The sequence below is a fragment of the Pempheris klunzingeri genome, chromosome 1, assembly GCF_042242105.1.
Source record: "Pempheris klunzingeri isolate RE-2024b chromosome 1, fPemKlu1.hap1, whole genome shotgun sequence".
Classification (NCBI taxonomy): domain Eukaryota; kingdom Metazoa; phylum Chordata; class Actinopteri; order Acropomatiformes; family Pempheridae; genus Pempheris; species Pempheris klunzingeri.
In genome coordinates, this window is record NC_092012.1 from 32,018,974 (window position 1) to 32,090,545 (window position 71,572).

The 71,572-nt window shown below is 41.8% G+C and overlaps 4 protein-coding genes across 4 annotated transcripts; 2 read left to right on the top strand and 2 right to left on the bottom strand.

Annotated features, from left to right (window-relative positions):
- Nucleotides 1–1,156: 1,156 nt before the first annotated feature.
- Nucleotides 1,157–16,653, bottom strand: adgrg1 (adhesion G protein-coupled receptor G1). The gene is made up of 15 exons (XM_070835152.1): nt 16,596–16,653; nt 9,637–9,709; nt 8,684–8,946; nt 8,301–8,487; nt 7,989–8,034; nt 7,572–7,686; nt 6,278–6,400; nt 6,039–6,155; nt 5,268–5,310; nt 5,052–5,158; nt 4,700–4,815; nt 4,346–4,608; nt 4,152–4,251; nt 3,765–4,039; nt 1,157–2,560 (listed from the first exon to the last, which is right to left on the bottom strand). Exons 2-15 carry the CDS (start codon nt 9,698–9,700, stop codon nt 2,433–2,435), a joined length of 1,947 nt encoding a protein of 648 aa, XP_070691253.1. The 5' UTR covers nt 9,701–9,709; nt 16,596–16,653; the 3' UTR covers nt 1,157–2,432.
- Nucleotides 16,654–24,789: 8,136 nt separating this feature from the next.
- LOC139198972 (synapse-associated protein 1-like) lies at nt 24,790–29,160 on the bottom strand. Its single transcript, XM_070827972.1, has 9 exons — nt 28,864–29,160; nt 28,349–28,467; nt 28,077–28,143; nt 27,141–27,214; nt 26,871–27,010; nt 26,591–26,748; nt 25,758–25,807; nt 25,493–25,649; nt 24,790–25,407 (listed from the first exon to the last, which is right to left on the bottom strand). Exons 1-9 carry the CDS (start codon nt 29,066–29,068, stop codon nt 25,277–25,279), a joined length of 1,101 nt encoding a protein of 366 aa, XP_070684073.1. The 5' UTR covers nt 29,069–29,160; the 3' UTR covers nt 24,790–25,276.
- Nucleotides 29,161–29,486: 326 nt separating this feature from the next.
- phospho2 (phosphatase, orphan 2) lies at nt 29,487–33,203 on the top strand. Its single transcript, XM_070829985.1, has 4 exons — nt 29,487–29,535; nt 30,143–30,220; nt 30,478–30,572; nt 30,671–33,203. The coding sequence occupies exons 2-4, from the start codon at nt 30,150–30,152 to the stop codon at nt 31,231–31,233; spliced, it is 729 nt and encodes a 242-aa protein (XP_070686086.1). The 5' UTR covers nt 29,487–29,535; nt 30,143–30,149; the 3' UTR covers nt 31,234–33,203.
- Nucleotides 33,204–35,941: 2,738 nt separating this feature from the next.
- Nucleotides 35,942–42,943, top strand: LOC139201845 (kelch-like protein 23). The gene is made up of 7 exons (XM_070831312.1): nt 35,942–35,952; nt 37,553–37,804; nt 39,246–39,503; nt 39,806–40,375; nt 41,538–41,674; nt 42,298–42,450; nt 42,630–42,943. The coding sequence occupies exons 1-7, from the start codon at nt 35,942–35,944 to the stop codon at nt 42,941–42,943; spliced, it is 1,695 nt and encodes a 564-aa protein (XP_070687413.1).
- The last annotated feature ends 28,629 nt before the right edge of the window (nt 42,944–71,572 follow it).

The window sequence follows — 71,572 nt, forward strand, 5'->3', positions numbered from 1 at the left end:
CCTTTTGTCCCGCCGCTCTGTCTAAAAATCAGGTAACGCCGCATAAATGTTTAGCGAACACACACACATCCAGCGGCTTCGAGCAGAAACCCTCCCTGGAGGGGCTTCCCGGTCCTACCTGCGCTGCTTTCCCTCCCTCCGGCGGTGCTGACAGGCGGCCAACACGGTGTGAGTTAACAGGAGCATCAGCAGCAGCAGCAGCCGTAAACAACTGGCTCACAGGAGACGTCATGTGACGCCGCTCCAGGCTGGACATGTGTGTCAGGACCGTTTTTAACACCGCACCTATCTCTCTCTCTTTTTTTTTTTTTTTTTACTGATGCTGTACCTAAAGCAGTACAAGAGTTCATAAAGAAATGTGGAAAATGGGCCAACAGTTGTCACAATAAAACTCTTATTTTGGCCTAGTTTGAAAAAAAAAAAAAAAAAAAAAAAAGGTTTAATATAAGCTACAGTGAAAGAAAACACTGTGTTGTGTTATTGGCTGATTTTCCTCATCAGTTTCTCTCTGTTCCACAGTATTAACCTAAAGCGTCCCATGAGCTTTGCCATTGTGTGTGAAGAACAGACGTGTAATTAGAGCTGTCCTGCGAGGAGCGCCTCACCACAGAGGCTGGGCCCTTGAACAGTGCGTGCCATTATCATGTTAGTGAGGTGTCAGGGATGGTGAGACAGATTTACTCACGCACACACACACACACACACACACAAGTGACAACACGAACACAGTGTGCTGAGCCCGGCGTGGGTTCATGAAGTACAGGATCCAAAGTCATTCATTTATAACAAGGAGCAGATGTGTGCTGGAGAGTTTCCCACCTTAGGCCCCTGTGTACCTCGGCATGAAATGTATATTGTTGTGTTGCACCTTTTATTTTCTGGTCACATTAGTGGAAGAGACGTCTGGTCTTAGCTGACCAAGCTTGTGGTGCCTACTAAGTCAGCGTCTTCCAAGACAGCAGTAATTTACCAAGCGTTGGCAAACAAGCAGCAGTGTTTGTGAAGCGAACAACGAATTTGAAACCTCCAGGGAGGAAACACACGGGCGGAGATAAGAACGAGGGAGGACTGAGCAGGAAGACGGCAAGCCTCCACTGTGCTTACTCTGCACTGCTGCACACACACACACACACACACACACACACACAGCCATTAGTTGCTTTCTACTAAACCATTTTTATTGATACTCTACAAACATCCACAAAAACTCAAATATACATAATAATGTGAATGACATGATAAAGTGCAAATGTCACAGTATCCTAAAAGATTAAAGAAATGTCAAAATTATCTGGAATTTGAAACTTCTATTTTACATGGGTTCAAACAAACTTCATTTCAATACAGTTTGAAAATGACAACCTGACAAATGTTATATTTTACATGGGTCTGTGCTCCCGTTGGCCACCCCCCATCAAAAACCAGCTACTGTACATACTGTGGATGAAATGAAACGTTATAACAATGCAAAAGACAGCTGAGGATCTACAAGTACATTTACAAAAAGAAAACCTAAAGTGCTACTTTAAAAACTGAAATGAGCTATAAAACAAAGTACAAAATTAAAAACAAAAAGCTTATCTAAGGTTCAAGGAGAGCTTCATAATAATAATAATAATAATATATAGTTTTTCTGTACAGACAATATGGAAGTAATAGCACATCATATAACTTTCCTATGTTTCCCTCTCTGGAAAATAAAACTTAACTTTATCCCCAGATCTCAAATAATTTCTTTCCCTTTTAGAACTAGACCCAGTCTAGGTATTTTACAAATATAAGCTCCAGGCCTGTATAATGAGTCCCTGAGTGATTGTGTCATTTCTTATCCACTGTCCCAGAGAAGAGGAATCAAGTAATCAAGTCTCCTTTTTTTGATAGGATCGATTAAAATACTTACAGCAAGGTGTTACTTATATTTAGTTAACCTCCAGCTATATGCTTTATACAAATTCAAACAACAAATATCACAGAATGCAACTCTTCGCCTCATGAGATGACGACTGAACAGTTTTTTTCATCTCACTTGATAAGCTGTGCTACGATTTCATCATCATCTCGACGGTAATGCTGAATTACCACCACTTGAAGCTGCACAGCAGGAAGCGGGTCCAAACAGCACCAAGAGATAAGTGATCGAAGGGCAGTTGAATGTTTAATATTTAAGGATACCAGAAGAAGAAGGATGGATGGAGAGCTCCTCGCTGCTCTTTGGAGTCGCTTTGTGTCCACTCTTGTGTCGTGGATCGTCTCTCAGCAGTGTCCACACCTGACGACAGCTGAACAAACTGACACTACGGTGACAGCGGTGGAACGTTCTTCTCCACTTTCTCATGACTCTGGTAACAAGACTTGGTTTCCATAAAAAGCTTGACTGTATCTGTAAGTACTTTCCCACTGTATCACGTGCCACAGCTTCTGTTGAAGTCCACCTAACTCTTCTCATGGGCCTGTAGCATGTGTTGTCTGGTGGATCCGGTGCTGGTGCTGCCTAGAGCAGAGCCACCGGCCTGTTTCCGCATCCAGTCCAGCATGTAGAACCGCAGCATCAGGAGGAAGCCTGGGGGAACAGACCAGAACCAAAGGTTCAAGCATTCACTTTTACATGATCACTGGACCAAATGTTGATGCATTAAGTGGAAGGCAGAGACACATTCAAGGTGGTTCAAGGCAGCTCTCACATACGTGCTTTGTTTCAGATTTAGTTTGAGATCAGCCTTTGTTTTAGAAGGCTTCTACAGATGTGTAATGAAGTTTTACCGGCATCTGTGATGATTTGCTTTAAATAAATAATTCAACATGTTGGAAATGTAGCTTGTAGTATAACCACTAGCTGGTCAATACCACTCTATGTATCCATACCTGTCTGTTACATATGCCAGCTAAAGCTACAGCCTGGCCAGCAAATAGTACGTGCACAGTTTGGCACATAACCTAAAATAAAACCATAACTTTGTATTTTTACACTTTGGTTTTGGAAAGGATCACACAAACAAAACGTAGTGTGTAAATTAGTGAGGTTTGAAAGTGCTGGCAAAGTGTTTCTATTTGTAGTTTCATATTTAGCGTGACAGTGATATGGACCCTCTCATCTATCATTAAGTTATCTCACAATATAAAATAAACTATGAATTGAACACCTGAGCATATAGGGCCATGCATGCAGTAGATAAAGGCCTGAACAGATGTCATTGTTGTTAAAATGTCATGTTAGCCAGTTACTGTGGGAGATGATCCTCCTCAACTACCAATGTGCAGCAAAAATAGGGTTAATAAGTTGAGTTTTTGGACCTGAATCAAGAGCGAGCGTACTGCATGTGAGAGGAAACAGTTTTTCTTCAGATAGGCACCAGTAACAGAAGGCCTTGATTAACCATGGCCATTGTCTCATTCCCACACTGATACAATAGACCGCTGGCTCCAAACACAGTCACAATCTCTGAATCTCTGACTAACTATATATAGTTAAACCCTCTGTGAAGGTGGCACTAATGCAGTAAAACCACGCAAACATGTTGCTTGTCGAGGTTCTTTTTTTCCTTTGGGACCTTTTCCATGCCTTATAAAGCCAGCTGACACCACATAATGCCTGAAAGCCCGAGCCTCTGTCCTGCTGTCACAGTTCTTGTTCTGAGACACAAAGTAGTCCACAAAAGCTGACTGAGGTCGATAGTATAACAACACAATACAAAAGCACTAAATGTAATCTGCAGCCCCTGAAGTCTGAATGATTTTATGTGACAATTTATACTGCAAGCACAGACCTTGAAAAGAGTTGAGGATGCAGGACAGGAAGAGAATAAAGTCAGAGAGGGGTCCAAAGTCCAGGAAAGTCAGACCCCAAGTTGTCCCAAAGAGGCAGCTGAGGCCCCAGATGCTGAGAAAAGCCACACGGTTCTGCCTCCACTCATCCCTGGCGCGGATATGCCTGTACACCAGGACGAGCATCACGACGCCTGAGGACACCAGGATGACCAGGACTGTCATGTTAGTGAAGTAGTGGGCCAGCAGCGCCTTGTGGTTGTCTTTCATCCAGCACCTGGAAAAACCAAATACACTCAGAGAAGGAAAAGCAAATAACACGCAAGAGGAAAACATGCAAAGTTTTGTGAAAGTGCATTATGCTTCTCCACAGTACATATGTCGCTTACATCAGAAAAGGATCGGACAAGTCGTGGCTTTGCTGCACCTCTCTCAGTCCATAAATGTCACCTACTGCTAACAGGATGATAACAGGAACAGCAGGGAGAACTGGAAAAAACAAAGATCATATATGAATATCATGGATCATGTTTTTGTTTGTGTGTGTTTTTTTTTTTTTGGAAATGTTATTTCACACGCTCACCGAAGCCAACCACAGTCCACACGTAAGGCTTTGGGGCGGGGCTGAAAACCATGTAGACCAACCAGAAGGTGTGAAAAACTTCAATGCCCATCCAGGTGAAGGAGTTGAGCAGGGTGTAGTGGAGTCCAGCCCCCACCCACCTGCACACACTCTCCCCTCCCAAGTTGGCCAGGACGCCAGTAAAGAAGAAGAGCAGGTTTAGGAAGGCCAGAGAGAAGGCTAAGCACAAATGGATCGGTATGGACTGCTCCTTACTGCGCCTGCTGGAGGGGAGAATGGAAATGAGTGAGTGACGTACTTGTTAAAAATAATTGATCTTTACACACAACATAAGCCCTCGAAAAGTATTATTACCTCTTCCTATAGAGATGAATGATGACAGCGACACAGCTGATCACAGACACGGCACAGCCAAGAGATGTAATGGTGGTCAGTGCCACAAGGTGGCGCACTGGGCGAGGCTCCACTTGCTGTCACAGGGCGCAGAACAGACACAACAGAGAAACAGAGCCTTCAGTCACATAATGAGTGGATGTGTATATATGTGTGATAATGTCTGTTTGTGTATAAAATCATGTTGATATTTGTTACTTATATACGCTGAGCACAAATGTTTTCCTACATTACATTACTTTCTCTCTGCCCTGTATGCCTTTTTTCTGTTAAAAAAGGAAAGCAATAGCAGTGTATCAGCCGCCTGTCTCACCACTAGTATAGTGAAGTACGTCAGATGGTTACAGAGGCACTCTGTGTGGTTTGCTTGTCGCTGTACTGTCTCACATCCATCCACCAACCAATTGACCTGCAACGGATCTGCACAACGAAAACACAGACAGATAATACAGTACAGATAATAAACAGGGAAAAACAGATATATGTCGAATGGACATTGTTTATGAGCTTGGTTCTAAAGGCCTCCAACCTTTCCTGGTGTCCCACGACACACACTTCCTCCAAAGCATTCGCTGAAATAAAAGGGAGAGACCAGATGTGAGCAGTAATCTTCACCATTTAGATGCTGCACTTTTTTACTCTTATTAACACAGTTTTAGGTACTTTGAAGTAACTGTAACTGGCATCATGTGCTTTGGTAGTGATTGAAAGAGCTGCCACTGTAAATACTGTAGGTGCATGCAAACTCTGCTGCTAGCCACCACATCGCCACAGACAGTTTCAGTGTAACAAGAAAAGAGATCACGTATGACACACAATGGTTTATGAGTGCGTGTGTGTGTGTGTTGCACAAAGGAAGCAACAGACTTATGCTAAGATTATAAAAGCACCATCTGTTTTCGCAAGATGTGAGGTAAGAAAGGCAACAAGTGGTTTCTGTGTGTTCTCTGTATTGATAAAGTAGGCCCCTTGAAGCAGACGTCAAAAGGAGCAAACCCACCTTTGAGAAGCTGCCGTGACCTGCACTGTGCACACATTACAGTGACAACATAGCATTTTGTGTTTCAGTTTTAGGGAAACAGTCTGGGCTGCAGCTCCAACTCTACTCTTCACAGTTTCCCTTAATTAGTTAAGCAAATAATTCAATTAACCTCCTGCAGCATCAAACACTCGCTGAGTCTTGGATGGGAGACTTTTCTCCCGTCTGTTTTTTCAATAAAAGATAAAAGTACCGACTAAGACAATGAAAAGTGGATCACACTGACACAGGCCAAAGGGAACAAAAAGCACATGAACTTACAGGTATGATGTCATGGTGAAAGACAATCCTAATTGGTTCAGGCAAATTAGTGATGACTTCGTTCTCCACAGTGATTCCCACCACATCATCAAGAACCCTGACTTTCTCAAGACCATCCTGGAACATAGACACACACACACACATCTTTACCTGCCCTCTCATATCATATACATAATTATACACAAAAGAACCAAGACAAATGGGGGTGGACAAAAGGGGGAGGGCAAACAGAGCCTCACCTGGAACAGGGAGTTGTTTTTGAAGAAAGTGCAGACTACTGTGCTGGTGTTTTTTGCAGCCTGTTTCAGAGCGGGGGGGATATGAACAGTGGTAGTGGACTCTGCAGAGACATCTTTAATGGCCTGGGAGACAGAATATATACAGAGCATAAGAGGGTTTGAGTCAATACTTGAAAAGTGAACAGGAAAACAACTGGCCATAAAACCGGCGAATCATATTAGTACTTATCCTTAATTATTAAATCAAATACAAGAGGCGAAATAAAATGTTTTCTCTTTTTAAAATTCTTACTTAAATAAATGACCCAACCTGTACCACCCTGCTCTGCTAGTGAGTGTGCATCACAAGCCCATGCTGTACACATTTGTAATTAGGAGATTGGATTGCTGGGTACTTACACAAATGGCCCTATTTTAAGACTGTTTGGAGGTAAAATGTCAGCTTTCAAAATACATCCTCTACTTGTCAGCAAAATGCTGCTATCACTCACTTTCATGTGGCTGACCACTCAACTCAAATCTCAACTAAATCACCACCACCCTCGACTTGAATGAACATGTGAACACAGTTAGTCATTCACTGGGTTAAAAACCCGTTATAGAGTCGGCCCCTGATTAAAAACGATGCACAGTCAGAGTGAGGTAGCCTACACAGCTGAGCTGTATTATACTGTATATTATACTGTATACCACTCATTCCAGTCCTTCCTGTCCATCTCAGCTGAATGACTTCCTACCTATCGCTGCCACTGGAGAAGAAATGTCGATCTCTTATTTGATCTGATAGCTATTGCAATCTCTGTTTTGCTATGATAAAACTGGTTATATGAATAGCATTAAGCTTCCACAAAAATAAGCACAAGAGTAAAAATAACTGACATGTATCAATTTCTGCTTGTGCTCAGTGTCAATTATGACTTTAAGGAGCTGCCCTTTTTCTATTCTATTCTATTCTATTCTATATGTGCTGATGTGGTGGTTGAAAGGTCCACAGCTACTAGATGGACCTTGTGGTGAAATTGTTTTCTCAGCTGCCGTTTCAAAAGTGAGGACAGAATTCAGAACAGTTAGGGACAGAAGGTCCTTAAAGTGCTTAGATAAAATGGAAATCTGAGCGTCTGTAATTCCATGACAACTGAGCAAACTCCATCTACTGAGGGAGATTATGTCAGCTTTTGCTAAATGGCTTTTGTGGTGGCATTTTCTCAAGGACGTTACAGTAAATATTGCTTTAAGTTCCCTCTGAATGTAACAATGAGTAAACCTTTTACTCTTTTTTTGGGTCTTTTCTTACAGGCGATGTGACGTTGTAACCTCTGAAATCGTCCCTCATCTCCACCTTGGAGCTGTGAGCACAGGGATCCACAACGTGGCCTGCAGCCTGGGACCTCGTCACCATGTCCTCAATCCTGGACACACACATTCACACACACACACACACACCATCATGATGATGTCGACTTAACCAACTGTGCTTTCAGATGGCATTTTAAAAGAAGCAAGCTTGTTTTTGTAAACCCTACCCTGACATAGTATAAAGCTTAGCTTCCTGTTTGTAGTCAAACTTCACGCACTTGATTACATAAAGCTTCAATTAAGCTGCAATTAAGACGTATGAGGGGGGATGTTGACAAAAACAACTCTGTCATGCTATTCCAACAGCAAATGCGATGTGATGGCATTTTTGAGAAAAAAAGAGAAAGGAAATTACACGTTGACTTGGGAGGATCCCCGGCTCACTTGATCACACAACGCTTCTGCGGAAAAACAAGAGCACAGTTTTTGAATTTGAGATGTTGAGCTCTAAACTGCGACTCTGATTCTACAGTCCATTTCTACTGTCTGGATTTTGGGCAGAAGTTTTGAAACGCTTTATCTAAAAGGTAAACAATCCATCCTTACATTATTTTTAACTAAGCAAAAGGAAATTTTAACAACCAACGTGGAATAACTGACTTAACAGATCAAAAAAATCTTCCATTCACATGCAATTCCATTTACAGATGGACTGAGGATAACCTACTGCAGTCGGTGGAATATCCACTGAACTTGTACGTTGTCATTACTGAGTTGCTGATGACATCATTTTTCACCGCCCCGTTCATGATGCCATGGGATGCTTTGGGTGTATTGGCACCATGAGACAGGTCAGTGCAGCAGGAGCCCTGCAGGCTGGCAGGCCTGCACAGAGGAAGGCTTATTCCTCTGACCTGTGCAGCAAAGGAAGAGGAGAAAGAAGACAAAAACAAGCAACCCTCAATAACCACTTCACTTTCAGAGCTGATGCTGCAGTTACCAAGAAAAATAAGGTAGTTGTGTTTTCACACTTTCTGCTTATTGCTTATAGACTGAATCATTTAGTCATCTCCAGTACTTTCATATCATTGAACCAGATTTCTAATTTACCTTCAGTTTCAACTGGTCCAACAATGGCTCCCAGTACAGACAGAAGTATGTGCGTTCCTCCTCCAAACCAAGTCCAAGCTTCTGGAGGGGAATCACTTCAGACCACTTGCACTGGGCCGTGATCTGCCCATCAATGGACAGAGTACTGCTATTGGCTGAGATAGAGATCCCTTTACAGCCCGTTGTGAGGTTGATGTTCAGGCTCAGGGAGCCTTTGCCATGAAGCCAGGTGCCACAAAATTCCAAGTCATTTTCACTTGAACCTGAAAGTATGATGATAAAAGATGGCTTAATGTTTGGATTTGTGTTATGAATGAATTATACAATACATTCAGTCTAAATATGAGTTGTGAATGAAACACTGAAACAAACACACAGACACACAGAAGAAATATTGGTAGAAGAGACGATTGGTGGGACGGTCCTGAGGGAGTTATTGGTGGAGAGAAGTTTTAAGTTACTGGGTGTTTGATGTGCAGACAATTCTGTCTCATGGGCATTAATGCCATGATCAGAATAAAACTAAATTATTCGTATTATTCATTATTATTATTAAATCATGTCTGAACATCATTAACGTCTAATTGATCCTTACTAGAGCCCATATATCCTGCCATGCTTCAAGGCAGTTCTGGTACAAGTGAAACTGCACGGGTGGAATTTGAAATATTTTCCTTGTGTTAATCATGGTGTATCAAAAATGAGGTAATTCATTGTACTTGTGTGTAGACTTTACAAATGAATTTATAGCAGTTCCAAAATCTGATCACATAATCTATCACACAGAGGAAATGCGGTGTATGTTTGAAGTCTCTACCATACGTTGTCTTTGAACGTCTCTTCTTGAAAAACCCCTAAAGTGTGTAGCAATGCAGTTGTGAGGAGGAATATGGGGCTAAAAGAGCAACTTGATTTAAAGATGTTTTCTTCCAGGGTGGTCATCTTGCTCTTACCTCTGGAGAAGAGGATGATCCCGATGAACACAACCCTCAGAATAACAGTCAGCTGGGGCTCCATTGGTAACACCTGTCAACGAAAGTGGGTGGCAGTTGAAAACTGGGAACAAATCTATAGTTTACTTCTCCATAGACAGAGAAAACAGTAAGTCAGCAAAAAAAAAAAAAAACACCAGCTGCTGATAATGTGGAGGATTAAATGAAAAAGCACTATGTGCATTTGCTGCCAATTTATGACTGCAAAAGTCTAATTTCAAGCATATCTTGTACATTCCTTTTTGTGCAAACACACATCCTATATAAAACAGAAATTCTTTATCTAGAGGTAGCACAGGAGTGACATAATACACTCTTTTAATGATACGATTCTTATCCAGGCGCCTGCTTTGTTATCTGTACTCTCCTATCAATGAATACAAATGAGTTCAGACTTAAAATACACACAGGGTCCTTTCTGTGCTGTTATCAATGGAAACAGTCTTCCTTTTAAACTGGCACACAAGCACACACACACACACACACACACACACACACACACACACACACCAACGACTCAGTCTTTCCATCACTCTATGGTTAGCTGATTTTTCTTGTTAGTTGATCGTCATCTTAGACTTAGTGAGAATCACATGAGTTTTACCAGACAGGCATGTGTCAATCAACCACACGCACGCAGTTCTGTCATTTTCATTTTCGACCAAAGATGCCAACACATCCCAGGCAGTTGTTGCCCACACAATAAACCACTTGCCAGCTTCGTCACACATTTCAATTTAAAATACAGCAACTAAACACTGCATCCATGACTGCGTGGGGTTACTGTACAGCATGTGTGAACAGAGAGGTAGACGCTGAGCTTGGAGGGGAAACAGAGCAGTCGTGGATCGCCGTTGTTCTCAACCTCACGAGCCAGACAGGAACCAGTTGTACCACAGGCAAAGCGGAAAGGCAGCAACAGAAAGAAAAAACGATAGACAGAAAGAAACAGAGAGAAACATGTCGAGCTGCATAGCCTCAGGGGTCTGCTGGCTATTAATAGCTAGAACGCTGAGTGGCACATCTGATACTTGAGAAAGACCTAAGCCTTGGACAACCGTACAGTGACGCACAGAGACAGACTGATCTGATAAACAAACACAAACAGAGGCACACACACATTGACCTTTTGATTGAAAAGGCTGTGCTTGGAAATCCTTATTGAATTTTGCTTGATAGCCAATGGGTGGACAGAGGTGAGGTCAGTGCTTTAGGCAGCAGGAAGTGCGTAGACGCTCAAAATGTATGGAACAGATCAAGACTTGGCAAACCGGGCATTACTAGTGTTGGCACTTACCACCCAGACGCACAATTTGACATTACTTAACCCTTTAACGCCAAATGTATCATATTTGATACATGAGTTTTTGAGACCTCTACATCATCAGTGTGATATTTTTTGGTTTTTTGTATCTTATCTGTGTTTTATATGTTTTTGTTTGTTTAAGATGACCAAACTGTGAGCAATACATTGCACAAAAATGCAGGTTGTAGCAAAAACAATACAAATTAAGACTTTTTAAACTTAATTTTTTTTTTTGTAATTTGTCAGAAGGTTCAATAAACACTCCAGTTTCAAAGAAATTTGAATTTTCCGGCAAGTTTTTCATGGTTCAGGCATTCAAACCTTTACTAAGCAAATATACGTTTGCACAAACATGGCCCTCTGGCTTTAGGTTACTAGAATCAGTTAAAATACCATGAAAAAGTTTGACCAATTGCGTAGCATGATAGTAAAAGTGGTATTTAAAACATGTGCTTAAGACAAAATATGGCACAGACACCAAAATATCTGAATTTGTGATTAATCTATTATTATCTATCTATCTAAAAAAAATGTGTGAAGCTGAATTATAGATAGAAAAACTGAGCAGATATATATTTATATATATTCTGGGGAAGGTGAGTCTTGACTGAGGAACTAAATTCACTTTATCTATCTGTTAATATATGATTACAAACTATAATATACTATTGGTTTAAAAATAACGCAACATTTATCTAATAAAAAGGCACCGTATGCTGTGATAAATATGACTACTATGACTACTTTCACAAGTGCAGGTATGCATGTGATCGTGTGGAACTGCGCTGTCTCCTCTGCATATTTGACACAGCATGACTCGGTTGCTTTGTGGTTTTGGCACTTCCCTTTTTTGACAATTCAAGAGCAACATTAAATTTTTTTGGGGATAAGGTGCTTCTGAGTGACTTCGCTGTGGTTTCATGATAAGGAACTAATATGTGTTGCACGCACACTCACGCACACACCTCTTGCAGAATAAGTCAGAGCAGTAAAATGGTTTAGCTACAGTGGATTTAACCTCACTTTTGAACTTGATACACCACCATCATAAATAAGGCTACACGGCGGTCCGAGTTCCTTTGTTTTTGAAAAGGTTTGGATGTACAGTTTTTCACATGTACGCAGTGAAATATTACGTATGTAAAGCTACAGTACAGCTGAATATCGTGCCTCAGCTGCTCAGAAACATCTGTATAAAATACAATGGTTTACATTTGGGGTTTATTTTATCACAACAGAAACTACAGCTCAGAGCAGGTCTCAACAACCGGGGCTGTACACAGTAAAGCAGCCCTATAGTGGTAACAGACACAGATGTGGTGGCGGGCTACTCTGCCACAGACGTGCCCAAACATGCTGTGATTGCACCATGACCCCGGTAGATGCAGGCAATGTGGATTTATTTTACAGTTACGCTACACATAGTTTGTTTAAATTCAGTTCGTAGACAATTAGATAGCAATGTCAATTTTTGGTGAATCCAGTTAAATAAATACCTGAAAAATCCAAGTATGTCTTGAAATTAAATGGTAAAAAGATAGTAACTGTCAAAATTTCTGACAACTGAAAAATGCATAGTGTCTAACATTTTATACATACATAAATGTGTAAAACTAATGAACACGTGAAAGCATAGAAATATAAAACGGGCAATAATTTGTCTCAATTTAAAATTGATACTTCATAAACAAAACAGGCCAAGCCCTGCAGTGCAACTGTCCATCTGACCCACAGCATACCCTGTAGTTCTCTCATTAAACTGGGCTCTTCACTAATGCTGCTGAACTGGCTGGGTTTGGTGATAGCACCACGCACTCAAAACAATGTTCAAATTGGTTAAATTCAGACCAGACTATCACAGTTTTTGGGGTGAAATGACGGCACACGGCTGAACAAGGCTCTACTACAGTCATTCAGCATCACACCGGTGGTGAATTCACACGCGGCATTAATGTGACTCACGTCAAGCCGCAAGCAGATCCCACTCATCGCTGCGAGAAAGACTTCTAGTTGTACTGAGGGAAACAGTAAAGCAGTGTCACCACACCCAGAGAAGGCTAGCTGCAAGAAGGCTCAGTTCTCTAGAAACGTTTGAGAGACGGCAAAATTGTCCACGACTGACGACACAAAACCTTTCTGTGTATGTGCATGATGTGCATTCGTGCCCTATACTCACTCTCAAAGAGCGACATGTTCTGCACAGGGTGAAGGGTGTGTATGTACAGAGCATTAAACATTAAAAGGTGACATTTATTTTGTTTGGGGATTAATAATACATAACTATTTACTCTTTTTCAGCTCAAACCACTCTATTCTCAGTCTCTTAATCAACATTTCAACAAGCTGAACTGGCACGACATGTAAACTAACTCTCTCTCTACCCCCACACCCTCTCTATTGTCCCCGCACGGCGCCCAGGCATCAATTCAGCAAAAGAATTTCCCCTGTTCTTTCACTTCCCAGCTCTTGTGTGTGCGTGTGTGCGTGTGCGTGTGTGTGTGTGTGTGTGTGTGAGAGAGAGAGAGACACAGAGAGAAAGTGAGACCAAAGACTGACATAAATGGATGTGTGTGTGTGTGTGTGTGTGTGCGTGAGTGTGTGAATGTACGAGACGCAGACTGGAACGCTGCTCACATACCGCAGCCTTGGTACTTTTCTTTATTGCAGTACCAAGTCCATACTCATCCCGAAACTTGTCACTTCACTGCACTTGTGCACTTGTACACACACGTAAGACGATATAGAGCCCTGATGTGTGTGAACGCATAGATATCATCGGGCTACCCACGCATGCCTTAATGAGAAAGCCCCCGTAACCCCCCGACCTGTCTGTGTGTCACTTCGTGTCTTCCTGTAAAATCTCCCATGTCTTCCCATCGCTGCATCATGCGGGCGTCTGACTCACACTGTCGCACTCAGATTAATCATCTTCACAGGCCTTGTTTTAAACTCACCCACAGTGGAATGGCAGCCAAAACAATGTGAGAAACAGACAGCAGAGGAGGGCGACAGACAGAGAGTAGGTAGGTAGGTATGTCACATACCTTCTAAGGCTGCAGTTGACAAGCCTGCCTGATATTTTACTACAAAGGATGAAGGTCGGATTTGACTATGAATTCTATGATAAGGCTACAGCTGCATCTTAGATCTTAATTTCAAATCCTGTGATGTACTCACAATATTTTAAAGCATCTGAATGTCTCATTTTCTGTGACCACTTTTCGTGTCTGCTGTACAACGGTGCTGAATGCTCACCTGAATTAGATTTTATTTCCTTGTCAGTATTATTAGAACTTTTTGTGTCCCTGTTCTCTACAGTTTACTGCATGATCTTGTGCCCACATTTACAGGAGACTGAACATTTGTTTTGGATTTTGTCCTGCAAGAGTTTCAGTCTGTATCTACCCCGCTGCTCTACCATCGGCAGAGTGAGGGAGCAAAGAATGTGAACGGAAGAGTAACTCGAGGAACAAAAGCTGCTCTTTGTTGTCAAGCCTTAGAGCTGAAGTGACAGCAAGCGTGAATAAGGGTCAGAGATCACTGGCTGGTTTGGAAGCTGTTTAAGCCTATGACAAACAGAGGTATACGCACACTCGGCCAAAATGGTAGGTAAGGGATGGAGATTAGAGACCACTGTGAAAAATACACATTATAGTTGTAAAAAAAAAAAAAAAAAAACATTTTGCTTGGTAGAAGGTGAACAATGTTTTCAATATCAATGTTTTTGATTAATTTGAGCTTTCATTTGAGGATAAGGATGGAATCAAATTCAAGGTGTGAGGTAGAGTAAAACACAGCACTTCACTTCACTGCTATTGATCACCCTGAGGGTGAGACACAGGAAGTCTTTCTTACCAGCTGCCATAAGGCTTTATAATGAAAAAAAATAACTCTGAACCTCTTTTTATTTATTTATTTATTGCATTTTAACTGTGTGGTTTTGTATTATCTGCTTGCACTGTTGATGTATGTCTGCTTGGAAAGCTGCCGTGCTATTGTAATTTCCTGTTAAGGATTATTAAAGCATCTATCTATCTTCACTTCTCAGTTTTTCTTCAACAGCAAAACACTGACCTCATTCGTCTTCTCCATTTACCTTTTTTGCTTTAGGTGCTGCTGCGAGAGGATTTTCACGGTGCTGCAACGTCGTGCGAAGCTGCCAACGCGACCACAAGATAAGATTTGGGTATGTTTTCCCTGAGTCCCGATGCGAGAAGCAACTGGCATGCTGTGGCTGCTGGTGGTGTGTTGACTTACATTATCTAGCCTTGCATTAGCAGTTCAGGACGTGTGTGAGGGAAAAGGAAAGCTTACAGTCATACTGAGCAGCTACTGAGGAAGCCTCTGAAAGTGACATTCATGACATAAAAGCACTCATAAGAACTTCTTGGGGCTTCTTATCTCACCATATGCAACAAACACTAAAATAAAGAGTAGTTTCATCTTAGGAATGAACATTAAAGTCTTCTGCACAGTGGAAGTGGAAGACTAGATGTAATATGGCTGATGTGGAATGTTCCCTAGGCTACATTTGTGTTTGGACCTTGCATTCTTTGTGATAGCGCCACAGTGGTGCTTGGTGCATGAGTGTGTATGTGTTCCTTTATCTGTATCTTGGTGTCCTCTGTGAGGAAATTAGAGGAGCAGGTGGAATGCTGCAGATATTTCCTCCGGGGCTGTGAATAAATCAATAAAACAACACACACACACACACACAGATGCATGTACAGACAAAAGCCAGCATATTATTAGGCCTAAATCACCCCCAGCGTGGACTTAGGTGCAGGTCACGAGGCTCAGTTTGCCATTAGGGGCTTTCTTTTCCTCATTATTAAAAATGAAGTCAGCACAAAAGAGAAGGCGTTTCTGCAATGAGTCACGCAGCCACTGCTACATTTGCATTTCAAGGTTAAAAAAAACCCTATTCATCTGTCGTAGCTCGCATGCGCTTTCATAAACTCTTATCTGATCTGCATGTACTGGATTACAAATGCTTTAACTGCAGCAATGCAAAGACTTTTTTTTTTGGCTGAGTGAAATCTTTTGATTGTGCATCTGGGCCCTGCGAGCAAACCGCAAACTACAGATGTGAGAAAAGCAAGGTAGAGCTCTGAAGTTCTTCCTCTTTGCCCTCGATGTCTGCTTTTCAACACCAATAGGAACCAACACTTCATGTTTTCATACAGGTAGGCTTGTGAGGCTACAATAGGGAATAATAAAGGAGGCTTTGCACAACCCTGTTACTGTAAACTATCACGAGGACATGGCACAAAAATAAGAATAAAAATCTTATTGCCAAAATAAATGTTAAATAAATGAATAGATGAGAAAAAAAAAGTGCATGCTAACTTAAATCATCCCCACAGACAGGTCATTCATTATCATGTTATTCTATAGGAGATTTAATAAATAGAATCTTTAGTAATACTTTTGAAAGAAACAATTGGAACAAATTTATAATTATAAAGCAATGATACCATAAGAAATGTAAAAATGTAAAAAGGCCATTAAAGGATATGCTAATTAATTACTTTTACACTTAGCATTGTGACGATATAGCCTAGCAATATATAGCAATAGCAACACAGCTGTAGTATTTTTTTTCTCGGCTTACCTGGAGTAGTTTTCCTGTCACTACTTCAGATGTCTGGTACAGACAGAGTACTACAGGGTACAGAGTACTACAGGACTCTAATGCTCACAGCCTCCAGTTAAAACTTTCCCCCGGAGCTCCGCACAAACTGGACCCAGTAAGAAAAGGAAAAGCAGCCGGGGATGGACGCTCAAAATCGGTCAATCACATGAACGGACTCAGGCTGACCGGAGGAAGAAAAAAAAAACTTAATTCGTGTTCACTTTCGGGTAATTGGTAAAGTTTTCAACGCACTTCCGACGGCTGAAGATGTATTAAAAACAGCAGGTCCGAAGAACCAGACGCCGGACTGAAGCGCTGACAGGAGCCGTCACACGGAGCCTCTGCTGGGGGACAGACTGTCAGAGCGAGCGGGGTGTGAGCCGGAGCCGCTGCCAAGGCAACCACAACGAAGGGAGCGCTGCTTCCGGTTACGTTTTTCATAATAAGAGCGTCATAAGAGCGAAAGAAGACCATGGCACCCTACTTTAAAATAAACTGTGTTTTTAATATATGTAGAAATCTGCTCACCTTGCTTAAAGAAACCTTTTTTTTAAAACTTTGTTTTCTTTTCTAATAAACAGACACGAAAGTCCGTCTCTCGCACAATATGGTCACTATACCTGAATGCCTGTAAGTTTTCATGTTGTTTCCAGTGACAAGATTCGTGCTTTTATTTTGAAGGAAAGATACATTTCCGGTTTTCCTCTACCATCGGTGTCTTTCATGACTGTTGAGGAGTAGCAAGGTGTGACTGTCTGGATCTGGGAGCACAGAGATTAGTGAGACTGCACGATAAGTGGGAGTGGGCTACAGTCAGCCAGATCCCTCTCCAGAGCCACTCTCAGTCCAAGAAGAAGAAGACAAAGCTCAGCATTACAAAGCCTTCACTGTTTGTTCAATGAACAAATAACCATTAAATATCATTCTTGTAGACCTGTAGCCCTTCGTTATAGCCATCCCCCTCAAATGTACCTTTGGGTTAATATTATTCATTGTGGTCACTTGTTCTGTTCAAGTTTTAGATTCTCAAATAAGTCCCTAAGTAGCCCACACTTTGGAGCTTTACTCTGTCTATCCACATGTTAATTTAAAATCACACTGATATATGTGCATGATGTATTTCATTTTCATTTTGTTTTTTCTGTGACAGTGATATCTGTGAGCAAGATGATGCAGAAGCACCACTAGTGTTATTGTAATACTTCAATGCTGCAGGCAGTTGGCATTCAGAAGGTTTCAGAGGTTACCACAGACCGCAGTTTCAGCAGGAGGAGGCTTTGAACCTTGACGAATAAAAAAAACAAAACAGTATTAATATCTGCTCCTCTGAAAAACAAGCATTGCTTGGCAAACATAAAGTCCCCTGGGTGAAGTATGAAATGTCCATAAAATGTCCATTTAACTTATTTTGACTGAACAACATGAGATTCATCAAAGATTATCTTTCCTTATCAAAACATGTCATCAGTGGGACCACTAAAATCCTGCATATAACGTGCAGAACACTTCCTGTTGCTATAGACACAGAGCTTGTGAGCTCCTTTACTACCAATAGAATGAGCCATTTTCCTGCTCCAGCTCCACTTCACCAGCTTTTTACTCGTCTCTAAGACTAGGAAAAGTGAGCTGAACTTGTTCTGGCTACAAAGTCTTCCAGTAAACGTTATAGTTGACTTTATGGCTCTGCTGTTTGTCCAAAAAGCCCCTCATGGCACCACAATAAATTTATGGCCGTGTCACAAGATATGAGGCAACAAGTTCTCTCAGGTCTTTTGCCATTGGCCTTTTGACGTGAACAAAGCTGAGGGAAAGTACCTTTGTGCATGTTGTTTATGTTGTGTGGCACCTTTTCTGGTTTGCGTGCATCGTGTGATGTTTCCTTGACAATGACATTTGTCCTACAAGTAAAGCTGGCATTAATTTGACTTTGGTTTGTATTTGTATTCGGCTTAGCATGTAAATATCCATGGCACACCTGCAGCTGCAGGTGTTAAAGCCAGTTAATATATAAACCCACGGCATTATCAGATGTCATTGTTTGTGCTCGCCCAACAATTTACAGCTACTCAAAACTCAACCATAAACTCTTTTATTTAAGGTTTTAATACTAAAGAGAGAAAAAAGAGGCCAGAGAAGGGGGTTGGGGGAGGGAGCAGGGAAAAAGAAGGAAATGGCTAGATTCAGCACCTGGCCCCTGTCTTCTGTTCAACCGTCTACATGAGTGGTTGTGTGTGGTTTTGTGTGTGTGTGTGTGTGTGTGTGAGTGCGCTTGTCTGGAGCAGGATTTGTCAGTTGGATTGCATGGGTAATAAAGGACCCACTGTCTCGCTGACGACAGGTGTGCCTGGACCAAAAAGATCTGCTGGGAGATTTGTGACGACAGAGAGTGAGAGTGGGAGGTAAAAGACAGGTTGGTGAAAAGGGTTGGAGTCCGTACAGAAAAAAGAAACTAACAAACTGAGCATGAAAAACGTGAGACACAGAGACTGGGAGCGAGCAGACAATCTCAAGCCTACACAAGTAGTAATCTTATCATCCATCTCCATGTAAAGACCACAGCAGACGTAGTAGGTAAATGATGCTCTTCCTTAATAGATGAACCATTAGGCCTGTCTTTAACAGGGTAAGGCGTGCCAGAGCAGAAAGTATTCATGCATGCTTCTCAGCAGCGAACAATGACCTACACTTACATATTTGTCCATCTCCTGTGAAAAGCTCCAAATATGGTCACAAGAATCTGACTGGACTGACAGACAAAAGCTTTCACAACCCATCATGTAACACGGAGACAGGAAATAAAACCCGGCACTCTGCGATTCACTCACTTACTAGTTTATCTAACATCCTGCGATTATGGTTTCCCATGGGCAACCACGTAAGGATAATATCGTAAGAGCAAATTTTCATAAATCCATCACGGGCTGTAAATGCAGGGTTCTGTCTGCGAATGTGTGTTTTCTGCGTAACTGTGTAAATAAACGCAGCTGTGAGGGGAAACACACACCTTCTCAGAGTGAGGTATTAACAATGATGCATTGTGGACGGAAAACAGCAAAGACACACGCAAACTAACAATCTAATCCTGTTCCCTAATCTCACTTTAAACTAAATGTGATGTATTCTCAAACTTAAACCCAAACTCAAAACCCTTTAAATATCTAAATTTCAGTCTCAGTGAGGCCGTTTTCAAACACACAGGCCTGTGTTTTCCCTATTGGAGGAGCCTTTTCTTGTTAAACTTGCCCTCAATAGTCTCAGAGTCTTTTGGGGTCTCAGGGCTACACCCTCTATGGTTTAAATGACTTTACAGAATGGTCATAAAGGAGAAACATTCCCTACGAAAACAAAAGCTTCACAGGGGGTTAAATCAGCTCTACCACAAGTTCAGCGGCGGAAGCCTACCATTAAAGCAGTTTAAGTCAGATTGTTTTTTTCGATCATTTATTTCTTTCCAGTGGGTCTTTAGGTCCTCTTTTTGGTCCTCGGTAAGTTTAGCCAAATAAGAGGTTAAAAGAGAGTGAGTATTGGGCTTCCTTCCATCAAGTGAACAAAAGCATGACTGAAAATGAATGCTAATAATAATAATAATGATGATGTCAGTGTTGTTTTAGTCGCTTCCTTCCGCCTCCCCGAAGTGGTCAAAAAAATCAGCTATCAGCTGAAAATTTAAGTCAAGTCAAAGAAATCACCAATACTGCAATTCAATGTGAAAAAAAAATCACAAAGGGAAGCAATCGAGCCCGAACCAAGATAACCTCTGTGTTAGGAGGTCAGTCACATGGTCCTAGAAAGAGGAATCATAAGAATCGCAAGTCCTGGACGCTTTAATTTTCGCTTTTGAAATGATGAAACCCTTGTGGCGAAATCAAAACTCTAAAGTAACATATTTCAATACTCTACACTTAAATGTGACCGTTAAGTATGCAGCAGTAGTTACAGTTCACATTTTCAGATGCATATAGAATTGTTATTTTGATGGCCTTTATTTTTTTTTCTGTAATTATCATGTTTGTTAAAGGTTCAGTTCAAATCTTTCTTTTCGCCCTTGAGCAGAAATGCAAATGTCACCATTATCAGTTATCTCATGGTTTACAGTATAATCTACTCCTGAGAGTAGCGCACCTCACGTGTTAATGTGTCTGACACCTGTTTATTTATACTGTATTCTATATTAATTCTCCACCTGGTTCTGTCAAATATATACCAAACCTCTCGACTCACTATTCAGGATAACTGGTAGCAATAGATTTGAAATGGCAGGTGGTTTGAGAAACCATGCAGCTCCTTCTCTGCCTCCTCAGCTCCTCCCCCATTCTCTCTTTTCACACCCTCTCTCTTTCCCATATTTTTGCCCTCACCCCCCAAACACCTTTTATCCTTTCCCTCTTTTTTCTGTTCTAGTTTGCCTCTCTTTAAACTTTAAATCTCCCGCATTTTAGAAAGATTCCTTCCCTTTTGTTATGCTGGCAGGTTAGAGATAGTGATGGTTATTCTGTTTTCTCTGTCTCTTTGTCTGGAACACAGAGAAGAAAATCTGCAGGCTATGTGGTCTAGACACACACACACACACACACACACACACACACACACACACAGGCCTGCCTTTATGCATTATTAAAAGATTGTTAAACCAGAATCACACATGAGCTATAAACCACACATGTGGTTCCTCATCTGCTGGGCTTTGTCACCATGGTGACAACTGTATGTCCTATTAGAGACCAGCTGGTGGACCCCGGCTGTGATGTTGTGATGGGAATGATGTGTGTGTGTGTGTGTGTGAAAGAGAGACAAAACAAAGAGGAAACACACCGTGCAGCATTGATATATAGCCCATTAGGCTGTCTGTTTTTCACAATACACGCTTGGACACACACATCAAACCCACGCAGAAGAAAGAAAGCACAGGACACATTTGCATATTGATCCTTCTATTGATTGCCAGTTGCAAATGAGTATTTATCCTCCAATTCATTTTGCTGTCTTCATTGTGGTGGGAGTAGTGTTGACACTCCAGACAGCGTGCCATCTGTTTCCACCACTCTTACGCAGAAACGTCAGGAGCATGCAGGGACAAGTTTGACTGTCTGGTTGGCACAAGTAGAACTATGTGTTTGTCTCATTTAACATGATTACAGACTTTCTACTACTCAAACATCCAGGCTTTCTTTTACATCATTCCACACTGACTTAGTCACTCTCTCCACTGACTTTCTTCTCACCCACCTCCGCACCATTGCCTCGGTTCCACCTCACAGTCAGTCAGAAGAGCATCGTTCGTGCGTGTAAACCATACATTAAATGTCAGCCTATGAGACCATTACAGACATTACCTTGAGAAACATCCTGAAACAATGCGATCTCCATGGCAGCCAAGGGATGAAGAAGGTTGATCAAGAAGGTTTCTATTAGTATCGAGACAAAATCATGTCTTGTTTTTCTTGTTTTTATTCTGGCATTCATTACGCGGTGCACAACAGAGAGGAGAAGAGGGGAGAGGGGGGAAGAACTGGGAGGATCAGACGTCATGAGAAGCTTTTCTTGACAACACGATAAACTGCGGTATAAACTACATACTACATGCCATACTGCTTTGTAAATTTGTCTTATCTGGTGTTTGTGGGTTACCATATGATAAGTACAATAAATACACCAAAGGAAACATCACATAACTAAAAGAGGAATCTCTTCTGTCATCAAATATTACTTGTCAGTGAGCCTAAGGTAAAAGTCTAATATTTAGCATTTTTAAAATGTGTTTCTTACTCTTGTACTACTTGCTTGTGCCTTGTTTTGCATCTTGTGTTTGTTTGATCCACTCCCACGGAGTATTGCATCATTCATTATCTTTCAGTTCCTCTATAGACTTACTGTGAGGCATCTCATTCTCACTCCCAGCGTGTCAAATACAGCAGCTTGGGCAGTGACCGTAAGTCACATCGACTGCTTTGGCCAGTTGCTGCAATGCGTCGACGTCAGAGTCATCTTGGATCGGACAAGACTGACATTTTTCTTTTCAAAATGTTTTTTTTTTTCTACTGCTTGAAGATCAAAATCTCTCAAATAGAAGTATGACTCACTCAAAATGCAAACATTCTTGTCATTTCCATCGAGAAAAACTGCAGCTCTACCTTTACTTATATGTGTTTATAGGCCAGTCCAGTATGGTGGCGACATTGACATAGAATCCACAGGTCAATGTGGCATCTAAGTTTACCTCAGAGTGGCAAGACCTCATGCGATGTAGACTCTCATCACCCTTGTCCCACATAGACGGCCGCAGTGTGAACTCTAAATGAATAACAGTATGCTGAGGAGTTCCTGTGTAGTTGGTTGTACCAGAACTATACCACAGCTTGGTCAGTAGTCAGGGCACAGTGCTATTGCTAGAATAGTAGAGCAGGACTGAAAAGTGAAATATTTTACTGGAGATTATGATATTTTTGTCCCTTGTCTTTCTTCATCATGTCGTCCATGTTAGGTTCTATCACTTTGCAAAAAGTGGGGATGATTGGACTCGAGTATGTAGTTGGCATTAAAAGATGAAGTACACTATTTGCATGTGAGACGTAGTGTTGTATAGAGTATAGGTAAAAAGGTGCATGACATGGAAATACTGAAGGAAAATCGAAGCACCTGTGGCTCAGAGGTAGTCGTCCATCAGTCGGAAGGTCACCGGTTCGATCCCTGGATCCTATGAGTCAGCATGTCGAAGTGTCCTTGGGCAAGACACAGAACCCCAGCTTGCTCCTGAAGCATAGCGTGTTGGAGCTTTTAGCTAGTGTGTGGATGTGTGTGAAGAAATAGTCCCCTCCAACTTACACTTACACTACTCACAAAAAGTTAGGGATATTATGGAAAATGTAAAAAGTGAATGCTACAGTGATATTATATCATGAAAGTAGGGCATTTAAGTAGAAGCATGCAATGGTCATTTTATTCATCTTAAACAATTTATTGACAGAAAATCTAACAACAGTGGTGGGTATACCACAACAAAACATTTTCAGTGTCTCAATAAATTGGGATGTGGCCAAAGGACGTCCACTCCTCTCCTTTCTGTGACTCTTCCAGTCTCTGTATCACTGTTACACCCTCCTGATGACACTCTGTGACCCTCTAAGCTCAGTGAACACCTCCGTCTGAGGACTTCCTGTTTGAAACCTCCAGTGTTGAGGTGCGGCTGATCAACTGTTAGGTGTCATCTTGGTCTCATGATGTCAGAATGTGAACAGCAGGATGAGGAGGACTGTTTAAATACCAATTCTAACTGAAGCAGGAAATGTATTGGTGGATTCATGGATCAAACCTGTTGTGAATGTTGCTGTTAAGCTTCTTGTTAGAGAACAGCAACTTGTGCAAAAAGTACTGAGACACTGAACAGTTGGACATGTGCATTCAAATGTTTAGAGAAGGTCACATTAAGTTCACCTGGAAAGGTTAGAATGCATTTTAGGTTCATCCTGAAATTTCACCTGAAAGCTGAATATCCCTAACTTTTTGTGAGTAGTGTAGTTTCCTCTTGTGTGAGTGTGTGAATGAGGATGTGACGTAAAAGCGCTTTGAGTAGTCAAAATGACTAGACAGGTGCTATACAAATACAGACAGTTATGTACTCTTCCATGTTTCTTCCCCTCACATCCCCTTGTGTCCTCAGGTGCACCAGAATATTTATCTGCTTACAGTGTATTTCTTTAGTGCATTTTTTATCGCTGTCTGCACTTAGACCTCCTGAGCGCACAGCTCTTGTTCCAGCTTGTCCCTGATGTATTGTCTGCAATCACATCCTATCACACTTCTGTTATTATAAGGAATTTTACCGCTTTCAGTCAACAATCTTCTCTAAAGTGTTATCTTCATTCTATATCCAGGATGGACCTCAAATGAATTCAGAATAAACATACGTATGAGGAAGACATGGATGTCCAGCTGATACAAAAACACGTTTTTCCCCCCCCCATCACTTTTGAGCCCCCGGGCTTTGTGTCCACCTTACACACAAAGTATACTGTGCATAATAACAGATAAATATTTATTAAAAGGGTGACAGGTAAAACAGAAAATTTGAGTTGCGGAGAAATGAAGAAAATCAGACATGCACAGAGGAGTTTGTCAAAATGTGATACAAAATGTAAAATGACCAGATGTAATGAAAGCAAAATGCAACTTCTACTAAAGTATAGTGTCCTCTTTATTTACATAAACTTAACTTTACATTTGTCTTTACTACAACTACACTAATACTTTACTGTACAACCCACCAGAGAACAGCAGCGGAAACATTTAATGTGACAATTTAACAGGTCCCCTCAATTATAAAATGTCCTGGTTCTTGTACTAAAGCGCCCTCTAGTGGCCTTTCCCCATGAAAAACAGAGAGGGTCGGGGGAAGGCGAGTCGATAAAATTAATTTAGGAAGGAGCAATGAAGTAGCACTTTACTAATACGCCTCAACCTGACCACCGTTTCCAGCCGAGGTGACACGCTCTGCTATTATTGGAGCTACGCCTTCATTGGTACAGGAGCGTGTTAACAGGATAGTAATCACAGTCGGGTGGGGCAGAGGATGTGGAAGTTCATCCCCTCGTGCATCACTGGTCACTCTTTCTCTTCATTCTGGGTCAGATCGCCGTACAGAGACAGACACACGGAGCGGGCGTCTAGCTGCCGTCAGCCTGGAGCATCTTCTCGATCTCTTGATCCCACTGGTCGTCTTTGTTGTCGGACTCGGTCACCACCTCGTACTCCTGCAGCTCCTGCTGCAGCTCCTTCTCCCAGTCCGCTGACTCGTCTGAATGCAAAGGGAAGGGGGGCATTATGAGCAAGACAGTCATTTACTGTGCTGAGGAATCAATAGACACTGGTAGAATGCTGACCATCAGGAGAGGGGGTGCTGTCTTTCTTATCCAGCACCAGCTGCTCCATCTCTTTCCTCAGGTCCTCCTTGTCAATGCCTGTCGAGTCGAAGGCGTCGCTCACAAACTCGGAAACTCCAGGACTCGTCGACATCTCCTCCTCTTCTTCTTGAGGCGGCTGAGAGTCAAAAAAGAGGGGAAAGTCACTGAGCTACTTTTTTTTTTTCAGTTTTACAACAATTATTGGGAAGAACGCTCACACGTGTCTCCATTTCATTGCTCTTACCTTCTGTATGTCGCTGATGGAAACTGGAGGAGTCTTTGGTCGGACATTGTCTACAAACAAAAATAATACAGTGCTGTGAAGTGTTTACTTTCACCACGTCCTCTGTTGATCAGTCTTTACACGCCCGCTTTATGTACACAAGGAGTGGAAATAGAATACACAATGGTGCATTTATGAATTAGTAGTCACATCTTTTCATGGACTGGCCTAATGAGCTATCAGAAGTACTGATACCCAAACATATGTGACAATAGCCCCTTTTCTACCAACATTTCCAGGAATTTATTTACCTGGGTAAAACAATTCCTGGTTATCTGTGTGGTTTACGTTTCCACCGCACCTCAAAGTTCTGGAACATTTATTCAAATCAGGCTGATGACATATGGGGGAATTTGTTTCGGCTGCTTGTCAGCTATTCGTATTTCTTCCTCTGCAAATACACTCAAAAGAGCCTGGACCTCGTCGTCTGTCCACTTCTCGTGGCTTCTCTTCTTTTGCTCCATTTTCCAAATGATCAAAACACAACCGAAGTGAAGCTTGTAGAAATGAAATAAACAAGTTTGCAGCCACACTGGCTTAAACATGGCGGGTGAACGGAAGTGCGGAACGCTGCAAGTGTGTTCCACCAATCAGCGTTCTTCAGCACACAGCCCCGCCCCTCAGGAATTCCGGGGGAATCTGAAAAGTCCTACACCCCTACTAAGTACTTTTTCCCCTGGGTAATTTCGGTGGAAACGCACCGAGGTTTTTCAAAATCTCGGGTAAATTCCTGCGGTGGAAAAGGTGCTTATGGTTGTTCTCTGCTGTCGTTAAGTCATGGATGACTGTCTGACCTGTTAACACAACGTCCTCAGGTGAAATGCTCGCCCCCCTGTCCTCGCCGTCCTTCTGCTGCTGCTGCTGCTGCGCTGCCAGAGCTGTGAGCTGAGCCGACTGCTTGATCAGAGACACGCGATAGAAATAATTCCTCCAGAAGACCTCCTCCTTCACACTGTCGAGCACAAACACATCACCAAACGTTTTAGAATATCACTTCTATATCGATTCCAAAAGCTAAAGGTGTCTGGCTAGCGCACTTGCAGAAACAGGCTCATAATGTTAAATTCTACTGACAGTTTAGGAACCAAGTCAAAGCGCATGCGGTTGAGGAGCTGGTCTTCCTCCAGCATCACTGCAGCCAGAGGATACATCTGCTCCATGTCGAAGTGGAACTGAACACCGGCTGGAGGGTCTCGCAGGAAGTTCCTCTTGTCCTAGAATCAGCAGCCAGACCAAAGCAAGGGCTAATTACTCCAGATATAATCAGAGGTAAATAGTGATTGAAGGGGATAATGCCCCAGACATGCTTGACACACTCATACAGTGTATGATGGGTGTGCTTACTGCTGACAGAGCGAGGATCTGTTGCTGGATTGTCTCCTCCTCATTGTAGCCGACCCAGGGAGGCACTGCCGCTTCTACACACAAACAGCAACACATGCACACACACACCTTCAGTCTGAAAAACTTAGTGCTTATCTCATCTCTCAGACACAGACACAAACATACGCCTGAATCTGTGATAACAGGGGCTAATATCATGATATCCTTATTTCTGCTGCGGCTGCACCGATGAACATAAAGATGGCCACAGGGTCTATCAATACGGTCCCGGTCCCACTTAATGATATATCTATGTCAGTTACAGCAGGTTATTTCAGTGTATATACTGTTTATGCTGCTATAGATATATATTTGTTACACACTGTACGTTTTACAAGGACTGTCTTCATGATATAGTCTTTTTCAAATTGCACATCTGACCTTTGGATGTAGCACTCAGCACATCTGTCACATGACCCATGTCACTATGTTACCGCGTCTGACAAAGCGACATGACGTGACTGGTGTTGTACTTTTAAGGCCTGACATTCATTTTTTTCCCCCCCTCAAAGTTGCCTTTTTACTTCCTTGTGTGAAAAACTGCACTTCAGTGATATGTAATAAACCTATGAGCAAAATATTTTGAAATGTTGCTATAAAGATACTAGAAAAAGAAAATCTATCTTTTGCTTGGGTTAACAGCTTCTTCCTATTATGAGGACGTGATGACGCGGTTCCACATCACTGTTACATTAGAGACACTTTTCCACTGTTTCACCATTTTCTAGTCCTAAATTTCCTAAAAGATCTCAGTGTTTCCCATGAAGATGCATGCAGCTTCATCGAATAGCTAGTTTTCCCTGTAACGCAGGGGGTCTTTAATGGAGTTCAAGTTTATTTGATTAGTAACACATTCCTTATTGTAAATAAAACTCTCGTTTCCACTATTACCTTTACCTGATTTTTTTGCCTTCTTCTCTTGGACAAACTTCTCTTGCTCCTTTTGGAAGTCTCCTAGAAAAGTCTGCAAATGCACACACATACAGACACACACACACATTAAATGGAGCAAAAGGACGTATCACTTGGGTGAAAAGACAGCCTTGGCGGCAAAACATCTGATGGAATATCATCACAATTAAGTCGTGGCATGCTGGGGAAACTGTTCTGCAATTCCACACGAGCTAAAAGCTGCCAAACCTGCCCGACAAGCCACAAGAGAAACATGCCTTGTCTATAATGCCGTCGATTTTGCCTTCTTCCACAGTCTTCTTGATGGTCTGGGCTGTCTCTACCACCGACTCAGAGATCTTTTTCGTGGCAGTGGAGGCAAAACTGAAGATGTAACCTGCAGGTGGAGGAAGAGGAGGTGGAGGAAGAGGATTAGATGATCACAGCACTGCATTGTGCACATTGTGTGACTTCTGAGCAGACAGTCCCTGCTGCACACCCTGCACACACCCTCTTGCTGCCACTGTGCAACAACCAACAAAGCAGAAGCCGTAGCTCCATTTAGACAGGATGAAGAACACGATGGGGAACCCGTTCTAAAACTATATCCTGCTGATTGAACGAGTCCATGATGAGTTAACATGGACAACTGACGGACGTGACGCTGAATAAAACAAACACATCCTCGAGCTACTGACAAGCAAGTTAGCTAACTTTACTTCCTAGCATGACGTGAAATGAAGATATGTCGCACAAAAAGAGAATAACACGGGTAAAACAAGCTCTTTCTCACCGCCAAGCCCTTTGTTCTCTTCGGAGTTTTCCTGGTTCGTCTCCTGTTTTCCGTCTTGGTCAGCTGGTTGCTGTTTGTTTACCTCGTTTTGTGCTTCTACCACCCTTTCTTCCTGCTCCACGCTCTGCGGGTTTTCTTTGTCGTCCGACGTCTTCGCGTACGCCGGGTTCTCCAAACCCAACCACGTCCCCAGTCCCCTGAACATGTTGGTGGAAATAAAATCACTGTCCGGACTTAAAGATGAAGCAAAACAACAATCTGAGCGGATGGGTGATTCTTGACTTTCTCCAACCAGGAAGTAAGCAGACGGGACTTCTTCTTCTTCGTTTGCTGCTGCGTAGTTCAAGTTGTGTGCTACTGCCACCCAGCGGTCGAATGGTGGAACGACGCCTTGAGGGGTGCGTGCGATTATAGATGGAGTTATTCCTCATAAAACAACCCCACACACTCTCTCCAAAATAGATTTAACTTAGCACACTGTCTCTAAGCGCATGTTTGTGGGAAGGACAGCTGCTATAATAATATTAATTATAAGCCATTTCAAAAAGTCCAGAAACATCACTTCACTTCGCCAGCAGGTGGCGGCAACGAGCCCGGGATTGATGCACATCTTCCAGCACAAGAAGACGAGGAGGAAGACAGAGCGGCGGGGCAGATGTCAGGCAGGCTGAGGTTAGTCTGCTGTTGATCTCCGTTTTAGCTAGTGTTTTGTATTTCATGTGTCTTAACCCGGGTGGATTGTCTAGTGTAGAAACCACCGTAAGCCCCGTTATTCCCTCTGAGGCTCGTCTGAAGTGTTGGAGCAGAGTTTGAATGGAAGGATTAGCCGGGCTGCTAGGCCGTCTACTAGTAAGGAGAAGAGGGTACACCAGACCTCTTGTAAAAAAACAGTCACTTAAAACATCGCGAGTTTAAACCTTAACCTTTTCTTGTGAGTAGAAAAGAACTTTAAACTTCTCGGGGTTAATTGAGGTGTTGTGGTGCAATCGGCATATAGAGGAGAGCGATTTAGCGCAATAAAGCTGTTGCATGGGGCAGTTTATTGGAGGCAGTAAGGGTCTGTGGAGGTGACAGATAAGTTGGTTGGGCGTGACAGTGCAACTGATAATACAAGTAGAAAGTGAAACATTAACCAAACCCTGATGTCAGGACTGGACTGAGCAAACATGCATCACACAAGTTTATCTGAATATTATATATTATGCATCAATATTTTGGTCCAAAATAATTTTTGCAGACTTACTTCAGTTCTTGCTGTGTTATGCTTTTTTTTTTCCAGGTGAAAAATGAAGACTCTGATGGTGTTTGATTTTGACCACACTGTGGTCGATGACAACAGTGACACTTGGGTGATTAGGTAAATAATACATTGATTAAGTCGATTCATTAATCGCTCTGCACTGTGCAGATTTTTACTGCTGCGAAATGTATGAACATCTACAGGAGCAGGACAACAACACTGTGTGATACCTGGAGATCAAAATGTCACGCTGACGTGATCACTATGCACTATAGGACCACAGATGAAATACAACTTGATATATTTATTATATTAAACCACATCAGCACTTTGTTCCATAGTGGATCTTTTTTTCTTTTTTTTCCTCTTCCCAGATGTCTTCCAGATAAGACGCTTCCTGACTCGGTGAAGAATTCCTACAGAAAAGGCCACTGGACTGAGTTCATGGGCAGAGTGATGAGCTACATAGGTGAGAATTCACTCATACTCCCAAAACATTTATGCTTCCAACCGGCTTGCGTGTTTTGTTCCTCACCCATCTTACCTTTTTCCTGTGTGTCCACCCAGGAGACCAGGAGGTCAGCCCCGACAGGGTCCGCAGCGTGATGGAGACCATCCCCTTCACAGCCGGAATGACAGACCTGCTGACATTCATATCCGAGCACAAAAGCGCCATTGACTGCATCGTCATCTCTGACTCCAACACCATGTTCATAGACTGGATCCTCCGCGCGTCTGGACTCCAGGCAGCCGTCGATCAGGTTTTTACCAACCCGGCTAAATTCAACGAGCTTGGGCGCATGGAGGTACAGTGCTATCACACTCACGACTGCGATCGATGCCCCGTCAACCTCTGTAAGAAACAAGTCCTGGAGCTGTATCTGTCGCAGCAGTCTGACGGAGGCGTGGAGTACGAGCGGATCTTTTACGTGGGGGACGGTGGGAACGATCTTTGCCCTACTTCCTGCCTGAGGGGGCCCGACGTTGTGATGCCCAGGAAGGGCTACACCCTGGAGAAGCTGCTGGCCAGACTGGAAGGTCAAGCAGACAACACTCCTCTAAAAGCTAAAGTCGTAGCCTGGAGCAGCGGCATCGACGTCCTCGAGGAACTGAAAGCTAGTATGCAGTAACAGCTCGGGCTGTGGACTACAATACTTGATCAGCTTCTCAGCTGTGACTAAAATATTGCACTTATTGCAATTATGGAGCCTGCACAGTGGAGGGAACACCCCGCTCCCTGTAATTGTTTTAATTTTTATACATCCTTAAGACAGTATTCATTATTTTAAAGTATAATTTTGGCTTTAAAAGTATTTTAATATATTTACAAATCCTTGAAAATTGATTTTTCCTCTTTAAAGTCTCTCAGTTATAAACAGGTGTAGTACAATACAATATTGATCAATATTGATAAGAAAGAAGAAACTAGGGAAACAACGTTTACTCGTGCAGTGAGTGCTTGACACCGGATCATAGTTCAGTTAAAGTTATATTTAGTATTCAAGATCTTCATTGTTGTCCGACCGGGGATGCGGGGAAGGGCTAGGAGGACTTTCAAGTTAACTGGTTCTGTTGAGCTGAAACTCAGGGAGATCCTGGACGGGACACAGCAGGAGCAGGGGTCACAGGAAAGACATCATGTGTGATAATGCCCTAAAAGTCAGGGTTAGATGAGAAGATTAATACCACTGTAGCGTCTGTACACTAAATATATAATACGGCCAGTAGCCAATTAGCTCAGCCTGGCAATAAGACTGGAGGCAGGGGGAAACCGCTGGTGTTGTTCTGTTCAAAACCTGTAAGCTAAATCATATATTATACTTGTTTGTTTAATCCAAGCAAATGTGTTATTTAGCTCTACTGGATTTCTCTACCTTTGGACAGAGCCTGGCTTGCAGTTGGCTCCTGCTTTCAGCCTTTATGCTCAGCTAAGCTAATGAACTTCTAGCTCTATCTCAGTATTTAGCCAACAGTAGTATCAGTGTTCTCATTGAACTCAAGCTAGAGCGCAGAAGCTCATTTCCCAAGAACCGTTTATTCACGGGGAATTGGCCTCGGACCAGTTTCCAGGTATCAACTCTCAGCCGTCCGTATCGAAACGCAGCATTTTATCCACCCCATCGGTGGTGATCTCATTCCAGTATGTTCATAACTAAGAGTTTATAGACATCACTCATCACTTATGCGTGAAAGCCTTTGCGCAGCACTAGAAAACACACGAATAGACCTTACGACCTCATGTATGTATCACTGGCGTATATATAACAGGCCTTTTCACACAGCAGACATTTTTACTTGTCACAGCAGGAAGTGCAACTTAAAGCATTAACGATGTTCTGTCGAAGTGTCCCAGCGACGGACTCTAAGACTGAAGCAGCTAAATGGAATTCAGCCATCAGACATTTTATTATTTACACCTGTGGCTTTTCCCCAAAGTGACACGTCAAAATGAAAGAGGCCCGTTCTGAAATCTGTCCTTTTAGATCAGGGCCACAGCACCGCTGATGTAACACCTCTACATGAACCCACTTCTCCGGCTAAATAAGAGCAAAGGGATCAAACAGTATTTTCATCGTTTTCTAATTTCTAGAAAAATGCAAACGAAGTTGTTCATAACATGTCAAAGTTGTGTAATGTTACTAAATCTGAAAGTGTAATTTCCAACACTACAGAGGGAGAACACACACACACACACACACACACACACACACACGAGCTAATGACCCATAGTTGGATATGTTAGCCTACTATACTCTGTACATTCACTGTATGTAATGTGTGCCGCTCTGTGGCTGTGAACATCTTTGCCCGTCTGTGTTTTTAACTGTTTTACATCTCAGGTCTGAGGTTTGCAGTCGCACGCGTGAAGCCGTCTCGATTGTTTCAACCACGTCACGTTAACTCATAAACCTAAACTATTCGTCTTAGCCACACGAACAAAAAGTCCAGTTCTTTCCTCCGCGTGAAAGCGCCCTTCAGCGGTCCAGGCTTCACACGCATTGAGAGATTTTAGTTGACACATGGGCCGACGTGACATATTATTTGTTTATCCTTAATCTTGAAACTCTAATGATGCAATTAAAACCGGACACCTCTTGTATCCATGTTTCTGTCTTAATGCTGTTCAATCAAATAATGGTTTGACAGTCCACAGTACTTAATTTGCCTTTGTGAAACTGTAACGCTCTTGGAGTGCATTGTATCGGATGTATTTTGCTTTGTATGCATGAATGGAGTGATCCCGGTTCATCCAGTGGGGAACATGAATGTCTGAATCAAATTTCTTGGAAATCCCTCCAACAGTTGTGGAGACATTTCACTCAAAACCACAAATGTCAACCTCATGTTGGCGCTACAGGTAAAGTCAGGGGATTCCCAAAATCATCAGGATGCATCTTCTGCCAACGGTGAGATTCTGGACCAAATGTTGTGCCAGTCCATCCAATAGATCCAATAGATCCAATAGAAAAGTGAAAATCGTTATTGGTGCATTGTATTATGTGCTGCTGCCGCTCAAACTAAACTGAAGAACGTATTTATCTTCTCTTTTCAGATGCATCCTGTGAAGATGCAAAGATATTCCTTCCCGTGACTGACAGAAAAAAAAAAAAAAAAGTTTCACTACATTGGCAGAAACGCAGAAGGATTTTAGGATGGAATTGGAGCAGGATGCTCACAGAGACGGCGCCCGCCGAAGATCTAACCTGGTATTATGGTCCAAGACTCAGCAGGCTTTGTTTACTTCCTGAATTCACTTTTCGGTGGGAAGAAGCTTCTCGATCATTCTTGGTGCACTAAAGGAAGATGGTTAGCTGCATAAGTAAGAGCCAGGCTCATCGGTGAGGCTGTCAAACGTGGGAGTTTGGACTAGTTTACTCTGAAGGTTTGGTGTTCAGGCCAGTAGTGAACTGTTGCATTGATTTCATGATGGCGTGACTCCTAGTGTCAGTCTACCTGTTGTAACCTTGGTAGAACAGCATGCAGCAACGCAGCCAGAAGACATGTAAAGTTTTTCTCAAGGCGCTGTGGGCACTTTGTCCCAACGTTTGTGGAAAAACACCAAATATTCACACCCGTCTTCACATTCTCTCGAGGCTGCGTAGAACATCCGACAGCGTGAAACTGACCCACGGAGGGAATTTTCTCTCTCATTTTAAGACATTAACGTTCTTCGTAACACTTAATGGTGGAACAAATGTTGCTAAATCAGATATGTGCACATGTGTGATCTTGTCACGGGCCAGTTGTGTGCCAAAGTCCACCGGAGCTTTCACTCTGAAGAACAGTCGGGCCTACACTCGTGACGACTCTCCTGATAACCTCTCACTAATAGGTGCATGTTTTCATGGGGCTGTACTCTGTGTACTAGTAAACAGCTTCAGCTTCAGAAGAAAGTCAGTAGTTGGAAAAATTAATCAGAATGTTCAAAAATAGAATTTACATGCAACACTGGATTATCAACCAGACCAAGTGTGAGAAGAGCTCCTAAACATACAGAAGAGCACAAAATACTAACCATGATACACTAAAATGATCATAAACTCATTGAGGAGCATCAGATCATTCACAACTTCATGCCTGGTCTCTCTTAAAAGCTGTTTTGCTTTAGAATGGACTTCAATCCATTGTGAGTTCTGTTGGTGAGAAGCTCAGTACTTTAAGCTGTTATTTCACTTACACCATATTCCACTATTAATCAATTAGTAGAATAATGTTTGATTAATGGCTGATCAGACGAGATTCATTCTGCAAGAATTTGTTACTTTGTTAGTGAAAAAATGACGAGATTCACTGGTTCCAGCTTCTCGAATGTGAATATGTGCTGGTTTCTTGGGCCTTCTGTGATTGTGAAGTGAATATCTCTGGGTTTGAGTTTTGGACGAAGCCACACAGTCGCCCTGGACTGTGGGAAATTGTGATGGACATTTTCATCATAGGCAAAATGATTAGCTGAGTAATTTAACAAATTTATTGGAGGGGTGCAAAGAGAGAGGGATCCAGCTCCATTTATGAATAATAATTCCTGGTGCCTTAATAGGCCTCTGGATTAAAATGTGTCCCCCCCCCCCCCTCCTCTTTACAGCTTCCATAGTCTCATTTCCCATTCAGTCTGTGACACCGAGGAGGGCATGGTGTGTTCCTGGTTGATGATCCTGGTTGATTTGTGCCCTCAGGGCTGAGATGGAGCGCAGGTGACACCGTGTTTAGGAGGCTGAGCCCATCAGTGACGGCTGCGTCAAGTTAGACTCACGTCACCGGAAGAAGGGAAACTTGGTCTCAAAAGTAAAGGCTTACATTTGTCAAATTTTGAAAGTAAAAGTACAGAAACATTAACAAGGAAGTATGGCAGTGTCACAGACATGTTATCATCATCGGTGTGGTGAGTGTGTAATATTGAATTAGTCAGTGCCAATTTAAACCTTCATTTGGTGTTGTGTAATTAAACGAGTAGTGTAATAATGCATCACATTTGATCAAACACTGATAAAACAACATGTAAAACCTTAATCTGTAATTTTAATTCCTACAGCTGTTGTAAATGTGGGGCTAGTTTTACAAACAGCGCAATAATTCCCTCTGAAATGTACAATGCACAAACTTAAAGAGACCTTTTATTTTGAAAGTCACGACCTGACGTAATCCTCGCGTGCTTTATATCAGTTCCCACACGGACTGTCATCTGTGCGTGTTTGCAGACTAAAGGCAGAGCGACGTCGCCAGATGAAAAGTCAGTCAAAAGTAATCAGTCACGATTATTTTCACTGACTGGAGAGAATAAACTGTTTTCTTTGCAGATTTAGAAATTCAGTGGAACATCATCATCAAATCCTGAGGACCATGCTGATCAGGTATGCTGCTGCCATTGTTCATGCTCATTGATATCTCGCTCAAAACATGGTTTTGTTCAGGAAATCTTGTATTTTTCTTATTTGGCTCCAGAATGCCTATTACCACATACTTTAGAGTGTGTTAGCACTGGGAAATATCCAAAGCCAACGAGTTTCTGAGCCAGAATTCATAATACACAAGAGGCATGATGCTGAGATGGTGTCACTTATACTATAACTAATTACTTTATGATGTATTTTCCATATGTGTTATAATATTAGTAAGAGCTGCTCCAGGGGAAACCAGATCTACAGGAGAAACTCAACACCATAATCTAACACCACAAAAGATGCATGTATGTGTATTATATCACCATAACACCATTTAATATGCATGAAGTGCTGATAAATATTTAAAGGAGCAATCTTTGATTTCAGCAGGCAACTGTCTCATTTGTGCACCAAAGTGAAGAATGGGACAAGAGACAGTAGAGCTCCTCAGTAACTTGGGCTACATCCCACTTTTTCCAAAACACACATAACCCCAAAGATTCATTACAGTTCACATGCAGGACTTTTGGAGTTTGAAAATGCATCTTTTTAATCAAACTTAGAAATCTATATCTATATCTATATATCTATATATATCTATATATCTATATATAGATATATATACACACTACTCACAAAAAGTTAGGGATATTCGACTTTCAGGTGACATATATGGAAAATGTAAAAAGTTAATGCTACAGTGATATTATATCATGAAAGTAGGGCATTTAAGTAGAAGCATGCAATGGTGATTTTATTCATCTTAAACAATTTATTGAAAGAAAATCTAACAACAGTGGTAGGTATACCACAAGTCTCAGTGAACACCTCCGTCTGAGGACTTCCTGTTTGAAGCCTCCAGTGTTGAGGTGCTGCTGATCAACTGTTAGGTGTCGTCTTGGTCTCATGATGTCAGAATGTGAACAGCAGGATGAGGAGGACTGTTTAAATACCAATTCTACCTGAAGCAGGAAATGTATTGGTGGATTCATGGATCAAACCTGTTGTGAATGTTGCTGTTAAGCTTCTTGTTAGAGAACAGCAACTGGTGCAGAAAGTACTGAGACACTGAACAGTTGGACATGTGCATTCAAAGGTTTAGAGAAGGTCACATTAAGTTCACCTGGAAAGGTTAGAATGCATTTTGGGTTCATCCTGAAATTTCACCTGAAAGCTGAATATCCCTAACTTTTAGTGAGTAGTGTATGTACATATAGGTTTCATTCATTTCAAAGGTTGCCCTCTCTCTCTCTCTCTCTGGTGGTAATAAATCAACTGAGAGGTATTGTCATTTTCCCATACACTCCCATACAATCAGACTTCTTTTTGGAGCCATTGAACTCCGCCCCTCCTTCCCCTGTTTGCCATCAGAAAGAATGCAGGTTTATGGCAATTTGGTATTTGCTTCCCTTTTCAAAACCAGAAACTATGTGCACTTCTCTTATACACTCCATGTGCGAACTGTGATGCTCTATTTTCTCTTTTGGAGAAAAAGAGTTTGGATCATGTGACATGGATGTTCCTTCACATTTGTTGCTCTGCCGCTGAGTCAAACTTTGTAACGCCACAGACAAACTGCAGCGCCGTTACCCAGAAGGCCCCAGGATCCCTACGTGTATGACTTCCACGACGTGAGCCACCCGGAGGCGGTGCTGGATGCCCTGAGAGGCTTCTACTCTGAAGGCCTGTTCACGGACATCGCCCTGCAGTGCTCCTCCGGCCAGGTCCTGCACTGCCACAAGGTGGCGCTCTGTGCACGCAGCTCTTACTTCAGGGCCATGTTCACTGCTGACATGAAGGAGAGGACCAATAGCCTTGTCAGGTGTGTATAGGTGAAAAAGGGGAGAGAAAGGGAGAGAAGGGGTCATCTTCAACCCTGTAATCAGTTGACAGCCTGCTCTACAGCAGCCGCCATTAAAGCTCCTAAAACTCCTCTCAGCTTCAAAACAAGGCCGAAATGTCAAACATTGTTCTTGTTAAGACACCTGCCCTACCTAAAGCTGCTGTGTGGGAATGGTGAGCAGTGGACCAGACCACTGTGAGGCATACGAAGGTGGGGGTTTAAACACGCATTGTTTTGTATTTGCAGCTGGTTTTATTACCTCACATACATATAAAACTATTTATGCTTACAATGATATATTGAGGGGTCCGTAATTTGCACCCATGGTCACAATTGATGTATTATGCCAATTAAAGCGACCCAATGACCCGCTGCCGTCAGCTGCCATCAGCATTGACCCCAGCCTTGTGTCACTGGGCAGGTAATGCTAAATACTGAAGGGAGACTCTCTTGTATGCAAATGTGTACGTATGACAAGGGCAAGGTTGATTGTAAGAATAATAAATATGAAATTGTGACAAGATGCTACACAGACAGTAGTGTTCTGGTTCATATTGTGGCTTACAGCATCGTAACGACCTTGTTTAGTTATCCAGTTGAGGACATTTTGCAAATCTAATGGATCAGTGGTTTAAAAGGCTGCCATTCAAGTGGACAACCTCGGCTCATGTCCCGTGTTTCTCATATTGGCAAACATCTGCTGAGCTGAGTAGCCTTTAAAGAGACAATGAAGACCCACCAGCTCCAGCAGTGCCGTTCCCAGCTCTCCCTGACCTCCGACCCCCCTGTAAGAGAGAGAGAGAGAGAGGGGGGGGGGTTGAGAAAAGAGAGAAGAGATTCTTCAAGCAATCAATAGATTATCACAAAAACCTTTGAAAGCAGCATGTTCGAGGCAGGGGCTTGGGCTCTGCGTGACCAGATGGTAATAGCTAACAGGGGGGTTGGGCCATAAAGAGAGAAGCCAGCCAATAACCACAATTGTACATTTGTCTTCCATATTGTCCCCTCAATGATGTTATTCGAAACAATGTGGATGACCCACTTAGCCTTTAATGGATTTCAGCAGCACTTGGGGGGGAAAATAGTTCCAAAACCCAAAATGGGAGTCCTTTGTATTTTTATGTGCCAATATCTAACTAATACAGACTGATCTTTGTGTTTAATAACTACTGTATGACTTAGTATTATCTGTATCTAAACAAAACAATGCACTTTCTTGATTTAGAATTGAACTAATCAACAAAAACTGTCTCCCTCTTCGCTGTGAAGTACAGTCAAATTCAAATTTCTGTTTTGTTACATCACCCTATTTATTCCATCACAATTCTGCAGAAGAATTCCTCTCCTCTCCTCTCCTCTCCTCTCCTCTCCTCTCCTCTCCTCTCCTCTCCTCTCCTCTCCTCTCCTCTCCTCTCCTCAGGCTCCCAGTGGTGGAAGTGGAGGTCTTGTCAGCTTTGGTAGACTACATCTATTCCTCCAGACTCGCCATAACTCAGCTGAACGTGGAGAGCTTGCTGAAGGCGGCCGACCTCCTGCAGTTTGGAGCGGTGAAGAAGGCCTGCGAGGCCTTCCTGGTGCGTCTGCTGGAAGTAGACAACTGTCTCGGCATGCTGGCGTTCTCCCGGCTCCACGCGTGCCTTAACCTGGAGAAAGAAGCCTGCAGGATGCTAGCAGGCAGGTCAGAGATCAACTCTGCTTAATTAAATGTTTGTTGCAGTATTGATGCCATAGAACAATACTTTTCTTATGTGTGCTTTTGCTTTTCATGTAATTGAATATTTTTCCACTGTGCTGTGACCTTGAAAAGTCCAGTCATTAATGTGAGGCTCTTAACTATGTTGATATACAGTAATAAATCATAATGATCTACTGTAGTCCCTATGTGTATACATATTTTTACTCTAATCTATGGCTGCCAAAGTCACTCTATTCTCTGTAGAAGATTCCTGGGTAATTTAATCAGAGGTTACTCCCCTGCAGGTTTCAGGAGGTTATCAAGCAGGAGGAATTTCTAGAACTGGATCCTGACAGCCTGAGGACGGTCCTAGTGGAGGAGAACCAGGAAGTGGTGGCGGAGGCGGTGGTCAGGTGGCTGGGTCATGACCCTCTCATCCGAAAAAAACACCTCTCCTCTGTAGCACTGGACATTAACCCGACAAGCCTCCGCAATGCCTTGCTGAGAATGCGTGGTTCCTATGAGCTAAGTGACTTGGACAGCCTCCTTTCTACGTTCACAGTAACGGCTGTGCTCAGACAGCCCTCCATCAGGTTTCACAGGACGAGATCCGCCGCCAAGATGATGGTAATCGGGGGATACCACTGGCGCCCTTTGTCCGAGGTTCAGCGCTGGGACCTGTCGAGTGGGGAGTGGGTGCAGGGTGAAGACATGCCAGGTCACTCCAAGGAGAGCTATGCGGTGGCCATACTGGGCTGTACCATTTATGTGAGCGGGGGGTACAGAACCAACACCACTGAGGTGCTGGATACAGTCTGGGAGTACAACGGCGATTGTGACTACTGGACGGAAGGGCAGCACATGTTGACTCCCAGGTATTTTGAGAAAATATAATTTTTTTTTATTTGTTTTAAATTTAGCTTAAAGCTCCTACGTTTCCTGGCATGACTGGAGTGATGGAAGAAGCTTTACTTAAAGCTATAATCAATACGTATATACAACAGTGGATCAAATCAGTGTACCTAATTTGAAAAGGGCCACAGCTGAGCATTTTAATCATCCTTTAACTCGTTGTTTCGCTTTTGGGGCCCACAGTTTTACTGTTATGTGTGCGTCTCTCCCTCCCATCTGTGCCATGTGTGTGATAAACCCACTGCACACTACCTGGCCAGCAGCAAGCAGCACACGTTTGCAGCTTGCTGGTGAACATATCGGAGCATTAAGCAGCTGAAAAAAACAGGCTGAAATGGGTGAAAAAGTTGAACCTGGCTCAACAATAGGAACAAAATATAATGCTGTGTTTGCAAATCATATATATGCAAGTGCGTATTCTTGGTAGATTACTTTGTAATGTAAATGCTATATACCTTCTGTTTGTCTGGCAGTGATGAAAACTAGATAGAAATGGATAAAATGAGTGCTAACTTTCCAGTGTTGTAAACAGCTGTGCAGTGTTTTTGCCTTGAAATGCTTGGATCTGCTACTCAAGCTTGTATGACTGAGTGGTTTTTCAGTGGCTCCCAAGGTGGTAACTGAAGCCGTCTGATACATTTAAATTTGATGTAGAATGAAATGGAAATATTCAAATAAAGTCCTTCCCTATCCTCCTGGGGTGGCAGCAGAGTGGGCTGGGGGTGACGCTTGCTCCGGCTAGTCTGGCCGGACGGTCGGGAGATGCTGTTGGCAGTGATGGTCTCAAGGTCCGCTGCTCTTAATACAAGTCCCATGCCTCATTCTCCAATGTGTCTTTCTATTTTTCTGTGGTTTCTGAGGCCCTGCAATGCAGTATTCATTCTGGGAAACACTAGTGCACAGGAACTGCCAAAGTCAACTCAGAATTAAAGTTCCATGTGACCGCTTGAATCTTTGAGTATAGTTTGTATACTTACTCTTCAACACTGATCAAGTTATTGAACTTAAAAGCATATTTCTATTTTGGCAACATTGTTTGAACTTTTTATGAAATCTGGTATAAAATATTTGCTTCTAAAATATGTAATAATAATAATAATAATAATAATGATAAACTCCCTGCAGGTACTACCACTGTTCCCTGGCCTGCTGTGGCTGTGTGTATGTTATGGGAGGCTACAGAGGAGCTTCTGCGATGCCACAGACTGAACTATTTGACCCGCTGAAGAGGAGGTGGACGGCTGTAGCTGATATGGTGCAAGGTGTGTTTCCACAAGTATGTCAAATGTTTTACATTTCTATATTGTTTCTTTTTTTTAATTTTGTTTTTATTGAAGGATGAGACATTAACATATCTTATTTGCCATACATTGTTAGAACAGAATTATTATTATAGAGTCCAAAAAAAAAAAATCTTTTACAAACTGTACAAATCTTTCATCTCCGTCCTTTTTTTTAAAATGTGTAGACAAAAATAACATTGAAACTCCCAGAGATGGAACATTGTAGCACTGCATCGGGTCTAAGGCTGGTCTCTATATTGTTTCAAATAGATTTCATATGCAGCTGTCACATTTTGCATTTTGTCAAAAAATATCACAATCAAGATGATGGTGAAACCAACAAATACTCCTGCACATAAAACCACTGCTTGTTAGATCCACTCTTTGGTTTTTATATGAATTAAATGTTCTTTGTTATTTCGGTGGGCTTTGGAGGAGCCGGCAGACCTTTTTACCTGTTGGTTGAGTCAGTTTCTGAATGCTGACTGTAGCCTCCACGCTGTTAATGAGAGTGGTAGCAATCCTCTTATCTAACAAATCATTTCATTTCATTTAAATGTCAAATATTGCTATAAATTGACATGACGTGTCCATTCTAACAGGTGTAGGGAATGCCTCAGCGGCTGTGTTGGGAAACAACATCTATGTAGCAGGTGGTAATTATGGCTTCAAGGGCGCCTGTTGCTACAATAAGATCCAAAGTTACAAGGTGGATGTGGACCAGTGGAGCATCCTTACCGCTTGCCCCCATCCAGGTAGTTCTGAACTTCTCAGGGATAAAAAGATACTTACTGTACTGAATGTATCACAGTTGCACATGCAGAAAGACAGAACCCCAAAATTTGCTGTTTCCAATTCAGCCTTTGGAATTGTTTACTTCCATAATGACACTAAGACTGGAACCCGTGTCTTGTCATGTCGTTGCTCCTGGCAGAGTATGGGATGTGTCTGGTGTCTCTGAACTGCAGCCTGTACCTGGTAGGGGGTCAGACCACCCTCGCTGAACGCTTCGACCCAGACACAGAGGAATGGATTCTGCTTGCCAGCATGAAGGAGAGGAGGATAGAGTGCGGGGCGGTGGCCATGCTGGGCTGCGTGTACGTCACTGGGGGTTACTCCTGCTCTAAAGGGACCTACCTGCAGAGCGTGGAGAAGTATGACCCTCACACAGATACATGGGACGTAGTAGGAGATCTGCCTGAAGCGGCGCGTGTGCATGGGTGTATCTGTGCGTATAATGACATGTAGTGTGGGAAGGCAGAGGAAAGACCAAATCCCATTTTGGGATGATTTTAGTGCCAATTGTGTGAACTGGTTTAATTGTTCCCAGTCAAACAGTTTGAGCTCCAGTAAGTATTCCAGTGTGCCTGCATGCAGAATATGAGATGCTGGAACTATCTTACTGAAGTAGAATGCAGCCCTCTTTAATGTTCTTCATTACCGCCGCACTTTTCCTGCCACGGATTGACGAGTCAATGTTTCCCGGCAGACGTTTTGACTTGGCATAGTGGGAAAAGCACAACAATGGCTCCATTCCATTGCAGTGTCCCAGTTAGCCATGTGCTAATTCAGCCATCATTAATTTATTATTTACACTTGTGCTTTTCCTGCTGTGACATTTCACGATGCTTCTGTGAAAACAGATCCAGTTCCACATGTTAATACCACCTCTATGCTCTGAAGAATGCTCTTTGTTCTTCTTCTTCAGTCACTCCCTTCAATCCAGCGCCAGTCCTCCTCTAGTGGTGAATTATTACAGTTTCGGGGGAAAACATAATCTTTTACCAGCAAGTAGTAACAGCTCAACGCCTCTTTACTGTAGGGCTTTTTCACAGCAAACATTTTGATTTATCATATCATAGCCAGAAAAGCACAGGTGTAATTAATAACATTAAAGGGAAACTGCCTAGTATGTGTAAATAAATAATGTTTAACCTTCCTTCATGTTGCCTGCACCCAGAGCTCCCCGCTTATTTGCTAGCTAGGTCTGGTTATTGGGTATCCTTAAGCAAGTTCATCTAGTAACTCCCCATCAATTTAGAGTTTTATCTGTTCTGAAAAGGAGGGTGTGTGTGTGTGTGTGTGTGTGTGTGTGTGTGGCTGTTTGAGAGTTAACAAAGTAAAATGGAAGAGATAGATGAAGACAGACTGACAGGCAGGCCAGCAGATAGCGAGGGAGACAGAGATGGACAGAGAGGGACAGTCTCAGGTCATCTGTGTCTTTCTACCTCATCCTCATCTGAACTCCTCCTGAATCACACTCAGTTTCTCTCTGTACAGTCCGACTGTTAAAGACTATGTTATTTCATTTTACTGTTTTCATCAGGGTTTGTAGCCATGTTGGTGGCATGGCTCTAGGGCTGTCAGTATCGTTCTGTTGGCTGTTTCACCTCTTCGGTTCAGACTCAACAACTATTGCATGGATTTGTATTTATTTTTTAACAGCCATTTATGGTCCCTAGATGATAAAGCCTGATGATTTTGCCTTTACCTCTCGGCCACCCGTTTTGGTGAAATGCCTCATTAACTACTGGTCCAACAGATATCCATGTCCTTCCAATAAATTGGAATGACTTTGGTGATCCATCAGCTTTCCATATAGCACCATCGTAAAGTCAACATTTCAGTTTGTGCAGGACATTGGCTTAATCCAAATGTCGTTTAGGTTAATTGTCCGTCACAACTACAATTTGGAAGTGGTCTTTTTTCTTTTTACATTTTTAAAACACTGGCCAAAATGTAATTGTACACTCAGTATAAGTCGATGTTTGAATGACAGCAAGCCCTACTCTACTTTTATTTTAAAAGAGAAGAACAAAGATGAATTAATAATCTGCTTCGAAACAGAATTCTTAAGTATGAAATCACCACTGTTGCATGAGTAGAAATGTAATTGTACAAAATAATTTAAGGCTTTAGTGTTTTAAACCGGAGAGAGTGGCTGTCTTTGCCAAGCAACTGAAGGATGACGCATATTAATTATACTTGGGGATAGCAAATATGGCTTGGGCTGCAATAAAGCAAAAATGCCTCCGTAAATTGTGTGAAAGCCTATTAGGTAGTCACAGAACCCAGTCGGAACTAACATGACAAATGCTTACCCTTTTCTACCAATTACTCCAAAGTCTAAGCTCATTGTTCTCTTTGACAATAATGGCCTAGATCTAAATCTCCTTGACCCATTTCATTTCAAGTTCCACTGCTGTGCTCTGAAGGCAGAATACCAGGCCTGCGTAACTCTGCTCGTCCTCACAACTTTGGTGCCCTCTGCAGCACAGTCGGTCTGAGGCAGACGTCAGAGTAATGAACAGAGGCAGACAGGGGATGGCAGTGTTGCTCTATGCTGAGTCCGAGAACAGGTTTGGCAACAAATATTGTATGTGTGTGTGTGTGTGAGTGAGAACGATTTAGGTCTTCTGAGCTTTTCTTACATTTTAAAGCCGAACTCAGAGGAGCTTCGCTCTTGACAAACAAGGACATGAACAATCATAAAATCAATGAAAGAGTTGATGGACAAGAGTATCTTGGCGAATTGGATGTAGCCTAAGTAAGTGTTCATCCTTCATCAGTAATGTGGTGTAGGGTAAAGCACCCTCTTCTAAACTGCTTTCACTTGCAGAATATAGTTCTCTATCCCTCTGAATGCTGGGAAGCATGCAGCATTTAGAGCCATCCAAAACCATCCTTTAGTTAAGTTGCCCTTGAGCAAGGCTCTCAACCCTGAGTACCTGCAGTGAATACATGTGTGCTATTTTATTTATTTTTTTTATCATACTGGCTCTCGGTGTACTGCCTCTTTACCAGATGTTTTCGTTGTACCTATTGATTGTGGTGATAATGGCAAGTCACTGTGGCTCAAGAGGATAAAAAGGTTGAGGGACAAGAGTATGAACCGATAAGATCGGTGATAAATGCTTGTCAATAGAGGTTGATAAAGGTCAAACATTTTATGTCACTAAGAAGAAAATGTGTTGGACCATTAGATATCCACTTCTTTTCCACACCCCATATATTCACACTCATATTTCCCCCTTCCAGCTTTCCTCTCATCACTGCTCTGCTCGACGCCCTGATCCTTGTTGTTTTCGCCCACTTAAAGCCGATAATGAAATGTATGCACTGGGCGAAGCAGGCGATTAATCAGAGCAGATGTGTATCTAGGTGAGTGCCAGAGCAAGTCTCTGGAGCGCTGCGGCCTGACGGCTCAAACTCCACATTGGCTTTAGGAGGGAAGCCGAGCCCTCGCCTCTCACCCCACGGCTGTCATTGCCAACGTATGTGCCAGCCTGCCTTATTACAATTAATTAGCCAGTGTCGAAATGTCCTCACACTTCAGAGGCGATCATGTCTCATCTTGGCCAACGAAAAGGCTGCTGGTGGGCTGTCATGTTTGCTGGCCAGAAAAATCTGGGATGACAATTTATTAGCACAATAGAGTGGTTTTATATTTAAAGAAATATCACAGTATTCTTCCTGTGATATTTTACACTGAAATGAGAATATTGTAGCTGTTGGTACACTTTGTCCAGAAAATTTTGGCCTTATGATATTTTTTGTCCCATCTGGTATCCTCATCATATTTCCATAATGCTAATACAATTATGTCTAACATATTAATAATAGTGCTAAACTTGTTTATGCAGCACCTTTCAAAACAGAGTTGCAAAGTGCTTTATGTGGGAAAATGAAAATTAAAAATTGGGCACGGTTACAGAAAATGAAGGGGATTAAAATATCCAAGAATGAAATAAGATTAAAGAAATGAATAAATTGAACCTATAAAACATCCTATCCCAAAACAAACAAATAAACAAGTTAATATGGCATATATGGGACATAAATAATAATAATAATAATAATAATAATTTCCTGAGAGATTGATAAATAATATGAAATATGCTACTTACTCTGCAGTTTGCTCAATAGTTTGTTTATTTCTCCTTATGATACTTTATCTCTTATAGTATGTCTCTATAATATTCCTGAAATCTTCATCAGATGTTACATATAATTTATGATTCCATTCTTCCAAGATGTGTTTGTTTACGGCAATTCATCCTCCTGAGGGCTACACCATTAGAACTGTAAGTCTGTTAGTGTTTGACTAAATATTCTCATAACGTTGCTTTCTTTATACCATAAGATTAATTGCAGCCTTCAAGCTGGATGCAATTCAGTCCTCGCTGCTCATCACACAGATCCAGACTTTCCAAACTGGCAAGAGCAGATGCCATTGCTTAGTTGATTAGCTGAGATGGAAATGATCCTAAATCCATATTTGGTCCATTGGACGAGACCTGATGCACAAACTTGAGGCTGAACTCTTTTACATGGGTTGCTTACTGAGATGTGTGAAGCTTAAGATTTTTAACTGTCTGCACAAAATTACCTCTTTCTTCCCACACTGGTGTAAGGTGTGTTGAACAAAAGAAGATTATAAGATTATTTTTTTTTAATTTGAAAGCAGGGTATTGCTTAGGTATTATAGATACCTGGGACAACCGATCTAAGCAGTTGAAGCATCTGTGCAGAAATACTAAAAAATGTCCTACAAAGATGAGATACTGCTTTAAAGTGCCTGCTATCACATGAGGGCTGTCAAAACGACGGCATGGCAGCAATATGGAGCTTCTTAAAATGTCAGTATCGTACCGTTACAGTATTGCAGGACGTTCATAGAAAAGTGAAACAAAATGAGATGGAGAAAGAACGATATGCAGCCAAAGGCCTTGTGCTCTCGTCGCATCGCTGATGTTTGAGAGGACCGGGTCTTCGTGTGGGAAATCCTGTGTTGGACTGACACAACAGGCATTATGACCTGTCCCTTACACTCCATCCTCCTCAGACAAAAATGACCCCTCTCTGCTGTGCCTGCACTCAAAGATCACACATCATAATTGGACCACACAGTCTCATTTGAGGAGGCAGAGAATGGTGGTGGGGTGAGCGGCTGGAGGGATGAGTAACAGCTTTGTCCCCCCAGCATTGTCATTAGTGTCACCCTGTATATCTTCACAAAATCTGCACTATAGATGACCACAGAAATACATTCAGTCTGTGTTAGGTGTGTCTTTTTTTCCTTACCCATACTGACCCCACCCTTCACTCGCTGAAATCACCTAGAAGTCAAAGTGATGCTTGGCTTGTCGATGAGAAAAACAATTTGCGTCTAAAGGATGTGTTTGTAGATGTGTGGGAACTGAAAATACCATTACTGGAGTCTAGATTTCTGATGCGTAGCAGATATTTGCCTCAGTTTTATTTGGCTGAGCAGTGACTGGCGAGATGTGGGCCAGTTCTGCAAGGAAACACCAAATGATAAAGTTATTTTGTGGTTAGAATTTAGCACGCTTCATCTCATGTCTCCTATCACATTGCATTAAGTAAATGAAGGTACAGCCAAACTACTTTTTCCCTCCATTTCCCTCTCTGCAGGCTGTCGTTTACTCTCTGCTCATCTGTACCTCTATGAACTCACTCAGCGGCCAGAAAACAATCTTGATATGCCACAATTCTGCAAAAGTTTTTGTTGAATTCTATTTTTTCTAATGTTCAGTACTTCATTCATGTCTGTTTTTCTTCTTCTTCTAAATGAATCTAAAGTAGTAAATAAAAACATCCATGGCATGATTACATGATTACATTACATGATTGTGGTTACAGCAGATTGAAACTGTTAAAGGGTTAAGCACCTAAAAAAAACTTGATGACAGTTAAGGTGGTTCAGGTTAGGCAGCTAAATGCTAAACTTTGTCAACCATGGGTTAACCACACCTTAACCGTGTTAGCTTGTAAGGTTAAGGTTTTGTCAAGGCAACATTGAATAACTTTTTGCTCACTGTGGGGACAGTGGAACAAGCTGAGCATACAACATGATCGCCTTATGAAGTCATTGTTGTGAATGAGTTATCTGACATTCTTTCTCCTTTTAGCTCAGGTTTGGACCTTGTGATGGAAATATATGGCTCTCCATCCATCCATCCATTATCAATACCGCTTATCCGTCAGGGTTGCGGGGGAACTGGAGTCAATCCCAGCTGACTTCGGGCGAGAGGCGGGGTACACCCTGGACTGGTTGCCAGCCAACCACAGGGCCAAATATATGGCTGTTTAGCTGCTAAATGCTCCACTATGTTCACCAGCTACTTGCTAAGTTTTCTCTGTCTGCTGTTTGGTTCTGGGCAGGGAGCGTTCAGTGGGTTTATCAGAGCTTTCCCATTAACAACAGCTGTCTGCTGCAGCTGTTACATGGTTGATGAGAGCCGGGAGACTGAACCAAAACAAGTTGTGGGCCGCAAAACCAAAACAATGACGCTAAAACACTCCTTTGTAGAGTTGTGTGTCGATTCCCTTTGGGTGCGTCACTGCAAACAACTCCACAGTACATGCGCTAATTTAAGCCGTGTTTAAGGTTCGGCAACTAAAGCACTTGGCTAAGGTTAGAGAAAGCTTGTAGTAACAGTACAACGTGCTCCACGCCCATCCACCACCCTGACCGTCACTTTCCACCTCGCTACTAGCACTGAAAGATTCCATAAATAATGACATAAATTGTAATGTACAGAATCATTATATATGAGCCTATTTCCTAATGACCCTGGGCTCGCCGAGGAGAGAAGTTTATAGATATTTATTTTGCTAATCCTTACAGTGTGCCACGTAGCTATAGGAGTCTGTATAGCACTGAGGTAATCAAACACAATTATATGTCATAATGTCTGTACATATTAGCTCGTGTTTTCTTTTCGTTTAAACACAATGCCTTTCCTGTTACAATAAGGTAAAGATTTTGCTGCTTTATAAGCTGTATTAACTTTAATCATCATTTTTCAATTTCCTCCCCCAAGAGCTGACAGCATAAGTTGTCATGGCTCTTTAATACACCTGTGACTGCTAAAAGATCAAAGAAGCTGTCTAAATCTACACAGCTGGGCAAAATACGGCAACACAGGGTATCCTGATCACAATTTTGATGTATTTTCTCATTCTGTCTTCAGTTTTACTACAACAAAATCTTTTAAAGGGCATCACAATACTGTTATTACAAGTGAAAAAGCCAAATACCATCAGATACAGTCACACTAAATTTAGAAAATATGATATATTCTATATATTGCACAGTCCTATTAACAAAGTGTGAAATCATTATAGAGGTCTTCAGACTGAAGTCCACAGACTTTGACATCAAACAGGACAAGGCCCCCTGGGAGATCTGCCACCAAGGGAACTCTTCCACAAGTGGAAGTGACCAAGCAGAACCACAGAACAGGTTGGTGAGATTCTCATTCTTGAACAGTCCCGTTGCTTGCTGTCACCAGAGGTGAGAGTACGGGTCAAGGAACATGATCAGGAAATGGCACACACATGTACTAACTGGTGGAGACCTCCACCACAGGAAACCAAGACCTTCTTCTGTGAGACCCAGCTGAATCCCACTATAGCAAGAGGATAGTCTTACAGGTCTGTGGGCTTCTATTTCAGATCCAGGTTGAGCTAGCATCGATGCAGAGAAAGTACCAAAAAGGCAAAAGTCCTTCATCTCCATGTTTTATCGCTATAGGCGGGAAGAGACATTAGGTTGGAACGCAGAGGGCTGCACGAAAGAAGCCCTCCTTCTGTGCACTTCAGTAACCCCTGCAAAAGGCACAGATCTCTGTGCTCCATGTGATTATCCAACAGGTCTGTGTGAGGACCGGTGTGGGCTGTAATTGTGTCCACATGGTCACAGGAGCAGGCTCAGCATCAGGAACGGGATAAGCTCTAGTTAAGAAGAGGGGCACATCTTCAGATCAGGTAGAACCCCATGTTCCGAGTCAGATGGAGTGGATTACCCACATTCAGCTGGAAGCAGTCCAGCATGTTTTGTCTTTGTCTTTGAGGACTCTGTGATACTAGATTGAAATAGTTACAGCTACTGAGCAGATGAAACAAAATATGGAGAGGTACACCACAGATAATCCTACCATGAACAAACTGAATGGGCTGCACCACCTATTTGTAGATCCAATGCTGAAGTTGCTCCTTTCTAAGTTTGTTTCTGATGATTTACTAAATCTGGTTGCAGCATTAAAACTTAATGTGTCTATAGTAGGTATTTTTTATGTAGCAAGTGACAGCTCCCCTTGGCTTTCCTTCCCAAGTGTCCAAAATAAATGTATTGTTATGCTAGCTAAACATTATTGAGATTATGTTGAGGTATGCTCTGTAATTATTGTGAAATGTTACAAATCTTAAATTTTCAAATCTTCCCAGTATACATTATTATAAAACAGCTTTTTATCAAGTCTCATGTCAGGTATGTTGACCATATTCTATGTTAATTTGCTCTAAATAGGTCTCATATTAGCAAGTTAACATTGTCCAGTGATTCTGTTACAGTTACAATTACAGACACACCTGTCACCAGGTTCCTGGATGTAAATATTTAGCACCAACTAACACGTTTTAGTCTTCTAGACATTCCCATCTTTGCTCTAATGGCAAGTTAACAGCAAACAGTTTCTCCACAGAGGGACCATTACATGCAAAAGGGAGCGAAGAAACCCTGTCACTGCTCATCACTAGTTGTTTTGTTCAGGCTGTAGGTAAAAAAGATTCTCCCGTGTGAGAGTCCAGGTCTACAGACCTGACACCCTACAGTTACAGGCCCTCATATCATCACACCTGTCTCAGGAGAAGCCAGGTTTCTCAAGCCCCGATAGAAAAGCACATAATCAATTTCAGCAGCTTACCTGGGTTACCCTAACCCTGTCATCCTCAGAAACCCATGGCAAGAGCACTCATTCACATGAAGGACATCTTGCAAAAGATCAAACCGTCAGGTCTCGCCATAAATCCAGGAAAGTTCTCTCTAGGATTTGAAAGTTGCATTTGGACTTTGAGAGGGAGTGTTTTCAGAAAACAGGACAAAATGGAGGTAACCAGAGGGTGGCACATAAAACTGGCTGACAGTCACTGATGTTTTTAGCCCTGGTGGGCTGGTATTACTCTCTTTTTTTTTCAAAAACAGTGGCTGCTCTTTTGTTTCACACCTACTGACCTGGGATGAAGAGCAGTAGAGGACATTCACTGATCTCAAAGCGGCTCATTGTAATGGATCTGTACTTGTGAGCCTCTACTTTGATCTGCACCTCTCCATCCAAACAGATGCCCTGGTAAAAGTGCTTTTTTGATTTATTATTTTGCTCTTAATTAAATGCTTTTATGGACTTTTTTTATGCTTTTTATGCATGACCTTTATTCTGAATACAAGTGTATAATGTTACTGACTATCAATTAAAATCGACCTTTCAGGGGAATGCAAATTTGTTTGTTCTTACTCACTGACTGTCAACTTTATGTTAAAAGATGATGATAAATCCCTCTCATCATATATTGATGATCATTTTAGTGCTGAATTTTTGGGCTAAGGCAATCTGCCTAAAAACGACAAAGCTTGTCTGGTTAGATGGATGCGATTAGACTTGCTGGAAGATTTTGTTTCCAAGTTGTTAAAAAGGATTTAGGACCTGTGGCAGTTCCCGGTGGCCAGGGGTGTCAATAAATTGGCCTCCTAAAAAAAAAAAAAAAAAAAAGTATCATACTATCGACATCTTTTAAATGATACAGCCAGCTTGATGGGGTTCTGTACTTAAATGAACAAAATGACCATCATAGCAACAAATCCATCCATCCATCCATTGTCTATACTGCTTATCCTTAAGGGTCATGGGCTGCTTTAGCCAATCCCAGTTGACATTGGGTGAGAGGCGGGGTACACCCTGGACTGGTCGCCAGCCAATCACAGGGCTGACACAAAGAGACAGACAACCGGTCACACTCACACCTGCGAGCAATTTAATCACCTGTTAACCTAACCTGCGTGTGTTTGGACTGTAGGAAGAAGCTGGAGTACCCAAAGAAAACCCACGCATGCATGAGGAAAACATGCAAATTCCACACAGAGAGGTTCAAGCCACAAACCTGTCGGCCAGTGGATTTGACCTGGAACCTTCTTGCTCGCAGCAACACATGCCGTAGGGAATTAAATGGATACGTCATCTACATGGAAGAGAGCAGAGTGGACTTTGACCTGAAGTAAGGTGAGTCAGACACACCCTCTCTCTGCCATCTGTCCGTTTGTCTCCTTGCTTCCTGGTTTCTTTCCCAATGGTTCCTATGTGTCTCTGTGGCTGCTTGTGTGCGTTTAACAAGAACACAGGTGGCAGGTCATATTGCTGCAGGTTGTTTGCCTGGACACGGAAGCTGTTTTGTCGGAGCGTGCTGTCTACACGGACACAGTTGTAGGGAGTCTGCAGGGCTCTGAGTAATTTGGAATTTGTCCAGTATTGCATTTATTGGTTGTTCAGTCACCTGTTGACTGTGTGATTTGGGAATGAGTCTGTGCAGAAGCTCTGCTGGTACCTTGTGAGAGTTTCTTCATTTGTTTTCAAGCTGTGGTGCATCAATAATGAGCTTAAATGAACAAGAAGACTGCAGGCCTTGTAGGCTAAGATAAGAGTGTGTAAGTCCTGTATTTGATACAGGCATTGATACTTGTTATGAACACATGCTTAGTTGTGTCAACATGTTTAGTATTCACTGATCTGTCCCTGTATTATGAACTATAAGCTTTGGATCACTGTGTTTTTTTCTATAGTAAGAAAATGTATAAGAATATGCAAGATATTTTTAAAAATGTGCAATATTTCTTTTAAATGTAAACTAAATGTTTGCTAAATTCAGTTTTTCTGAATCTCTCCACTGCTAAAATGACTTTCAACTTCAAGAGTGACTTTGTAACATCTGCCCATGGATGTAGATGGAAAAAGTAGCCTTTTGATTAACTCTGCATTCACAGCAATGTTTATCTGTGCACACTGTCCCTGGTAAGTAAAATAACATAAGTTGTCTCCATCTTACCATGACATTAAAATGCTGCTTCCATGTTGATGCATGGTATGATGTAGGGGCTGTCATGGGAGTGTGTGGCGAGTCAAAGGGAATTTCAGGCTCTTCTTTGGTAAACTTTTTTTGGGGGTTCTTGACAAGAATATGGTTTAATGATATTGATGCTTCAGGTCAAAGCTGCCATAGTGCAGTAAGGGAAAGTCACCTCGGGGGAATCATGTTGGTGAACAGCAGCTCCACCAATTCATCAACTTCATCTTGAGCCTCCATATTGTGGGGAGCCCCATACTGACCTTTCCACTTATAGGAGTAGCTTTACAGAGTCCATGCGCTTCCAGCACATGACATCCAGGCATGAGAATGATCTGAATCCCCCAAATTGGTCTGCTGTAATGAAGGCAGCTTTATTTAACTGTGAGAGCAACACCGATCAACCTGATAATCATTTCAGAAATGGGAATTGTGTTCATTGTGATCCTCAAAAGGCATTTGTGTTGTGAAGACGGGCCAATTTTTAGCAAAAGGGAACAAGACATGAGCAGACGCTCTGGAACACTGCAGGACTCTTGACACAGACCCTTATTCAAGCAGCATGTACTTCAATTGTCTCTATGACCTCCTGCACATAGACTTTGGAGCCAGCGACCCCAGAAACATGATCCCACATGCCGAGACACACGAGGTGTGGATAGGGGTACGTTTCCTCGCAGTGCACTGGCTGTAGGTGAATGGGATTCCTCTGCCTGCCCTGCACCCTGGATGCACTGTGGGACAACGTGGAAGACATGGTAGCTTTTGCCACTCTTCTACTGTTTTGTAGAGGAGGAATTCTTTTTGCTCATTAAAGGAAAAGAGTACATGTAGTTCATGTGGACATTTAAAGCCTTCATATGTAGATTCACGTTATATTGTCAGTATCTTATATTCTATATCTGTATTTGTGTTGGAAGAGGAATAGATATGGCATCTGTAATCTACGTCTCTGAGAAATGTAATTCTAGATTTAATGTCATAGGTAAACTGGTTGAGTTACAGATGTCCAGTGGTGGTTATTTCTTTAGTTGTCAGCGACAAGATCTTGCTTACATATAAAATTAATGTTATATTACATTTCCAGTTGTAGACTTATTGCATTGAGGGCATATTTGAAATTATGGAGCATGACTCATATTTTCTATTTCTAAACAAACAGCAAAAATGTGAACGTAAACTTGAAAGTAGTAAGAAAGCTGGTCGTCTCCATCAAAACACTTTTTGTTCATAATATCCTTTGACATTGCGTCCTTTGAGACACATAGCTGAACTGTTTATTTAACACTTTTTGGCTTCAGTGTCCTGAAATAAAATGTTTATAGATATTGGTGAAAATATCAAACATTTCACTGAAAGGAACCATGAATGCTTTCATGATAGAGTATTGTTTAATATTGTTATATGGAGTACAACACTGGTGTTGACCTACATTTAAAAATACAATGAATGGTGATCATAATGGTAAAGCAGTAGTGCACCTGAAAATTGCTGGTGATATATGAATATAGTAGTTTCTGGACCTGTCATTAGGTGACAAGTGTAAAACTGCCATTTTTATTAACATCAATACAACACCTACAAGAAATGATTCTTCACAAAAAGTACCACCAACAAAAATACACCAACTGAGCATGGGCAAGCATAGAAGTCTTCCATAAGCATACAGGAATGCTGATATTATGTTTACAGCATCACAATATAGGTCTGGATACTGAGAGGAAAGCTCATAAAAAGTACAATTTCTATGGAAAACAGGAGGACATTCTTGGCTTAGTCCCAACTGCAACTAGTTTGATAACTTAAGTTATCAAACCAAAGCAAATGTCCTAACTAGATGCAGTACAAACTAGGGCTATTGAGGCAGTTACTAATGAGCCAATGTATTACTATTTTAATTAACTATGACACTGAACATGTCAGCCAGACATAGATTGAATGCCTGACAAAGACCACACACTGACAGATGGATGTCAATAAATTAGGGGCAGACATTTTGTCATGGAGAGACTAAACCTGAGCGGCAGGGTTTGTGTGTATATATATTTTGACACAAAGTGAAATGCTGCATTGGGCAGGGATGGTATATGATCATCTGTCGACCACCAATTTTGTGGTTGTGTTGAAATATAAAATTGTGTCCCCAGAGGATGACACCCACTGACAATGGTATTTATCTGACTTTTCCTCTAGCACCATCAAGCATCAAGTCAAAATGTCCACTTATAGCACAAATATTTGTACAAGCAGTCACAGCTCCCAGGGAATAATTCCCAATGACATTGGTGATCCCCTTTTTTTAGTGAAATGTCTCAGCAACCAGTGGATGAATTTTGTACACCAATTGATGTCCCCTTCAGGATGAATTATTACTATAAAGACGATGCATACATTTACTTTGTGTGACTAAGCTTGTCTTGCGCCACCATGAGGTCATAATTTTCATTTGTCCAGTACATTAATGACCAAATCTGCAAAACCGCAGACCTTTCCATCAGCCTCGGCTGCATTTGTTCTGTGCTAATTAGCACATTAAGCTAAGATGGTGAAATGGTGGATATTATTGCTGTCCTTGCATCTAGGAACAACCTCACAGAACTACTAGCGTGGCAGCAGACTGCTCATTTCAAAGACTTTAAAGATTCATGAGTTAAACATGTGAATATCTGCAACATGTCTTTAAGTATTAACGATGCTGTAATACCCTTTGGTGCTATCATGCAGCTAGAACATAGCCGGAGCTGTTCACATGATAGACTGCACAACTGAAAGCAGTTTAAGGCTTCATGTTACTGATGTTATTCCGTACCTGACCTTGAATCATTTATTTAACAGAATCCCACCCCCCTATATTATTGATAATAATGACAGCAATGTGCAAAAACGCAGCACATTGGCTGTTCATGTTCACAGAAGACCTCCAGTGAGGTTCAGCTGCTGCCTTTGGATGAAGACTGGCCAACAGTCATTGTGAGTCAGGATCTCTGCCTCACTGATCTGAACAAGACGAGGTAAGAGAGCTTTCTGTGGTGAGCGAGCATGTGTGTAAGTGATGCCCTACATAACCGCACCCCTCACCTTTTCTGTCATTTCACAGGACAGGCTTACCTGGAAGGCCCTGTTTAACAGTGAAAGGCGCACACAATCCTATTTGAAGCCTGCTCTGTGGATTTAGCCACTTTTTAAATTCAAATCACTCACACCACAGTGTCAGGACAAGGGGAGGGTGGGAAGGGGAAGGTGGACTTAATATAAAACCCAAATCCCATTAGAGATGGACCGCAGGAAAATGAGGGGTTGGCACTGTGTCGCCTTGCCACACGATGTGAAGAGAGAACTCTTTGATGGGGGTCAGAGATGATGTCCCATATTGCACACTTTTCCCTTTTTTTGTTTTCACATTTCTGCTCATCAAACTGGAAATCGCCAGAAGTGAAATGTATCATTACAGGATCTGTGTCCACAGAGGAGCAAGGCTAGAAGGAGCAGGTGACTTATCTGCCACAGACGTAGGTCTTTGGGGTAATAAGGCATGCATGAGAAGCTGTTTCCCTCCTATGAATGGGGTATCCATGTCGCTTGGTCCCTGTGTAGCCTGCAGACTCTCTGAAGTGGTCGACTTAGCTTGGCCTTCTTGTATAATTAGTCTCCTGAACCATGTAGGATGTGTTTCTCGATGGCTCACCTCCTCCACTTTCACTTATACCTGTTCATCTCTCTCTCTCTCACTCTCACTGACTCACCCCTTCTGTTACTCTCTCAAGACCACACACACATACACAAAAGAAGGAGTTATCAAAATCTATACACAATCTCCCAGATGTTCAGTGCTGGTTTTAATTCCTCTGTTGCTATTAACCTTCATATGATAATGAAAAAACTATACCGTAGATAGATGTTGCTCACTGTTAAACTAGCTACTTTAATTTAGCAAATTTTTGAATAGAATTGAATAACTCACCCACTTTATTTTACAGAGAGAGAGACATCTCTCTCTATCTCTGCACTATATCTAGATATATTTCTCCACTATAAATATCTATCTATCTCTGTCCATCTCTATATATAGATAGATAGATATAGTGGAGAAAGAAGCTGTGTGTCTGTGGCCGTGGGACTTGCCATGCCACTCGTCACACTTCTGAAACACTGGCGGTGGGATATGAAGCCCAGCGGAGGACACAACAATACCACACCGCTGCTGGGACCCAACGAACATGTGCCTGGTGGAATTTTGGTGTTGGTGACCTAAATCAAACGCACCCAAGATGTTGCATGACCAACAGGTGCATGCCGAGTCTGGCTGACAATCTAGCTGCTGAAATGCTCACAGCAGATCCTCCAGATTTCTGCGTTCACGGAGTAGCTTCTGCCCTCAGTGAGGTGTTTGACAAGTTTGAGTGCAGTGGGACAGAGAGACCGACTTGAGAGGACTAGTTATAACAAGCTTTGAAGATGAACTTTGAGGAAAGTTAAACCTAGAGCAGATTATTGTGACTCTGTGGTGAGCAAGACTCACATAATGTCCTTCAGACAGGCGAGTAATGCCACAACAACTCATTGTGATGGACGTAGCAAACTCACTGTACAGCAAAGGACATCAACAACAACTGCATTGCCTAGCAATGTAGTGTCTGTGTGATCACCGGCGCTCTTGTTGCTTTACTGTAATTTCTGTGTTTGTCATGCACATGTTGGCAGATTGTGGCTGCTGTGGAGTTTATATTGTTAATGCACCATTTTTTTGTTTAATTCTTTGAATTTTGCCTCTTTTCTGGTTAATTCTATTGAGGCTCCACTGAGGAAGGTCGATATATGTATGATAGATAATCAGTTGTATGCACAGGCTGCAAAGTCTGTCTACAGAAATTAAACTTATTGTCACTTTGGACATCGGGCTCATGTTGTTCCACGAGAGTGGACATTAACATTTAATGGAATTCATTTTGCAACAGTATTCTTTAATTTAACAGCAGCATCATATATCATCGCACATTAGCTTTTGAAATGGGGCCCCCAGATGCTTAAAGCCGCCACTGACTATCCTGCTATATCCAGAACCATAACCCCAAAATAAATCCTTTCACTTGTGAGAAGGAATGAAGGTAAAGAAATTAGATGGTCATGACAGTAAGATCTCACTGAAATATCAGTCTTCTTATGCTTTGACCTGTAATTACACCCAGTGTATATCTGACACCTCTGACAATCACCCCAGAGCTGTAGCAAGAAACGTAATTTACCACAGAGGTAAAAGCAAGCATGCATGCAACCTCGAGGTCATTTGGTTCAAATTCTCAGATTGGCAGGGAAAAAACCCTGCGTAGGAAGTAAATGAGTCACTCTCTGACCTTTTGTCAAAAACTACCACTCAGGTGCCTTTAAGCAAGCCCTTTTAACCCCAAACTCTGCCAGTGGAGCAACAATAGGAGACATTTTTTGACTCTATGGCTTGCACGTGTGGGTGTACCTTTGAATATAGAACATTTCAGCACAGAAAAATAATATTTGTACAAAGTCAAGCTTTACTGAATACATAAACACTATAAAATAACAAACAAGGAAAAGGGCATAACTCGGTGTACTATAACATCGATTAGCTATTCTAGATTAGCTAAAGAGCACCACTCCCTTGGTCACATTTCCTCCATGCTTCAGTACGACTAAGATTGTTCCTAAGTTGAGAGAAAATGAAGAAATAAATGACTGAGACATGGGAGGGAAGGAGGGCAGCCTGGCCTTGCTTGCCTGCCTTGTTAAAGGAAAGAATAATTACTGGAGCATTACACAGTAATGCATCAAATGATCATGTCAGTTTTGGCGGTGCATGGGGAATGATTAACAAGCTAGAAGAGCTGTATCGCAGTGTGAAATGGCCACTGGGCAAAAAAGTACTTTACTTTTTCAGGGTTGTGTTTTCCTTTAAGGTAACAACATTTTCAAATAAATAAATGTGTGCTCACATTGGTGTCAGTTTTGCAGTTTTGACAGGAGAGAAAGGTGCAGCAATTTCTCAATATACCTGAACTATATCTTTCTCCATTAGTCGAAAACCAATACAATCTCTTCTATGCGTACAGTATTGTTTTAATTTTTTTGGGGAATTAAATATATCCCACCTGCCTTCATGCAATGTTTACATGTTTATTACCTGTAGGGCTACATGTCGGAAGCATTTTTCCACAGTGCCATTAAAACAATACAGACAGTATGTCCACCAATGAGGATCTGACGGGTCACAGGGTTGGAAGGTCACCACCGAGTTTTAATGATCAGACATTCATAACCATACAGTGCTAGTGTTGCTCCACCCATTTTTAGAACCAAGGCAGTAGTCCAAGCATTTTATATTTTGTTTGACCATTAGCTTTGAAAGCTGAACAGGCAAAGACAACAACACAGACAGAAACTCAGTTTCATCATCCATCACAATGTCGTGGAGCACAGGAACGGAGTCAAAATACATTTTGACATCCGATGCAGACAGTAATAAACCTCGTCTTTATTAATAGACAATGCATGTGTCATATGATGCGTGCGTAATGATTGGACCAATATGTTTAGAATCAATCCACAAAATCTCATATCTGATGTTTACATTGCGTCTCTTTAGCTAATCCATCTTCAGTCTCTGTAATCATAATCATAACTCCAACACAGCCTAAATAACAAACCATCCAGTCATGGTACATATTGCATTTATAACTGGAGTTCCGGCAAGTAGTAAATGTTCCCTCAGCTGGACTTATATAATGTATTTAAAGCACGGAATCCTATCTTACTACTTTAATTAATTCCATAAATCATTATTAATAACCTTTAAAGCCCCCCATCTGCATGGTTATAATCACCATAGTCAATCTTTGGTGTCAGGTTTGATTGCCAATCCATGTCCTTCTCTAATTGACCTTGTCCAGTGAGGGAAGAGCAGACAATATTGCGTTTTCCCAGTGGTGCCCCACTCATTTCTTCTCCAAATGAAGACTGCTCCCAGTTTGTTCAGGAGATTGAATTCCATCACTTGATCCTTTAAACAGCTGACACACAGGCTACTTCAATTTAAAGTTATTGAATGCGCAAAATTCGTACCAGCACTCGATAAAAACAGATGGAAAAGATGTCATTTTAACATTTACAACAGAAAATGTGTATGTATTTGTGTGAATGATATCTTTAATTTAGCTGTACGCATTAGACGGAGGATGAAGTGCTGTATATTCCAGCTTATATTCAAAGGTTGTGTCACAGCTGCACTGGCGGCTGACTCGGCATCCATCCTGAATAGTGTAGAGGAACTCAGAAATATCTCAGTAATATCTCATCCTAACTGCAGCCCCACCAATGTCAGTGCAGCCAAATAGAAAAATGTTGAAAGTTTGATAAACCACCTTTGTTTCAAAATGCTTTGCAACTTTTGACCCGTCTCCTCAATGGATCACTTTTCATTAACAGTAAAAAAAAAAAAAAAGTCCAGGAATACTAATAAAAGTGATAATTGTCTTAAATCACAGTAATTGTGAGCGACAGGCTAAATCTATTCGGATAAAAACATAAAGATAGACAAATCTAACCTTATTAAAAAAGCTTAGTTGTTCTGTGTTTACTTGCCCGATTCCCCAGTGAGAAATCTGGCAAATAAACATTTCTCCCCACAGTGGATTTCTGCAACATTCATGCGCAAGTTATAAGGTCACAGACTGTTGTTTTTCTTCTTCTTCTCCTCCTTCTGCTTCTTGTTCTTATTAGTATTTTATGCCATTTTTAACCCTGTATCCTTCAAAATAATGTTAAAATTAATTTTATTAATTTTTTCATTGCCAAATATGTTTTGGAGCAAATGTAATTCCTGCCTGGACCATGTTCACTGTGCAATGTTTTTCTAACCTAAGAAGTGTCATGTTCTTGCACTGCCCCAAATACATGGGACAAGCTGAGGGAGGACAGCTGAGAGAACCACGCTGATGACTTTGACACCACGTTTGGTCCTAGATCAGATACGAGGCTCATTTTTTGCAAGTCAACCTCAATGTGAGCAGTGATATTAGAATTCATTAAACCTTTTACGTCACTACGGTAACCCGCTCCTGTTGCCAGCCAATACAACCCAACGCCTACACGGTCTCTCTCATGGAGATGAGCTTTTTGCTGAGAGTCTTGTCGAGAGGCGCTGACAGATGTAGTTAAAAGTCACCCTTGACATTCTGAAGTTTTTGGATAAAATCGGTTTCTGTGAAGCCATTCATGTCATGATCCCACCACTCATGGCTCCGTCTCCTCATCCACACACACACACACACACCGTAGAGATGTAGCAGCCATTGCTCCTAAAAGAGCCATAATTAAAAATTTGGCTCTCTTCCTCCTCATCCATGTTCTTGTTGTTATCTGCTCGCAAATTCGCTGGCCTCCACTCAACATCAACTTATAAATAAAACTGTAACCGCTGACTTCACTGGCCTCCATGTTTACTTCCAAACATATGACGCCTTGGTTATTGTGGTTTTGTGCACGCCAGAACCGTGTCTAGTTCAACCCTGGAATCTGATATTAGCCACAAAACATAATGTGAACAGCCAAACAAAGAGAAATAAATCTCACTTGAACACTGAGGTTTGTTGTGTGAATGTAGCTTAAGAAATTTCATCCAGCACATCCAACAATGTTGAACTAAACAAGCGCCAAAACAAACTCGTACGGGACTGAGCAGTCGGTTATAGTTTGCTGCACAGGTTTAAAGTGATGGGGGCCAAATCGATTGTGCTGCTGTGAACCAGCAGTATGTTACAGCACCAATTGTCTTTCTATGTTCTAAAATATGCAGTAAGTGTGAATAAAAAGTCCACATCTGTAAAGGGAGGAGTGCAGAAGGGATGTAGTAAAGTAGCTGATAATGGTTTTTAACATTGTCCCTTGGGACTTGCCATACAGGTGAAAGTAAGGCTCTAAGGCACACGTCAACCTGGACCAAATCTCAGAAGGCCTGGTGCAAACTGTGTGTGTTTTGCAATATAGCGGAAACACAAAGTGGAGAATCCACTTCAGGTTTGAGCAACATTTCAACACTTTTGAGTGGGATGCTTTCCGCCTCTGCTCGTATTACACCTCGGTGTCAAAAGACTGCGTGTTCCTAGTGGTCTATTCATCAGTCTTCTTGTGGTGAAAAAGACTTCACCTTTTTGTCAAACAAAGATGTCATTCATATTTAAAAAGAAGCTCGCTGACTGTTACAAGAACAAGTTGGTGTGTGTGTGTGTGTCATAGTAGGAGCTTGTTTTAATTGCACGCAGAGTGCTAAAAATACAGGCCCCATGGCAACAAATGAAGAGCTCTTAAACAATAAATAATATCTAAACCACAGGGTCCCTGCTCAGCTCTGGGCCCCCTAAATTATTCAGGGTAACCCTCGTGATGTGGCGCCTCTGATTGCTGGAACTGACGGGGAGCATTGTGTGTATTTAAGTGGCAACAATAGATTCAAATTGATTCTCAAATGGAGCCAAAGTCTGGTACAGGATGGCTCAGCTGCTCGTGTTTACTCTTGATCATTTGATTTACTGAGCGATGGCACAGAAGTTAAAACTGAGGCTACTTTTTGTGCCCTTTGTAATTCCTTACCTTGTCAAAAACTATGCTAAGCAAAACAACTTTTCAAAAGTGACCCAATAACACACATATACACACACACGCGCACATATTCGCATCGGCAGGGTGATTTATTTTAAGACTCAGAGTCTAAGAATGCCATTTAGTAAAGATGGCAGTGGGTAATAAATCCTCATCAAGCCTGGTACATCCTGTTAGCTTCTTCTCTCCTAGTGACAGCTTTTTAATAAGCTGTGTGTGGTCCTGTATGTGTACTTGACATTTACTAGCTGACGTTACCCCTCCCTGTCCGTCAGCGCGCATAATGCATATTCTACTAGAACCCGAGCAAAGCATTAGAATGTACTATAACCATGTCACTCGCACTTTTCAAGGTCTAGGGGAATGGAGCTAGCCTGTTTGTTGCCATAATTGATTTCTTTTCAGCTGCGCAAATGAGTTTCTTATTTCTTTGGAAGTTATTTATATGGAAATGGTGTGATGTTGTGACTACATTAGTCGAGTTATTCTCACCTCCCTCTAAAGTCACTACCTCCTGGGGAAACTCCCTTTGTTGCCATTCGCTGTTTTGCTGATTCTGTCAGCAAAAATTAATTGGTGTCCATTTTAACTCCCCTCGAGCCTTAATTTCTATGAGCAGAGAGATACCCAGGCCCAATTAGGTGGTGTAAATAACATTTGCTCTATAATTGCTTCAATAAAGATTTATCGCCTTCTCTTCATTGTCCTTATGTGAAGGCATTGCTAGGCTAGCCAGAGGAGACTGAGGCCTGGCAGAGTGGGAACGACAGGGTACGCTGCTGTATATAGTAAAGGCTGTTCTGGCTGTGTCGGTGTGTATTACCCAGGCCGAGATGTCAAAGAGAGATTGGATGGAATTGGGTGTTGTGTTTTTTGCCGGGGTTGGGTGGGGGGAATCTAAAAGAAACAAGGAAAGGACAGTCACACTCACAAGGACACTCACTTTTGTAATCTATACTGATGGCCACTAAACAGCCAAGTGACATTGCAAGAAATGCAGACTCTCTCTGAAAGCAAATGTTTGCAACAATATATCACGATATTGTTGACGCTTTGCCCTCATGGCCATCTTAGTTTCTGTTGCTATATTCTATAGCCTTACGTTTTAGAGCGACGCATATGTAGTTCACAGAGGTAACTTGGGCAGAAATTTGAGATGATGTCTGAAATAATGGGATTTCAGATGTAAGTAGACAAAGGCGGGGTCCATGATGCATGATTTTATCAGCTGCACAACACTGGGGGTAAATGTGCCTCAGATTGGACTTTTAATTCTTTCTAACAATCACGAAGTAACCAGGCCTACTTGCATTTTCCCTACAATGGCCAGATATGTTTCAAAAGTAAGACAGAAAAACATTATGTATAAAGTAACCAAAAGTGTCCCATTGTTCGGGTGAGGCATTCTAACAAAGGCCAGTTCACACCATGAAATTTTCTATTATTGCTCCAATAAATCTTGGATGATTTGTGCGTTCATTGGCACGGACACTTACAGCAAGTAAACAACGATGTGTGAGCGCTTCATGCTAAAGCTGGAGGGCAGAACCTTCTCACCATGTCCGCAAACAATCAAGAAGATATTGAGAGGTGAGAGTTGGGCACCGTTTACTGACACCACATCATGGTTCTTTAATGATAAAGTGTTTTAAACTTTATTCTGAACTATTTTAATGTGAACAGGGTGTTAATGGTATATAAATGTTATGGGAAGAAACTATTTTTTGGCATGTTAAAAGAATGCAGAAAATATTTCTACGTTTCTGCATTGTACGTTCTCATAAATACTCAAGATCGTCCATCAGAGATTATCAACAATTTTAGATAACCTTTTTGGGTGATCCACGATTTAAACAGTTCATTTATATTAATGATGTTTAGTGAGGGAGAACTCCTGGCTGGTAAAAAGATCCACTGCTCATCACGGACCGTAGAGCCATCAGTTTGCTACCATTACTAGAAGCTATTGCTTGCCTATTCATCCATTTCCCTTGTACGATCCAAATAAACATGGCACTGCTTGGTCTGCCAGGTGGATCTGGGGCCCGCCACCTCCTCTCCTCTGTTCCTTTTCCTGTATTAATAGCTCCTCAGGAGAGCCAGAGAGGTCTGTATGTCAGGTTTTATCTCCAGAGAAGAACAGGGGGAAAACTAAATGAAGCCTGAACTTGAGAACAGCCCCATCTAAGCTTCTCAAGGGGATGCTCGGAGCACATTAAGGGAAACATCAGTAATGTGCAAAACAAATGGAGGGATGTGAAAACCCCAAAAGACTTTCCCCCACCAGCTACGTTGAGCTCCTGCCATAAATCTCAGGACCCCTGTGCACATTGTTGTATCCAGACTGGGGAAGAGAAAAGGGGACTAAGCAGAGCCAGGTTTCTTCTGCATGGTTACAGTGTAACTGTCAGAAGTAGGCTTTTCATTTCAGTGCTCAGCACCAAATGTGGGCTGCTTGTTGTCTCTGTGCCAAAGGGTTTTCAGACGTGATGCACTAAACGGTTAGTTGAAAAGTTAAAGCATTTATCCATTGTTGCTGCCCAGAGAGTATTTCTCCTGCCTTCAATGACAGTATGTTTGTAACTACATGATTTGGATAAAGACTAATGGAGTGTGAGTAAAGCACAGGAGCAACGGGATTATTCTAATAAGGATGTATTATGGCTGAGAACAAAAGGCCTTGGCAAGGCATCCGACCACTGGGGCTTGTGGGTTGCTTGTGGATGGGGAGGTGGGCGGTACGCACTGAGCTGTACATTTTCCCTGATGAAGTGTAGGCACGCTTTGCAGGGATATTGCAGATTATATTGTGAAGACAATCACGATAAAGTTTTGCGATTAGATCCTGTGGATTTCTCCAAATCAGCTGTTATCTTTTAGCCATTCTAGCAGTGTGGCTGTAGGGATGTCGGCCTGTCGGGCCTTTGATCTGCACTGAAATATCGGTTAATAACTGTAATCGGATTTCATAAAATTTTATACAGATATTCATGGTACCCAGAGGATGAAGCCTGCTGACTTTTCATCTAGCCCCACCATCAGTACTTGCTGTTAGTCAAATGTCTCAGCAACTATTGGATGGATTGACATAAAATGTGATAAAGGAATCCTTGGAGCCCGGAGGATCAATTTTCACATTCCCATCAGCCTCATCTGTACAGCGCAGCTTTAGCTTGTGTTTCATGTCCATTGTTAGCACGCTAACATGCTAAATTAAGATGGTCGCATCACTGTTACCTAAAGCCTCATGGAGTCGCTGGCTGTAGACTCATAGTTTTTGTTAAAACGACCATTTGCCAATTACAGTGGTCCAAAACTTCAGCTGAACATTTCAGAACGATTTTACAAATTTTAACAAACGGGCCACGATGAAATTGGCCATCTCTGATTATTTCTGCAAGCAGTGATAAAAATCCAAATTAAATACCTTTTTGAATACCCAAATCAGCCGCAGTTAAAATGTCAAATGCCATTTATCAACCAAGTAAAGGCAGCAGAGCAGTTTGCAGATTGAGTATGAATTACCATTCTCCTCCTTCCCCTCTAGCTGTTGCACATGCCGAATGGTCAGAGTGCCTTGCCTGGCCTCATTTGCTGGTTAATTGCATTTTATAGTTGAGCTAAAGACCTGTCATCTGTTTCTGTGGTTTCATTTATCTTACAAATAACCTAGAGAGGGTGGGTTAAAGTACCTGTGCAGGCCAAATAAGCTCTTTGAATTTCTCACATAGCCTTTATTGCAGATATCGCTTTTTTCACACCCTATTTCATGCCCATGATGAGACAGAATTAAATTTTGGGAATGAACACAGCTGAAAATATTGGTGAAAATAAAATATGAACAAAGGTGACTCCAGGTTTGTAAATTCGGCACTGCTGGAAGAAAACCCCTCATAGCACCCACAAGTGAATTTTGTTCCAATTTTAGGGATGTAAATTCATTAATAGTCACCGAAAACATGAACAATACATCATCAAAATATCACTGCTGCAACAGCTCACAACATTGTGTTGCATCTTTTTTTTTTTTTTTTTTCTTCGTCAAGGTAGTGTGTATTCCCACTGTGAATGGTGTCCCCATTCCCTGTAATTATGCAAATGACACATTAATGAGGTGTAATTGTGAATTCATAAAACAGCAGGGATAAACTATATAAAGATGCCATGTCTTAATAGGGGTAGTGCGAAGCTTCATCATTGAAGGGCTGAATACGCTAATTGTTTACCCACCACTGCTACTTTAAGTAGCACATATTCATTTTAGGGGCATGATGTCTAGTTATGCATGTTTACACTACTTAATGAATGGTGTTGAGTGTTTATCATGGCAGAGAACATTTACTACACAAACTATACGTTTAAAAAGACAAAGCCACTGTAAAGGAGCCCAGATCAAGGGCTCAACAGCAGCCTTTACTATATGAGTCTGTATGTGAGATAATTAGTGCATTGCATTACTTCTTATTGCCTTCTGTGGCCTTTCACAGTTGAGGTGAGTCAGCAGTTTCCAAACAGTACAATATTCAAAAGCATCTGTAGTTGAAAATTTATTTCAGTGTTTTGAATTGTATACCCTGTTTTTACAAATGAGCACTAAGTTAGCAACTGTGTACCTTGTTGATATAAAAACCCCTGCAACATTAAAGCCCCTGTACACTTTCCAAATCTCTGTCCCTCTGCACAAAAATATGCTTGAGATGGACTCTTAAGTGTACAACATATCAGATACCAATTATTAGTGAGAGCAGAATAATTTTCATATTCAAAACATATGAGGGGATTTTAGGTATTTCTATATTTTCACATAAGCAATAATCAAAGTTAGTCGACCAGTTTTTACCAATGACCTCAGAATTAACACACATTTTAGAGATGTTTATTAGTAGTCAAACATTGTCTGAAGGTAGCAGTGAATCTGCTGAAAAGTGTGCCATTTCTCTTTGGCTTTAGTAGAACAAGTTACTCTGCGTCTGTCAGTGTGGCAGTGAGTTAGAGAGGCTGGGAGAGCGCGCTTTTGCATTCCTGACGCATACAGATGTCTGGAATCAACTGCACATGTCAGGGCTTTAATTAGTTTCAACACTAAATCGATGGGGGCTGATTAATAAGACAGGGTCCAGTGCGAAGGTTGAGGCAGGTTACTGAAACAAGAGAGCTTGCTTAAGGAGAAAAACTAATTGTATGAATTATTGAGCAAGCTGTCCATTCTGAGCAATGATGCAATTGGTTTTTTGTGGGGAAAATAAATAAATAATAAAATGGAAAGTGTTCTCTGGACCTACTTTTTTTTTTTTTAAACGTGAGTTACTGTATAAGAGCTGTCGCGGGTGAATGAAGATTTCTTTATAACTACAGGAGCTTGATTCCATAATGAGAGGCCATGGAAGGAGTGACTGACAGAGAGATTGTATTGGATGACTCTGTGAAATCAGTTTTGGTCTCTGAGCTGTTAAACACTATAGTCTGGGCAGTCCAGAGTCTAATTTAGGGAAATAACTACCATCCTGGTTGTCATCTCATCATGTTGTTCAGCACAGTAATCGGAGATCAGCCTTTACTCACCATTTTTTTTGGAAGACTCTTGATGGAAGAAATTTGTGACAAAAAAAGCCACAAATACAAACAAACTAAGTGGTGATTATAGTGCTGTTTTTCAATTTGATGTTCTAGTTTGTCATACATTAACCAATTCAATTAATGGTTTCAGGTTTGCAATCAAAAAGACATGTATTTAGGACTGACGACTCACCTGTGAAATCTATGAATTATTAATGACTTGGAATACTTCTTATGTGACGAGTAGGCATTATGATTTTTTTTTTTGTAGCCTATTAAATGTTGGGAGCCACACATGAATGTGTAGCTGTGTTCCACACCTCTCTGAATCTACTATTCTTTCTATTTTGGCTCCAACACCATCAGCAGACCCTCTACCACGACCAGCTTCCAGCAAACTCCAGTTTACAGCAGTAAAACTCATCTGAAAATGAATGGTGCTCCTGAAGCAAAAGTTACTTTTGCCTCTATACTGCATAGTTGTTTTCGTACGAGTTTTGAACTATTGGATGGTTTAACCTCAGGGACTGAAGAAATGTTCAAGTTGAGCCCTAATAGCAGTAGGATCATGTTCCACTGGGGGTGACAAGGCGCCAAATGTCAGTGTATCATCTGAGATGTACCAAACAGCACTGTGCAGGTATGTCTGCCTGACGTGCTCCTGAATGGATGTGTGGTACCTGCTTAGCATATTTGCACCGCCAATTTTCTGCATAATCAATGTGTGAGGAATCCGCTCATCTTCTGTCAGATCTGTGCAAAGCCTGTCTGTGTGTATTGATGTTGGATGTTGAAGAAGTGCTTGTGCACTTTGTCTTTCATTTCTTTTTCAAAATCTTCCCGTAGGTGCTCTGTGCTGTTGTCACATCTCTGTTTAATATTTTTTGTCACTTAGATTTCCTTTTTTGTCTTTTCCCATCCTATTCTAATTCATATTTTTCTTGCAATCTGACCCCTTTTTCTGATCTCTTTTTGGCACGTGTGAGCGTCTTGTCCCTGCATGACATACATTCTCTGTACATATAAGCTTTTACCCGTGTGTCACAGCACAACTGCCACATTGCTCAAACTTTGTGAGTTAATGATGCCGAGCTGCTTGAACCTTTCTGCTTTCATTTTGGCATTGTCATGCACTTTCCAGACACATGTCTCCTTATTATTGTTGTATTAGTGTTTGGAGCAAAAATCCAAAATGGTCTTATCATACTGAAAAGTGAACAGGACAGCAGGAGCAGGCATCCAGCATTTTAAAGATTTTGATAAAAAGTACGCATTGTGTCAGACGGAAATCTCTTTAGTTTCTTTTTAATCTTGTGATTGTTTCCTTCTCTGTTGATACTTGACAGTTTTTATCTTGACGTAGAAAACTTTTGACTATGTCCATGCTTATGATTTCTCTGGAGTGAACCTAAGACACGGGTGATTCTCAGTCTTGTTGAACACTTTGTGGTAACTACCAACACATTTTATTATCATAAAGACAGGTTTGTCATTTCTGTGCAACCAGGCTGTGACCTGCTCTGAGTCATCCCTCAAAATATATATTCTTACAGTCTCTGGAACAGTTTTTCCATTTTCTTTTCACATGTTGTTCTTAAACATTGTTGTAACGGTGGCAAAACAGTGCTATGCCGTCTAATTACAGATTATTTCCTACGTGTTTCTATTTGTCTGTACAAAAGGCACTCTATCTAAAGTCTTTCTAAAAGATGCTAGTCAGCGCATGGTTAGCTAGCACTGTTCTGGGCAGTTGTACACACATAAAAACTAGCCTGAATTTTCTGCAACAACACCCACAGAAGTCTGCTTAATTGCAGGCTGCTTGAAACAGGTGTTTGGAAATAACGGTCCTTAAAATTACACAGTGATTTTCATCCTAACACATTTACTTCAAAATGATGGTACCTTTCTACTAACCATGCAGTCATGGGAGACAGGGACACAGGCATACTTATGTAAAAAAATGTAGGGGTGCGGCTGTTGAGCTAGTGACATGAAAATGTGGGACATTTCTTTTTTAATGGAGCTTAATGGTTTACAAGGAAAATACAAGATAAAAGCACTCTTCTTAAACCTCACTTTCCAAAAAAATCCCAAACTGTTTTATAGAACCAACAATGGAATATTAGGAAGAAATGATCATTTTCAAAAGTCAAAACTGAGGGGATGGGATTCGAGACGGCCACCGAGCTGCCTAACAAATATCTGTATCACTAGTGTAGAGTAGAACATAGCTGACCTGTCCAGAAGCAGTGATGCTGGCTGCGCATCACCTTAAACCTTAAAAACGCCATTGTCTCTGTGCCATTGTACATGTGGGTTTTGAATGACTCCGGTCTCTTTCTGTCTTTATTAGCTTTATGCATTTGGTGGTGTAATCTGCTTCTGGGGGTGCTGGAACAGCCTCTCTTGTACCCTCACAGTCAGTCACACTGTAGGTCAGATGCCTGCCTGTGTGCATGCAGAGAGGAGAGAGAAAAAGAAATCGGTTTCCTGCAGGAAGATTGGAGAGACCAATGTTAGTGAGCAAACACTTTATTTCAGTGATGCTTGCTGGAATGTAGAGCTATTAACACTGTATAAACGCTAAAAATAACACTTGCAACACCGTTAATAATTCATTTAGTGCATCTTACTGTACTGGCTGACCAGCTTGTCATTATTGCGCTGCCACTGCCGCTCAGATGGAAACCCACAGCATGTGTGGTGAAAAATAAGAAGCTCTCTAAATACTTAAGGAGACTGAATACAGCAGATGTACAAAGGGTGGCAGATTCA

Excerpts from the sequence above, each read along its gene's own strand:
- adgrg1 (XM_070835152.1), bottom strand. The coding sequence starts at position 9,700 with ATGGAGCCCCAGCTGACTGTTATTCTGAGGGTTGTGTTCATCGGGATC. Across the intron at positions 8,947-9,636 it reads GATCATCCTCTTCTCCAGAG|GTTCAAGTGAAAATGACTTG; the intron begins GTAAGAGCAAGA and ends TCATACTTTCAG. Across the intron at positions 4,040-4,151 it reads TTGTCCGATCCTTTTCTGAT|GTGCTGGATGAAAGACAACC; the intron begins GTAAGCGACATA and ends TGGTTTTTCCAG.
- LOC139198972 (XM_070827972.1), bottom strand. The coding sequence starts at position 29,068 with ATGTTCAGGGGACTGGGGACGTGGTTGGGTTTGGAGAACCCGGCGTAC. Across the intron at positions 25,808-26,590 it reads TGAGGACGTTGTGTTAACAG|ACAATGTCCGACCAAAGACT; the intron begins GTCAGACAGTCA and ends TTTTGTTTGTAG. Across the intron at positions 25,408-25,492 it reads CAGCACCCCCTCTCCTGATG|ACGAGTCAGCGGACTGGGAG; the intron begins GTCAGCATTCTA and ends CTTTGCATTCAG.
- phospho2 (XM_070829985.1), top strand. The coding sequence starts at position 30,150 with ATGAAGACTCTGATGGTGTTTGATTTTGACCACACTGTGGTCGATGAC. Across the intron at positions 30,221-30,477 it reads AGTGACACTTGGGTGATTAG|ATGTCTTCCAGATAAGACGC; the intron begins GTAAATAATACA and ends TCCTCTTCCCAG. Across the intron at positions 30,573-30,670 it reads CAGAGTGATGAGCTACATAG|GAGACCAGGAGGTCAGCCCC; the intron begins GTGAGAATTCAC and ends GTGTCCACCCAG.
- LOC139201845 (XM_070831312.1), top strand. Across the intron at positions 40,376-41,537 it reads CAGCACATGTTGACTCCCAG|GTACTACCACTGTTCCCTGG; the intron begins GTATTTTGAGAA and ends AACTCCCTGCAG. Across the intron at positions 42,451-42,629 it reads TACCGCTTGCCCCCATCCAG|AGTATGGGATGTGTCTGGTG; the intron begins GTAGTTCTGAAC and ends TGCTCCTGGCAG.